The 65,118-nt window shown below is 38.6% G+C and overlaps 1 protein-coding gene across 1 annotated transcript; it reads right to left on the reverse strand.

Moving 5' to 3' along the window:
• Positions 1-1,073: 1,073 nt before the first annotated feature.
• On the reverse strand, positions 1,074-45,221 carry rbpjb (recombination signal binding protein for immunoglobulin kappa J region b). The gene is made up of 11 exons (XM_066681447.1): positions 45,095-45,221; positions 21,502-21,540; positions 10,844-10,939; positions 7,597-7,762; positions 7,004-7,178; positions 5,832-5,969; positions 5,383-5,495; positions 4,648-4,788; positions 3,330-3,485; positions 2,887-2,990; positions 1,074-2,173 (listed from the first exon to the last, which is right to left on the reverse strand). The coding sequence occupies exons 1-11, from the start codon at positions 45,112-45,114 to the stop codon at positions 1,846-1,848; spliced, it is 1,476 nt and encodes a 491-aa protein (XP_066537544.1). The 5' UTR covers positions 45,115-45,221; the 3' UTR covers positions 1,074-1,845.
• Between the last annotated feature and the right edge of the window lie 19,897 nt (positions 45,222-65,118).

The following is a 65,118-nucleotide window of genomic DNA, read 5'->3' on the forward strand; positions in this document are numbered from 1 at the left end:
CTCTAATTACATTGTTACAGTAAGGCCACGTCTAATGAAGGATATGACTTAATCCAGTATAATAATCCAGTCATATTCCAAAACAAATTGGAAGTGTTGATAAATCAAAGCACAGGAAGACGAATAGGGATTTAAGTGTTATTCACAAAACGCCACAATTCTGTTTTTCAAAAGCACTAAGACGATGTCTGGTTCAGACATGACTTATGACACATACATGTTAGTAAAACTGTAGAGACTAGTGCAGGGCAGTGTTTTTAAGGCTACATGGCACTTACAAATGCTCTGCATGTCAATTATAATACGGCTACGTAAACTTTTATAAATACTATATAGGTATGTGTCATAAAGGCTGATTCTGATATTAAGTTAATGGCAATTTTTAAGTCATTGGGGATTGGATTAGAATCTTGAAAATTTAAATTTAAAATTAAAAACCTTTATGACAAATGATTCATACTGGGAAACATTTTATGTCAATTTGTGTAGTTCATGAAGGGCTTATGTAGGTATCACAGACTTATGAACACTGCCCTACTACCCAAGATTCAAATGTAGCGACACTGCTTCAGACTGCAGATACGTGAAGTACACTCGGTGTGTGCAACTACTGTACACTACTCTATAGCTACAGTTTGTATCTGATGAGTGAATGTGATGCAAAACCGACTTTACCGGCCCCTGTATTGCAAGTGATGCATTTGTGGATTTATAGTTTTTAAACAGGAAGAGTCGAAGAGAGATGACACTGTTCTTCCTGTGCTACCTAGACACACGTTACAAAATCCTTAAAGGAAGCATATTCACATCATATTGCAGGCAAGGCAGAGGCATTGCTTAAAGCTTTTTTGTTCTTTTCAAAGACGTTGTAAAAAAAATAATAAAAAATAATTATAATAACAATAAAAATAGACCCTCTGAGTATCATCCCAAAGAAAATATCTAATAAAAAAGAAAAGAAAATCCCATTTAAAAAAAACTGGGAATTATCAAAAATGAAGAATTCCAAGCAAGCAGCTGAAAAGCATCTGCTTGCAGAGGAGATGAAAGACGCTTTGTACAGAAGCCTGGCAACACCCTGCTACGCACCCATCCCTAATGAGGAAAAAAGAGTGAGAGAGAGAAACAAACAAACAAATAGAAAGTAACAAAAAAAGTGTAAAAGCTCACAACAGGAACAGAATCTATTTGGTAACAAAAGCATCTATATGGTTGATACAAATGAAAAGTTATGGTGAAAAAATGTACCATTACTAAAGCTTATACAATAACGTTGGTCCATAAAAACTATATGTAATTCTTACAATAAGAATGTGATCCCCCCCTCAATTGAGTCCAGATCCACCCATAGCCAACGACACATCTCACTCCTTCACACAAACACACAAACGAGGAAAGCAAGAAGTTAAAATAAAAAAAAGAAGGTGAAGGGATAGGACTTCTTTCTTTAAGCACATTTTGTACATGGAGGATGTATCATTGATGGGGTTGATTCTTCTCATCTTCTTGTTGATGGGCGCAGGTGCCTTCTGCCTTTCTGGCTTGTGTCTGTTACACAAAGCACCATGCACCCACCAACCCACCCACCCATCCACACACACACACACACACACACACATACAAACACACTTGTATTCCTTACAGAAAAGTGCAGCAAGTCAAAGAGGACATCCTGTTTTTTTTTTTTAACCTTTTCTGTATTCTTCTGTCTTCTCTTTACCAAAGGTTTCTGGGTTTGAAATCAATATGCAGCACTTTTGCAAAATGTATGTCTCGTAGTCTTTTTTTTTTTTTAATAATGTGTTTTTTCTCCATGTGGCGAGTTCTCGAGTATTCCTGTTTAGGTTATGAGACCACGGCAGCTGTGGCATTAGAGGACGATGCTGTGACGGAATTTGGTGTGCTGTTGGGGCCATAGGTGGCTGTGTCTGGTGTCGCTCCTCCACTGGTTGTCAGCAGGCTGCTGCTCCCGGACCTCAGGATGGCTCCCGCTGCACTGCAGTGTGGTCTCGGCCCAGGCTCTGGTGTGTACGTGAAGGTCAGTGTGGTAGAGTAAATGATGCCGTCGTTCCTCACCAGCGTCACTGGAACTTGAACAGGCTGCCGCACCCACCGCCAACCCTCACGAAATGCTGAAATATCCGGAACTACACAAAGCATGCTCTCTCCACACCTGTAGTACAAATCAAGCAATAAGTTACATCAAATACAGTCTTGGCATGATTTTTGTTTGCAGTTTACTTCTTTAGTGTCTAACAGGTAAGACATTAACAGACGTCAAACATTAAAAAGCTTTCACTGTCATTAGATAGCAGTTAAATTCGCTATCTTCTTCCAACTCCTAATTTTTCACATGAAGTCAAGTTCAACAAGAGCTGCTACAGCTATAGTACAAGCTAAAGTTAGGTGCTCATTTGGCTATTTGAAACAAAAGCTCAAGGCTGCCAGATCTGCCAAAAATATGTAAAATGACCAAACACAACTGAAATAAACGTATAAACATATAACATTTGATAGTGTCGATGTGGTCACCTCACTAGGTACTGAGACACAAAGTGGTCATCAAACACTCAGGTGGCCCAACTTTAAACTGTCATTGCTGGTTATTGTCACTTGCTCTAAAGTGAGTCCACAGCAAACCACCATCCTTACATTTCACTCACACCTTCACCAAAAGCTTTTAAGGCTTCATCAGTCCAGTGATTTTATATTAGGACCTGGACCTCTCATAATATTATGGCAATCAAACCTCAATGGGAACAGTTTTATGTGATTTCCCATATGTGATGTTTATAAAACAAGAAGGGAGAGAGAGAGAGAGAGAGAGAGAGAGAGAGAGAGAAAGAGAGAGAGAGAGAGAATAAAAAAAAACAAACACATTCCTACCTATACATGGTTTCTGCTTCCACATCTCCAAACCACACACGCAGGTTTGGAGCAAAATTCTGTCCTGTTAACTCCAGCATTGCTACATCCCCTCCACCGTTCAGCTGTGCATGCAGGTACGCACAAACCCACACACACACACACACACACACACACACACACACACACACAGACAGACAGACACACACAGTTACTTTTTGTATGATCATTTGGGCTGTAAAATTAGATCATTGTAATTTTCAAAGATACTAGACTGTGTGAATTTAATATTTCAATATTCTATAAGAAAGAAAAAGGACCAAGACATAAAAAAACACTATTATCAAAAACCATCACTCATAAATCACTATTTTCATAGACGCATTAAAAATAGTACATTCCAGCAACTCTAAACAGGAGGCTGGCTCAGATCAACACACAGAGTGAGAGAGAGAGATTTATACCTGTAAGCTTTCAACCACAGGCACAGGGGTGACAGCTGACTGGACAGGACCCATTCCCTCATAAAAAGTGTATTCTGCTTTATCCGTGCTGATGATTGTCCAAGAGGCTCCATCGTTGATCATCTCTTTATTTGGTTCCTTTGGGCATGGAGTGGCCTGAGAACCAACACACCAACACCCACAGAACAGTTTAGATAACTGCAAAAGTCTTTGGCACCTAAGATTATTATAATTATTTTAAATTGTTTATCTTTTCCATAAATGTGGTACTTGTATAAAATTATACAAAATTACAATAAATACAAAAACAATATATTAAAACTAAAAGAATGTTTTCCTTGCCAAAATGTTGGAAATGTGTTGTGATCTAGTGCGAAGAACAATGTTTGTTTCTATATATTCTCCTTGATCATATAGATTTGTTAAATATAAAGCACAATGGAATTAACACAAGTCATAATTCATCTGTAAAACTCACAGAATATTGCTACTTATAGTAATAATGTTGTTTGTAGGGTTTTTTATTTTTTTGCTTTTTGAGCAAATAAAATCTTACTTCTCTGATAAATTGTATATTTTATTTTCATCGATTTCTTGGACAATTTCTAAAATTAATCTTGAATTATTTCAAAGCCTTTCCTTATGGCTGAAGTTTTTAATAATATTTAAATGTATAATAAAATCATTTTAAGAAAAACACAATTTAACAATAATTTGAAAATATAGTCAGAACAATAAAGTTAAAATGCTAGTACTTCCTTGTACTTTTGAGAGATACATGTGTAGTGCGATATGAATCAAAAACAGGTGAGAGGAACCTTTTTTTCTCAGTGTGGTCTGAATGGTTTTTTTAATTAGAGTCTCTTAATTTGCTGAGTGAATGTTAAGGGAGAGCTTTATAATTGAACACAGAAGCTTTAATAGTGAAAATAAACATAGCGGACTCGCATGCTTAAAAATGGAAACAAGCAGTGTGTGCGCGCAAGAAAGAGATGAGGAGGATGTGTCAGAAACATAATTTGTTATGATATTTAATACATATTTCAGCATAAAAAAGTGTGAATTAGGGGAGGAAAATGTGGCCAAATTTGTTAATTTGCATTTCAAAAAATAACGTTATATTCCAGTGTGCGCTGATATGTGTTAAAGCATTAATTTTGACAGCAATATATACACACACACACACACACACACATTTGTAGCAGTGTGAATGGTATTATAAACTGTGCACACTTACTTCATGTGTATTTGTCCATGCAGTATTAGTGTTGGTTATGTTACTCTACAACTTCATAAGTTTCTATTCAGGTGCACTCACTTGAAATTGGATGATCCTCTCTTGAGAAAGGCACAGGTACATCCTCTCAGTGTCCTTTAGGTAGAAGGCACACTTATGGAGCTGAGACACAGGGTCATCTGCATCCAACAAGGCTGTCTGCTTATCCACCTTACGGATGATCTATAGGAAAATACATTCATGAGTGCATTAATCCAATCTGGACAGCAAAATGATTGTGAACCATGGCCTAACAACAAATGAGACAGAGACAGGCAGAGTTCAAAAACAGCGCTATTTTTATTCAATATGCTTATGGTTTTTATTCACTACACTTCCAGTGAGTGTACTAGTGCAACACAGTGTATAACTCAGTAATGACATATTCTACAATGCGATTTCAGTCAAGAGACAGAGCTTTACCTTACAAAGCTCCCTCTTCATTTTTGGTGACTAATCAAACTTATCTGCTTACATGTTTGGTGTCACTCTGTTGTTGAAACGTCCATTTTCCTATGATTAATTTATTGACCAATAAGATTAAATTCTCCTCTAGCATGTGTCAGTATGTCCCTCCCCTCATTATGTGTTTATTGTGTGAAACCCAGCGGCAAGTGATTATTCAAGTACAACATTAATAAAAAATTTTAAATAAAAAGTGATGAAGAGAGGACAATATTCCGACAGTAAAATAGAACACAAAGAGACACAAACATGAGTGACTGACAAATAAAAAGAGAAAAGAGAAAGAAATGCAGACAGTAAGTCGGGATGTACCAGTCGAGGCAAGGCCATTCCTGTGACGGAGCAAACCAGTTTTACGGTTTGGCCGTAGTGAATATACCCATCACGCACAGTGAACTCTTCTCCCTCTGACTCCTCATCATCCACTGGAAAACACACAGACTGGGAATCACAATGTGCAGAAGTATTTTTCTACGTGCTCTATCTGTATGATTAAGATGTTTGAAGTCTTGTGTGTAGGTATTGCTGAGCGGGAACAGGTTGTTTAACTTTTAAACATATCATGCCCAATGGGTAAAAAAATGTGTCTTTGCATTATATTTGTGTAATATTAATGCACTATTGCATGTTACTTTGGTGTGTCTGTGTCTGTGTGTGTGTGTGTGTGTGTGTGTGTGTGTGTGTGTGTGTGTGTGTGAGTGAGTGAGAGAGTGAGAGAGTGAGAGAGTGAGAGAGTGAGAGAGAGAGAGAGAGAGACCTACACAGATGAATATAGAAGGCTCCCCACTGCTGGGAGCTGGCATGAAAGTTTCCTCCCTCCACATGCAGGTATCGTGTGCTGACCGTCTGAGAGCGCAGTCTGTTAAACAGTGCCACTTTTGTTCCTGATGCTATGCACACTACACATACCAAAACCCAGAGTGAGAGAGAGAGAGATCAGACAGGAAGTCATTAAAAGTTAGCCTGGTATTTTCAGATGCCATCAAATATTAACAGTGACTCTGAGTGAGATAACTCTTTATTTCAAGTGAAGTTATAATAAAAGAATGAGAGCGCAACACAGCAAATTTTAAAGTATCATCTTAGAGTTCATTAAGGGCTAGTAAAAATAAACAGGCTAGTAGAGCCAAGTCCATTTTCCCTGTCAAAGAAAATATGCCTCTAAAAATGTTTTGTTTTTGAAGTCCACAACGTCTAACTTAAGGCTGTTTATTAATGCATAGTCATTTGAAATGATTCAGTTAAAATAATAATTTATTGTGATTATATATATATAACGAGTAGTACAGCAAGGCGAAACATGTTTTGAGCTACTTCTCAGGCGCCTTAAAATTGAGACAAGGACAAGAATGTAATGAAAAAAAAAATTATTAAATAGACAATTCAGTAAATGTTGCACAGCAAAACAAATGAATTAGATGCATAATGTATGTCTTGTAATAATTCCACTGTAATGGCAATTTGTCACTTTTTGTTGTGTTTGATCATTTTTTTAATGGTTAAAATTCATTCTAGTGCTGTTTAGAATCAAAAGATGTGTGTGTGATGGAGAGGGGGGCACAAAAATACTCTTATGTAGAGAATCTCTGGAAACCCCTGAAGTAGCTGATTAAGTGGAAGCTGTGTCTCCCCCTACAGGGAGCCTAGGGTGTAAAATTACCTAGATAGAGTCTAACAATGAGTAGAATGTTGGAAATATTCTTCTCCTATCTGTGCTATGATTAAATGTGCACTTCATTTTTTTCTTAATATTTTTCCTGCCAAACTCTCACATATAGTATAGCAAACATAGAAAAACTGAAAGCCCAGTACAAAGCGTTTGAATATTTCTAACCTGTATACTCCCTTCCAGAAACACAGGCATATTAAAAAGATCTGCATGTGAGTGTCTGTGGTTGTGTGTGTACTGTTCTGTGGAGGGTTCCACACTCACAGTCTGCGTTCTTCAGCGATTGCTTCTTTTTGGAAGGCTTGGAGATGACCTTGATGCGTTTGCTGAGGAACACTCCAATGTTGGCGCTGTTGCCATACAGCATTCGCACTGACAGCATGAAATGCTTGCGTTTGTCCGAGTCTGATATGTACAAAGTTTTGGCTGTGCAGTAGTTCTGTGGGAGATTGTAGTTAAAAAAATATAAGAAATATGCATAACAAACGTATTACATAGAAGTAGGTATCAGTCAGATAATCACTGGCCTAACTTGTTAGACTCATGACGCTTAACAAAACTAAAAGGGATACGTTTGGTTACAGGTTTTGGCTAATTAACCACATTTAAAGTAAGGGGAAAAGTTACAGTAGATTATTTATGACTTATTATTTATAAGCAATACATTCCACCATACTCTCTCATGATAACCAGAGGTCTAGACTTTGAGACAACTCAAAAAGTGACATTAGGATGTAACACCTGATACACATGATAGCTGCTCCTTCAGCTCCCTAAGAGGCCTGGATACTCTATTTTTTGTGTGTGTGTGTGTGTGTGTGTGTGTGTGTATGTGTGCGTGCGTGTGCATGTCCAACCTTCCCCTCCAGGTTGAGTTGCTGCATCTCCTGGTCACTGTTGCCGATGCCAATGAAGGCACAAGGCTGAGACTCCTGCTCTGAGCAGCCATCTCTCTCCATCTGCTCCCGCTTCTTCTTCCAGCCACAACCCATCAAGTACACACACGGAGGAGGACAGAAGAACCTACACACATACACATCCAGTTATGTATTCAGATCATTAGTTTGACCTCTGCAAAACTAGTATAAAATACTAAGTAACTTAAAAGTATGACCACTCTCAGATGAGGCATTATAAATGTTTATTAATTCATAACAAAGGCATGTATAGTCAAGTAGTCAAGGTCAGGTATATAACAGATGGTAAGTAGGTCTTGGTGAGTCTTGTGCATTAGACGACACGGGGGAGGTGAAGGGAACACAGCAAGTCTGTGGGGGAGTGTGATGCACTGGAAAGGGTCGTATGTGAAACTCTGGTCCCAGGCATATATATTAAGATACCTCCAGGTGTATATATTAAATACATGCCACCTACAAAACAGAACATGGGCAAGTGTATTTAAATATAATTTATACAGTGTATTTCTAGAATACATTTTAGGTAAACATTTACCTGTTAGTATCAGTATTAGTAAATCTCAATATGAAAAATATGAGGTATCTGCCTTGGCCCATACTGAAAATACTATGACTAATGCTAGCTTTTTGGTGTAGTGTAAAATCATGTTTAAAATGAATAAATGATATGTGCAAGTGCAGACTGTATGTGCAAGTATAAAAGAGCTGCCTGAAAACAGTGCAGAATAAGGCTCACAAATAATCCTTACTGTCAGCACTCCAGGATAGATTTCTCCAGTTTTAAAAAGGTTTTGCCTATCTTAAATTGTCATTAAACATCTTAAAGATCAAGTTCTTATAGTTTGGTGGGAAAAATGCTGATTACCCCCCACTTATAAATTGACCAAAAATGAGAAAGCTATCCTGGAACATGTCACATCATATAAACACTTAGTAAATTGGTTAGGCAGTGCTCTATAATTCCCTACTCATACTGATAAACGTCTTTCACGCTGCCAAAATCACTCAAATGACTATTCTTCATCTGTTTGCTTACAGTGGTGCAGTGTATAGAGTGCCACGTAAAAGTGCGCTTCAGAGGCTGGATGTAATTTATCACTCTGCTATTTCCTTTGCTACAGTTGCCCCACACAGGACACATCACCACTCTCTATACTTGGTTATTTGACCCTCTTTACACACCCGTTATAAAATACACTGGTTTATGTAAATTTATAATACCCTTCTAGAACAGACCCCACCATACTTACAAACTCTAATAAAGCCAATATTATTTAAACACCCGCACTTCCTGTTACACCAAAATTAATATCCCTAAAACAAACACGTATTATGGCTGCATACAGCTGGAACACATTTCAACAGACATTTGTAGTCCTTTACTTCAATTTCCAATTTTAAGAATAATATGAGGGATATTTTTACTGATACACCATGTACGTCTTTATCCAATAACACACAGTATTGTTGAATTTTTATGTTTGTCATTTTATGCTATATATTTTTTTACCCTTTTATTTAATTTAAGTATTTATTTTTATAGTTTGTTGGTTTAGTATGACTACCTCACAGAACCCATTCCATTTGCTTCATGTCTCCAGTAGATGGCAGCATTCTCCCTCATACATTTGCAAAATTCAGCCAACCACACTGGCAAAATAGACATCATCCTAGGCAAACCGAAAAGCTCAGTCCAATATACACAAACAGTCCTCCATAAATCATTTAGCCGAGATTCTGTCAGCCATTCCTCATCTAATAGCATCAACATACTCTCTTCACTGGCCAACCAGGATCTTGTGGGGGAAATAATGATGTGATAACTAAGAAAAACCTTAAAAAATGGAAACTTCTCCGCTGTGATTAAAATCATATGTTAATACAGCCATGTGCAACACTAGCAGTGTCATCACATGCCTGGGGTGGGGTAAGCCTGCCACCACTTTGCAAACAGCGAAGTTTAAAAGAAAAATCAAGAAAAAAAATTGAAAAAAGGGGACAACACTGATGAGGCTGGTTTCAAATCCAAGTGCAGTAAACCCACACACAGCTTAGTCAGTCTGAAACTATCCTCACACACACAAAAGGGAAAAGGGGTAAACAAATCATTAATGAGTCATAATAAAGTCTGAGTCTATGACAGAGGACTTTATTCAAACAAATTTTAGGCTTTTTTGGAGAAAAGGGAAACAACACAATCTGTAAACTGCTACTTAGTGTGTTGTCAGTGTCTGGTTTCACATCCTACTAGTTTTGTCTGACACTAAACTGACTTGAAAACTGTTTTCATTATTTTAGGAGAATTATGCTTTTAGAAAGAATGTAATTATTTAGAACTATTCAATTACACAATGTTCTTTTTTTTTAAAAAAGGCATTTGTGGATGTTTTAAACAGCTGCATAAAAATATGATCCTGTGAAACCATGATAATTTTAACTAGGTTATCATACCACAAAAATGTCAAAACAAGACACCCAAAAAATACCCAACAGCAGCAATGTACAAGAAAAACAAGTGACATCAGCCCACAATTCTTATATTGGAACACTCACTAATAATAATAATAATAATAATAATAATAATAATAATAATAATGATGATGATGATGATGATGATGATGCAAAAGCCAATATAATGAATGACCATCATTTTGTAGAGTCTACTGTAATGTAACTGGCCATCCCACTGACCATCCAATATTTGAAGTGTTCAACCGTTTGCTCCACCAGCATTCACTCCTCCACACTTTCTCTCAGCTGTTTCTTAGGTCTGTTTGTAAAGTCTGGATTAACACTGAGACACTTCTGGTGTGATCACAAGGGAAACACATTTGCAGCCAAGAGAAGCCAGCCAAGAACAAACCACAGCATGCACTCCCCAGACATTAACTCCTCTCTGATCAATCTCTCCTCACCTCTCTTTCTCATCCCCCACCAAACATTTCCTTTCTTTCTCCTACACTCCCTCACTGCATACGGTCTCTTCTCTTATTACTCTTAGACCTTTTCAACTCCTTTTTCTCCCAATGTCCCCTTGGGCAAAAAAAAAAAAACTAGTTTTCTCCACTTCCTCATTGGGGAGACGGAGAGCACGAGAGGTCAGAAAGCATGTCAAGAACCATCCCGACTGAAATTCATTCACACTCTCACCTCACCCTGTCTGGATCTGTCACAGCAGCTCGTTTACCTTTTTTCATTGCCATATGATTTCTGTGCAACTTTAGCGTGTAGAATCAGAACTGTCTGATCTCCTCTCTCCTTCAGGTAGTTCCGCATTGCTTCTCTGGAGGGAGGCAAATGAAGACGGTGGGGGGAGAGAGAGAGAGAGAGAGAGAGAGAGAGAGAGAGAGAGAGAGAGAGAGAGATTAGTGTACTTGTTAGAAAATTTCAAAGAGCAGCATCAATAACATAATCACATTTGAGTGGTCACTGACTGGTAAAGTTGTGGGTAAAGAAAAGTTTTTCAATATGTCACCTCTATTGAGCTTACAAAATTCATTCATTCATTCTGTAACTGCTTATCCAGTTCAGGGTCCTGAGGCTACTTGGATTCACTGGGCGCAAGTCAGGAACACACACCTGACTGTTATATACCTGACCAGGAACACACAGGGGGCGCCAGTCCTTCACGGGGCGACACACAGTCACACATTCTTATACACTCACACCTATGGATACCAACGTGTTTTGGGACCGTGGGAGGAAAACAGAGCACCTGGAGGAAACCCATGCAGACACCGGGAGAACACACCAAACTCTTCACAGACCCGAAGTGGGCCACAAACCACCAACCCCAGATCCTTGGATCTGTGTGACACCAACACTATACAAAATTCCATCTGAATAATACAGTTCAACAAAATGATCCCTCTTAAATTCTAAGGTTTAAGGGAGCAGTTTTTTATGTATTACTGAAAATGCATAGATATATTCCATGTCAGTCATATATAGTCAATCATTCAAGACATACATAGTGTCCAAATTCTGATTTTAGGTCTCGCACTGGAGCCATTAAGTTCACGTTGCTAATGCATGCATGTTAATAAAGTACAATACTTTGCTTAAATACATCACCACAATTAATCTCCACTCAATGAAACTGCATCCAGGTTTTCTTTAAGATAACACAGACTGGTCACACAGATGTTTCTCTTTAAGAACATATATCTTCACTCAGATAATAGAATAAATAAGCACCAGTTGTCTAATATTCCTCCCCTTGAGATTCAGCTACAAAGTGTACTTTGGTTCATTTTTGTACTTTACAGCAAGTCATACTTTGTCCTTAAACACTGACACTCATTAAACATGACATTAATAAACTCCTGCATTTAGTCTGCGTTGGCTGAGAGAAGTTTTACGTATGTATTTCCAGTAACTCTAAGGCAACTGCTTCTAGAGCTTGTTAACATTATGGCTCCATTGCTAGACTAAGGAATCATTTCTTGGATTCCAAACATGACTGACTACATGTGGAGTAACTGGAAACCTCCAAAATTGACTTTTCACAAAAAAATTAAATCGTAGACATTTCATAATGAAACAAACACTCTAGCGCCTTTAATGAGTGCCTCAGCTTTGCTAACGTCTTCCAAAAGAGAGATTAATTTCTGTTCATCTTAATGCTAGCACATGAGACATGTCCTAGGCTGTCCAGCAAATCTGTTAAAAGAGAGCGAGCCTGCGGAAAGACTCTATGTGCTTTATAGCCCAAACCTCAAGAGCTTGACTCGAAACACAGGCCCAGCTTTGATTAGCCAATTCTCTAGTGAGCAGAAGTATGTGTTGCTTGCAGAGAGCATACGAACACCATGGCCAAGAACCTCAACCTCAACAGCTGGGGGTCTTTAAGAGAAAAAAAAAATGTGTTTGCGCGTGTGTGTGTGTTGGGAGTGGGGGTATAATTAAGAGGGCAAAAGGACAACATCGAGCATCGTTGTATGTATGTGTGTGAGAGTGCAAGCAAGAGAGAGAGAGAGAGCGAAAGAGAGAAAGAGACAGAGCAAGAGAGAGAGAGAGAGAATCCAAAACTTCTTAGCTCATAACCCAAGAATTCTGATTTCGTGTCAAATGTTATAAGATCAGTGTTCCAAATTACTTCAGTTGACTAACTAAAAACAGCCCTGCATAAATATACTTAATAATCTTTCACTTAATGTGAAGGCTCTGCACAAACAGTACATTAAAATACATTATATTTAAAAACCTATTTATCTGTTCATTATACATTTGTGTTCACTTAGAAATATACTAATATTTCAAGAAATACTAATGACATTAATACAATAATTAACACAAGTAACATTAACACTTCCAGACATCTTCTCAAATATGTCTAGTGGCCTATCCTTCATTAGCCTATATAATACTTTCTATTTATATATTCCATTAAAGGTTTATGGTCTACTAGGTATGTTTGCACAGTTTTATGAACTAAAAACTCTTCTCCGCCATTACAGTTAAACAGGCAGTTTTTGGTTGCTATAACTAAGATAAAAGAATTCTTTTGGCTGTAACCCTCCTTAGAACTTCATAATGCGTCAGAGGGACTATAGCAGTGTAGGCTAGAAAAGGTGTACATACTGTATGCAAAGTTGAGTTTTTTTCTATCACAAAAACACAGTAATTAGTTTCCTATAATATAAGAATTTAATAAATCTATGCGATGACAAGGGTCATTGAGGAGAATGATTAGGAGGGGTAATAAAACAAACCTTGTTTTATCTAGCTCACATCATCTCAGCTAGTGCTTTAAAAACAACATTTTTTTTAACTTTCCTGTTGTGTTATGTGCCTTGCGCCCAGTGATTCCGGGTAGGCTTCAGACCCAGTGTGACCCTGAATTGGATAACTGGTTACATACAAAGAACCAATGTTGTATTATGTTGAAACACTATATGCAAAACACTTCTTCCAAGCTAAAAGATTCTTCATAATGTGCTTAACTTACTTACACACTGTAGTTTCCATAAAGCATTTCATACCCACACAGCCCCCGCTACAACAAAAAATACTGAAAAATGCAGAAAATCTGCAAAAATGACTGACATTCTTTGTAAGAAAGAAAGATACACAAGATGCACCGCTAAATATGCTCAAGTATGCACACACACAAAACGCTCCATTTGCACAGATGTCAGTGACACCTGACACGCTAGAGTGCTCGAAGGGACACAGACAGAGCGATGGTGGGGGCCGGTCTCTCTCTTACACACACACACACACGCTCAGTCTGCTTCCCCTTGCCTCACAAACGTCCTCCACACGCTCAAGTTAGACAGTCCTTTGTTATGGAAATCATGTCCCCCCCCACCCCCCAGACATGAAGACAGAAGAAGGGAGGGAAGAAGGGAAAGAGGAAGAGGTGAGAGAGAGGTGCAAGAGTCACAGCACAACAGTAACCCATACTGGACTGGCCTAAAGCATCAAAGGCGCACACACACACACACACCTATAACAACCATAATACAGCAAATAGCCCTTCTGTATTAACACACCATGTAACTAAAACCATTGCGCTGTGAATGAGTTGTCATGTTATCTTATGGACCACCGACAACAGGTTTTCCTAAAACTCGAGGTTCTGAAAACTTACTTTCTTAATAAATTCTCTTAAAGACAACCAAGGTACACCTCTCCTCCATTACCATTCAGTCATCATTTATAAACTGTACTTTATTTCATTCAAAATTTTGTTTTTAAGACAAAGGATTCAGCATTTTCATCCAAATGATGCATAAAAACACAATATTCACAAATCGCCTATAGCTTGAAACAGAAAGCACACTGCTGCTGTACTTTTTAAATACTGTGCCCATGCTTTGACCACTGCATAAGATGCACCGACATTGTTGTTCTACCTTATGGATGCAATGTGAGAGCAGCAGCACAGTGTGTGTTAGCTATTCATTCATTAGTGGTCATAGGACATTGTTTACAAAATGCTGTTAGCTATATATTTTTGATTCTTGGTCCTGCAATGACACTGCTGTGTCTGATCCACTCATACGAGCACAGTACAGTAACAGCACTGTAACAATGACATGCTCTGTGGTGGTACTGACCAATAAGAACATGGTGAAAAGGAGGTAACAAAGTATGCAGAGCAACAGATTGTCTTTAGTCTGGAATCATACAACTACAAAGTGCACCAATATGATCAAATGATATAATGGAAAATAAATGCAGAAACAAGTGTCATTTTCATTATTATTGGCTGATGTGTGTAAGAAAGGGGGAGATAGGGTCCATGTTATTTTAAGTAGTACTTAAACTGAGTATTAAACCCAGAGTGGGTAAATAGATGTGCTATTAGTGCTTGATGCTAATACAACACAGGAAATTACACTGAGCTTCTACCAAAACTAAGCATTATCACTGCAGTGGAAATCTGGTGTGATAACGATGGGCAACTGAAAGATTCTATTTTCCTTCAGCAATCTATAACTGCAAGTATCATATGTTTAAGAAAAGTTGTTTTATTGTTGCTATTATTTAAACAGTGGAAGCCACTTGCAGCTGTGCATTACAGTCATTTTATCAAAAATAATGGGTGTTCCTTCCTCCCTAGGAAGAACACTCCTTCCAAGTAATGAAATGAAAGCATCACATGGTTACTTGTGGTTTATTTTATATTAATCTTAACTTCACTAAAAATATTGGCATAAAAATGGTGACTGATATTTAAGCCATTGGTTTTGACATAAATGTGTAGCAGAGAACCTCAGGATTAAAAACACCTTCCATATCGTGATATTAATAACCAATTTCCTCAATATTTCTGCAATGGACCAAATAATAAACAGCACATCAAAGGCGAAACAACGCTGATTATTTCCTGTAGAAGAATTATGCCATCCTCCTGAAGCCTGTCTTCTGATTTGTCTGATACACTGTACGATTTTGCCTGTGCAGAACTGAAGTGTATTTAATGAGAAGACTTTTGAGGCACTGAGCATATTTCTTAATTATTTCTATGCCAATGACGGCAACACTCAAACACATGCCCTTGTAAGCATTGAAAGGCCCAAGCTCGCTTATTGTGCATCCATTAAAAAGCAAAATGTTAAATACACTAGATAGGTTGCAAAGATGGCTGTAAATCTCATCTTGCATTTGCAGTTATGTGATTTACTGGGAGATACTGACATGTATTTTAAGTAGCCCTCCCCCTTCCTCAATATCGACTGCAGCATTACTTGTATTCCAAGCTATATAGTTGCCTAGATTTTGAGGTTAGAAAAATGAAAGCTGGAAGATGAATTGTGCTGCAATAAACTGAGCCGATTTTCCGAAAGAGCACAAGATTTGAGCTTGGACTTTATTAGGATTTACTGCAAAGTTTATCCAGAGGACATACAGTTTATCCAGAGAAGGGTCTACGACCTTGTCAAAAAAAAATTTAAGTCCAAATCTATTTGCATTATATGATTTAAGAAGGTCTCCAAGACAGATGCATTATGCACTAGGACGTTTAAGCATACAGATTTAAAACATTGCTCTTCTTTTCTGATATGACAAGCTAAATACAACATTTATGAAATAAATGACTTGAATCTGTTCGGGCTTTTTATGGTCACACATTGTGCCATATACACGAGGCGGAAGTATTGGTGTCGTGTGTTATTGCGCATGACTGGTTGCACCAGATCACACACAAGGCACCTATCCAAGCAAGGAAATTTGACTGCTTCAAAACTCCTCTTTCAAATCCAACTGAAAAATGCATGGTGGTCATTTTTAAAATTGTGCCGTTACTAAGTCTTTTTTTGCAAAACCATGTGATCCCACAGAAGTGGTCTATCACTCCTTAGGATCAACTCTGTGGCTTAGCCTCTGCGCACACACTGCTTGCATGCAAAGGGGAAGCCACGGGAGCATGTGACTTCATATGCTGTAGACAAAAACCACATGCACTGGGCTCAACTAACAGTTCCCTCACGGAAAAGACACAGAGGGCCAAAGCCATCTGCATGCACGCATATAACACTTATAAATTCCTTCTGTTCATGCAACAAATCATTTTCACTTCTGCACAATTGGGAAAAAAATATTTTAATTGGCAAACCAAAAAGTCTGAAAATACTTATATTATAAACATAGTACAGGGTGGGATAAACAAAAGCAAGCAGTCAAGCAGACAACTTTAGAATCATTAAAAATATGTCGGAAAACAATGGAGAGGCCTTCTAGATATCTCTATTAAAACATCATCCTCATCACTTGTGTTCTGCATTTAAATTTCTTAATGTTGTGAATTCACTGTCCATTTTATCAATTTGATGTTCCATACTGATGCACTTTTTAGTTCTACAATTACAGAACAAACTTGTTACTGCACAGTTTGTGTCGGTTGTCTTCTAGTCACCAATGGTCACGTAAAAAGGCTAACAAGAAACTGGGTGAATATTTTGGTTGGTGGACCATACTCAATCCAGCAGTGATACTGAAGGGTTTAAAAACCTCAGCAGCACTGCAGTGTATGATAGGGTTACACAGATTTCGATATTTGGGCCGATACAATAGGCGATAATTAGCACCACGGAGTAGACAATACAGATATTAATAATCGATAAATTAAAGGCTAAGCACCACTTAATGGACCTCCATGAATATTTCACATTATTATTTTAGTTACTGACATATATAAGTATGAATTAAAATGAAAATAGCATGCTTAATTTGCTTTAAAACTGACAATTTTATTTAATTGATTGAAAATCCCGAGCTCGCTACGGAAATTCTTGAACGCCACAGTGACGTCACTGTTGGACAACAGTTGAACAACGCCGCGGTAAAACACCGTTATGACAGTATCTAGCTAGCTAAATAACCAACATTATTCATGACAATAGCCTAGCAATAAGCCAAACTCAAATTTAGAGGTACCGATATTCTTGTAAATGTGATCGAAGTCGAACTCGAATTCATCCGACACTATAAACCTCCGTAATGCAGCTACGTAGCCGAGTATAATCTGAGCCACCGAGTTTAGCAAGTCAAGCTAACGTTAACTAACACCAACTAAAACAGGCGAAGTGAGTGTCCTCACCCTGTTTACCTCCATGTATACAGAGGCTCTTGAACACCTTTCGTTGGTTTCCTTACATGCCCATATTGTTGAAAAGGCGCCAGTAAAATGAGCACTACAGATAACGGAGTGAGCGGCTGGTCCTTTCCAAAGTGCCCGTTTAAAGTTGACAAATTTAGTCTATTTTCTGTACATTTTGGGATCTTTGGGCCATTTGTGTGTGGGGAGGGGGACCAACGGTCTTTTAAACCTTATTCCTTGAATTAGTAAGAAATAACATGTTTTCTGACTATCAATAAACACAAGTTAGGAACTCAAATTTCACTGTATTTATTTGTTTGACACTTTCATATAGCTGGTGCTTAGCCTTTAAAGCATATTCACATTGGATTAAACCAAAACTAATTCTTTTTATCATAGGTTGTGTATTTTACCATAGCTGTGTTTTTACAGGCGTCAGTGCATATCTGCAAGCGCAAAAAATGTGCCAAGTTATTAGTTGAAATGTGTGCTAAAATTCCAATATCGGACTGATAACAATAACAAAAAATAAATAAATAAAAATACACAAATCGGCAAATTATATATTGCCTGATGATATATCGTGCATCACTTGTATCTGATCCACTAATGCCAGAGCAACACACACTAAACACACCACTACATCTGTGTCAATTCCCTGCTGTCAATGATCCACCAGTCAAATAAAACCTGCTCGGTAGGGGTGCTGACCACTGAAGAACAGAGTAAAGGCAGGCTTTAAAAACGTATGCAGAGCAACAGATTGATTTCTGTCTGAAACTGTAGAGCTAAAGTGCTACTATACGGTAAGTTGAGATTACAAAATGGAGTTCAGTATATTAATGCATATTAGTGACTCTCGCTGTCCAGGCACTGTATTGTGTGTAAAACTCAGAGACCACACATATCTATTTCTAGTCAAAAAGGCCACAAAAGAACAAGTAGTTTCTTGGTCAGAAAAAAAAAAGCAGAAAACAAAAAGCCACAATGACTTTTCATATTTTTTCCTGTGTGTTCACTATTTACTTTTAATGCAGCTTCCATTTGAATTGGAGAATTTCTACTGGAAATGAAAACATTATTTATTTGGCAAATAAACATATATTATACATAATAGGCGTTTTGACCCTAAATTAAATAAATAATCGACTTTTTTTTTACACAGTCCTATATATGCAAAAGCTCTACTGAAACACTAAAGTCATTTTTTAGAAACTGTTTGCTATGAATAGTTTAAAATTCATAAAGAGTTTGAGCATGCCTTTCAATTCATCACTGAACAGTATTATCTGTTTCAACTGTGAACTGCCTTAGATATTAATGCTTATTCATGGCCAGTGATCAATTGTGACTGAAGAGAAGATGGGAGAAAGGATGACTCACATGGCCAAAGCGCCACAGTAGGGGTTCTGAGGCACCAGCGAGGGACTTGATTTGATGATTTGTTCCTACACATGCAAGCTACATATGTGCAAGTGGAACATATGCTCTGAAGCATCTGGTGCTACATGCTGAAATACACCATTTTATATAGTCCAACCACACACTAATACACATGTTCAACCACTGAGCTCACACTACAAACATAATCATCACATCTGACTTCAGTATCATTGATCGACGGGCATTTCTCTTTTGCTGTACTCCATCTCTCCTCTTCGTTGATCACAGACAGATCAAAGTAAATCATGGTTTGCCTTTGGGTTTTATTGCAACTACAGTGCTAACGTGTCTAACAAATAATGGAAGCATATACCCCACTTTGTATGAAAATCATTACACACTTTTCTCCGTTGAGATGTTAAGCAATCTCAAGCAGCTTGTATTTGTGGTTTCTGATGCTGTACAAAACTTGTTGTCTAAAAAAAAAAAAAAAAAAAAAAAAAAAAAAAAGGAACAAGGATTGGAGCTCTGATGCACAAAATACAAATAAGCATAGACTCTCAAATACAAACAAACAAACAAACAAAAGCCAAATAAATTATTAAAATTATACTATGAGCAATTTTACTAAAACTATATTATAAACACTGAGCACATAAATGAATCTTTCCATGTAGAGCAGTAGTTACATTTCAAAAGTGCAGGACTATCAACTACATACTGCCGATTGTAACAGTCAAAAAAGACATTTTTGCAAAATCATGTTGAAATAATTGATCATGACTGCCCTCGATTTAATATTTTAGGAAGTTATACATTTAAAATGAGGATCCAAAAGAGATTCTACAAGTCTCTACATGGTTTTAATTCTTCCAGCATCCAGCAAGTCCACATCTGTGACCAAGTGAGCAAGAAACCACAGAAGGAGCCTATGAGGGAATAATTATGAAGAAGTGTGCCCTTCATGCGTGCACTCTGCACTCAGTTACGCTTTGAGTCAGCCGCCGAATGCCTCATGCTCTCAGCCTTTAGCATCAGATACTTCTCTCCTCCTCCTCCTCTGTCATTTTCCATCTCTCTCTGTCTCTCTACTCCTTCACGCCGCTCTACTCCAGAGGCCCAACCAAGAGCCAAACACTGGACACACTTCATAGAAATCAGCCTCTGAAAATGGCTTTTGCTCTATTCTTTCAGTCTCTCATTACCTCTCAGAGGAAAAAAAAAGGGGGGGGGGGGGCAGAAAGAGTACAAAAGGAAAACGTAACAAAAAAGAAAAAGAAGACAGATAGAATAAAAGAATAAACAGAAGTAAAAGAGAACAGAGCAAGAAAGAGATGGCAACCAAAGCTCAGTGGAGGTTAAAAGGCTGTGAGCCAGAAGCACTTTTATTTTGAGAATGGCCATAAAGAAACTGCACACACAGCTACAGCTCAGACATATCATTCACAAGTACCCATGACCAACATGCAATTTGTTTTAAGAATTGAATACCACAAAAAACGTCAAACTTGAGAACCGCACTAAAAAACCTGCGTGTAGCATTTCTCACATTGCTTCACAAAATCAGTCTGTATGTAGGTCTTAGTACTGAGCAAGGTTTTGTCTGTACTTGTATAAGTGTGGCCTGACAAGATCAAGAAAAATGTAAAGGTTGGGGTCGGTAAGTTTACTGAGTCGCAGTAATGTTCATTCATTTTCTGTAACCGCTTATCCAGTACCCCCCATGGTGGGTCCAGAGCCTACTTGGAATCGCTGGACTCCAGGCGCGAACACACCCTGTACGTGGTGCCAGTCCTTCACAGGGTGGCACATACTCACACATTCACTCACAAGCACAAAGCTATGGAGACTTCTTGAATAGCCAATCCACCTACCAATGCGTACCTCGTACCACAGTGTCCCCTTGATCAGTGATGAAGGACTGGAACATGACCAAGACAAATTGTGCAACTACACATGAGCTTCTCTCTCTGACTCCATATCTACAAAGTGAACTAACAAGGGGTGTGTTTAACAGAGGGGACAGTGCATCAACACCGTGCAAAACTGATGGTTCTGATCCAGTTGCACCATCCCACTAACAGCCACTAACACACCTCCCTGATGTTATGCAGTTTACTAAAAGAGTATATTTTTTTTTCATTTTTGTAATCTCAGTGTATGGTAGAGAGTCAAGCCAGAATTCCATATGCGATATTAGCCCTAGTTCTGCCAATTACGTCAGAACTTGTTATTTGTACTTTGTTTGCAAAAGCTCATTGTGCAGCACAATGTGGCAAGTATATAATACTTGATATATGTGTTATCTGCGAGCTGTGTCGCCTTTCAGAGTCTGATTGCCTGTATTGGATGGGCGTTGCTTTCTCTTCATTTGTATTTGTTTGTTTATCAGATGGAGATGGTTTGCTTACCTCGTCAGGCGCTGTGGTTGAGGGCGCTCCCCAAACTTCCTGTAACAAGAGGGTAGGATAGAGAGAGAGAGAGAGAGAGAGAGAATTAACATGAGCATGAGAAACTCTTACTAACATCTAACCACACAACTAGCATTTTGCAAGTGCATGCACACAAAACACCTGAGAAACCACCAGAACACTATAAATTGTAGAGCATAAACAAACAAAACACACACACACACAAAAACACACACAAATATTTCTTAGTAACTGAAAAATCTTGCACTCAAACATTCCTTGCTGGGAATGACAAGCACACATACACAGCTGCAGCTGCTGTAGTGACCTTGGGACTGTTTGGTCACATGACTGTGTGTACAAACACTAACAGGTGGCTCTGACCGCTCTTTCTTCCCATCATTCTTCAGGAGCACTGCTTACCTAACCTTGCTCACCACATCCAGGCGCCCCAATCAGAGCCTGGTAAACAATTCCCAATTAGGCATTACAAGGCGGCCAATTCCACATTTCTATTTGGTAATCTAGCAAAAGTCACAAATGTATACCCTGCATTAGAATTAGCTTAGTATTTCTGAGAGACATGGGGTTTTAATATGCATCTAAAGCTTTGTGACTGGTGTATGTGAGAATTCCAAAACAAACTAGGCTCCTGTCTCTTTATTAACATACTAAAATCTACCATATATTTTAAAGTGTTTCCATTGTGTCTCAAACATACACACACAGGGTTATTAGATGAGCATTATGGAGGTCATATACCTGTGTCCACATTAGCATAGAGAAATTCAGATTGTCTGTCTGCGGTATGTCATGTAAATATTCATAAACAACATTCTGTATTCAGTGATTCTGTTAAGTGCATCTTCCAAACACTAGGTTGTTCAGACAAGCTCTGCAGAGGACACGGAAAGCCCCAACAGACTGACTCAACCTTCCATTGCATGACAGCATTATTTCATGATGGTAAACTTTTACCCAGATGAGACTGAATTTATTTCTGAATGTGTGACTAAATCGGCGTACCACAAATTGTCAAAGTACAGTAATTTGTAAGAAACCAACTGGTTTTCTTCTAAGGCTTCAACATCTAAGGGGGAAGATATCTGGTGTAAGCTTGGTCATATCCTAACCATATCACTCACGACATCATGTACATGAACGCATCGTGCCATGTGCTTGCAGTATGAGCTCAGTAACCTTTGACAGGCCAAGTACTTGTGCTGAGCTTGTGGTAGTTTCACAAAGCTAACAGAGTTCATATTAAACAGTGGGCCATCCTTTGAAACTCATGTTACATTCTGCAACTGAACTTCACAGGTTGGTTCTGAGATCAGACGGCTGGAAATGTAGACCCATGTCGGTTAAAGAAAGAAATTCAAAGTACAAAATTCTGTCTGAGATTTTCTTTCAAACAAGGGACAAAATAACACTATTTAATGTTATTATGAAAATGGTTCGTTATAAATGGACTGCCTTGTTTTCTTAATTTAAAAAATTATTTAAAAAATTATACTATCCAGATCCAGACACTTTGCTTTTTAAACTATTTACAGACACAAGGGGTTCATAAACACGTTTGTTGGGTGTGGAGCACACAAAGAGCCTGGAGACCTGGCAAAGGGCGAGGAAATATCCTCAGAATATTATAAAAGGTGTTTTGTTTTTTTTATTAAAATCATGAACGTCACCTTTAACTGTGGAAAAATCCCCAAAATTGAATATAAAAACTAAAACCCAATCCCATGGCAACAATGATGATTTATTTTTTCCCAATAGGATAACCCCATAACACATTTAAAACAGAGTTTCACACTCCTGAGGCTCCTGCTACATTCACAGCAAACCTGACTGTGTTAGAAGGCAGTCTGGAGAGGGGAGCTGGCTAGGGATGGTTTAAAATAGAAGAGGAGAGAAAATCAATGGCTGGGTCTTGGTGCTGCAGCTTTCCTGTGCCCTAGGGAGAGAGTGTTGGATCTTGGAGGCAGAGTCATGCTGGCCCGACCATGACCCAAAAGCGACCTACAGCCAAAAGCACCACCAGCAACCAATGTCAACCATGCGATGCCAGCTATATTGTTAAAAGCTGTGTATGCTTTTGATATGTGAGAATTTTTCATTTTGGGCACTCACCATATTGATCTTACACATGAAGTAACCTGCAGGTTATGATGCAATTAGCACCTTGGATTTAGCCCTGGTTGGACATCTGTTACATATTCTCTTATAAGCTGCCACCTCAACTAGATTAGCTATTCGGAAACTGTGTTTCCAAGGATAATAAATATGGCGTCACATCAATGTCAAAAGTAGAGGGTGAAAAAACACCAGGTGGAAAATATAAATCTGCAGGTTTTGCATGTGTAAATAGCCCTCTCCCTAGCGCAAATGTGAAACTTGCTACCACCGAGAGAGGAATCGTCGCCTCCTATTTTCCATTTTCCCCATTTCAAAATGAAACTTCAATGACCAAGGTATATGTCCTCCATGTTCGTTTTCCTGTAGAAGGCTTCTCCTAGTATGAGGGCTATTATGAGGCGGGCAGTTACAGAACCAGGAGACATCACCCAATTGAATTCACTAAGAGAAAGGGCCTGACCCCATCCAAAAAAAACCTCTGAAACACCCTCCCATTTCAAAACACAGTCGCGGAAAATCCTCTCAAGCACAGAAAGAGGCTGAGGGGAAAGAGCTTGGCACACTTGGGAAACTTTAAAAGACAAGGTTTGAAAACATTTGAGAGCAAGATTATGATCAGTGTGCACACAATTGTGATCTGTGCTCTCAAGGTTCACAAGAGTGTCATTTACACACGCAAAATATTAGAACTTACAGGTTTATATATTTCCACATGTTGACATTGATGTGATGCCATAAATAAGATTCTAAAACCCTTTATTGGAATAAAACAGCTAAATCAGAACATCTTCTTTGTTCCCCACCTAATTGTTTCACTAATTGTCCATTCCTCACCTCTACTTAAAGGTGGACTTCGTTGTTCTACAATTACAACCCCCAGCCTATGTACTGCTCCACATACTCTGTTAGCCCTCTATCACCCTGTTCTTCAAAGGACAGGACCCCCACAATTTACCACAGGTTTTATTTGGATGGTCAGCACTGCAGTGACTGATATAATGATGGCACGTTAGTGTGTATTGCACTGGTATGATTGGCTGAAACACAGCACTGCTAGACTTAAAATAGTCCACCAACCATAAATATCCAGCCAAGAGTGTCCTGTGGGTGATGACCTATGACCAATGATGAAGGACTAAAAGATGACTTCAAATGTGTAGCAGCAGATGTGCTAATGTCACTGACGTTACGTCTACAAGGAGGACCATCAAGCACAACGTGTTTTAAAATCTCCAGCCACATGTCAAATTGCTCAGTGTCATGTCAGCGCTGAGAATGATACATCACACAAATATAAAAAAAAAAAAACTATTAACAAGAAAATAAATTATTAACATTAAAATAGATGTAAGAATTAAGTGTAAGCTGCACACACTTATGCAATTAAATACTAAGATTTTTATTTTATAATATATATGACTTCTATAATGTAATAATATATTTGTATAACTTTATACACTGCCAACTCCCATATAATAACTAAATTCATCTAAAATATTTTCAAATTAAAGGGGTTCTGTTAACAAAACTACAGACATCCTGATGGTCATGATGAGTTTTAAACGAGAAGGACCAGCACTGTGAAGCAAAAGAGGATCAGGCACATGTGGAGGAGAAAGGAGAAAGATAAGAGGAACAAAGAGGTGATTACAGAGGAGGAAAAACCAGGGAGAAAGAGAGGCGAATGAAGCCAAACTAAGGGGGATAGAGCTATAGAGATGAAATCAGAGAAAAGAAGAAAGAGAAAGATTAAGAGAGTGAGAGTGAGACTGAGAGAGAGAGACAGAAAGAGAGAGAGAGAGAGAGAGAGAGAGACAGAGAGAGTGCAAGTAGAATAATTATAGAGCTAGAGATCAATAAGGTTCCCACAGTGAAACGCTGATGTTTGAGTGGATAATGGATTCCAGCCTGTTCCTGCTGCTGCTGTAAAGCCCTCGTTCAGAGCTCTATCTGAGGAGACACCACTTGCCATCAAACTTCCTCTAAACCAAAATCTCTACAATATCAGCCACAACCAGCACTGCACGTGTCATTGTGAGACCACAGCTCACTTTTTAGAGTCAGTATAAGAAATAACATTTAAGGTGCACTAAACATCTATGAGCACAGAAATGATTAACTTTACATCACTCTTTATCAGGAAACAGGATTTTCACCATCACTGATGCTGTCACATTAAAGGCCTCATTTATGAATTCCAATTTTTTGCTCATATCGGATTTGTACCTTTATAGTTCCCATCCATAAATGTAAGTGCCCTGTATTTGTCTGTAATGTAAAGAACCTGTTCCAGAAACGACATGCAAGTGATCATTGACACGCTAATGCAGCTCCATTCCAGTCCCTAAACCTGTGTAGTGGAAGATGCAAGTCTTCAATAAAAGCTTCTAAGTAATATGCATTAAGTCTAACACAAATGCTTTATATTCAGCTTCCGTCTGCATCGTTCCTTGTCTATAATTCAGAGGATTATTTTGTGCAGAAGCTGTAGTCATCATGACCCGAGCAGTGCACTATGTAGGAAGACGTAAGCTGTTTGCAACACAGCTTGTATGTCACTGCTGGTGCTGGGTGATAATGACTGTGCTAAACACATGTGTACAGTTAGAAAGACACATGAAATCTAATCTGACTTTTCACATTCATGTGGAAAGCCCACAAATCGGATTCCTATCCAATCTAGGACCCCAAGCGAAAGTGAGAAAATATCGGATTTGACACACAGACCAGATAAAATCTGATGTGTCACGAGGCAAAAAATTCTGATTAAAATCAAATCAACCTAGCACTTGCCTAACAAAAAAAAGCCTTTTGGCAACGTGTAATCGAAAGATTACCAGATAGTGTGGAAATTAATGGGAGCAAAAATACAAAATAGCACTCTTAATTAGTCTTCCTTTCATCCTAATAAGTAAATATAGGGTCCCAGCACTTCCCAGTCATTCGTTTTTCCTTCTTGTGGCTGTCAGTTTAATTTAATTGAATGTAAGTGAACAATTAAAAGGTAAATAAATCACTAAGCTGTCCAGAGTTAACGAGGTTATTTACGTTCAGATGTATGTTCTCAAAAAAATTAAAGAGGCTAAATGTGATATTCAATATTTAAAACTGCAGGATGATCGATTAAAACAAGAGCAAAATGGCAAGCAAAATATGGGCACTAGCAAAAGAAACAGAGATCATAAACCACATCTCATCTCACTATCCACTAAACTCCATGTCTGGGTTGCAGTGGCAAAAGGGGAGAAAAGAAGCCAAAGCATCTGTTCACTGCAGCTTTCCTAAGGTCCCATGCGGCATCCTTAAGGTAAATTCTGGGTATGCGCTGTAACCTCCAGCCAGTTGGCCGTGCCTTGTATATGTGCAGCAGGAGGCACCTTCGTGTACTTCAACCACCTCAACTGGCTCCTGTATACATATTACTACTCTCTATGGCTCAGCTTCCTCTTCACCACCACAGTCCAGTAAAAATACTGCATCTAAAATACTGCAGCCACCACACATACAAGAATCAATCTCACAATCCCTTTTTCCAATAACTTCAACAAGTCCTTGAATATCTGAACTCTCCCTCTTGGGGCAGGTTCTCACCCTCTACCAGGACGGAGCACGAGCTTTTTTCCACAACTTTCACTTAAGAGTTGTACTGTTGTTAACACATCGAGTACCATGTCATGTCATTAACATTATTGGCACAATGGGTGATGGTAATTACATGTCAATTTACATATAGGGAACACGTATATATTAACTTTTTACTCTCCTGCAAATTCTGGAGAAAGTATTCTACATTTACTTTGCAGCAAGTTGAAGCAAGTTAGTCTTAGCTTCTTTTCACAAGCAGTCATTCCCCTCCCATCTTCTGTCTTTCTAACTCTCCCACTCTCTCTGACACACACAAACACACACACACACAGAAAGGTGCTGATCATAAAGAGAAAAAAGTGAAAAGATGGCAGCTGGAGCCATTTCCTGTTTGCTCAGTGAGGTCATATGTTGAGCCTGTCCTTCTCCATCTCTACTTGTCTCAGTTCAACACAAGCCGTGACTGTGCTCCAGGGAAGGTTTCACAAACATCATGGAGGAAGCAGCCTGAGCACAGTGTTGTGTGAATAATTTCTCCAAGAATGCCACCTCTCAGGAGAGAATGCCAGCGAGAGTAATAATCCTCTGCCTATCTATGCTTTACTGACTGAAGAACAAGCCTCTCTCTCTCTCTCTCTCTCTCTCTCTCTATGAACACTTCAGTTGTCATGAATGTAATACAAGAAAGGTTGAAGAGGAAAGTGAAAAAAACAAAGCATTTGAGGCTACAGATAAATGGCAGCAGACTATATTTCCTCCCCATGAGCACTTCTGAGGAGAGCTCAATAGAGGAAAGGGAAGTTCTGTCAGAATTGTCTTTAATCTGTTTTTCTGCGTATTATCCATTTTTGCTTCCTTCCTTTTGTTTTTGCTCCCACTCTATCCCTTACTAACATGGGAGAAACCCTCCAGCCTCTCAGGGGAACTGAAACGTAGTCTGTTCAATCAAGGACAGATCAACGAATATTTTATATATTTGTATTTTAAATATTTTAGTTCTGAATAGGTGCCCTATTCTGTGTCTGGATTAAAACATTACTTCGCTGTGAATTGGTGAAACTAAAATTTTATTTGAAAATAATTTCAAATTTTCAAATTCAAATTTCAGATATATTAATATAATTTAAAAATATTATACTACTGAATAAACAAAAAGAATATCCTACCATTTGTACATTATCATCTCTGTGAGCTGAATGAATGTGATGATCTCACAGGGACATATTCAGCCCCACAGTAAAAAAGAGGATATCTAACCTGAGGTCATTAAACTGGCACAGATCTTAGAGTGGTTATGGCTGTTGACTAGCTGAGTGTCTATATTAAGTGATAATAGGGGAAACACTCTCCCTTTTCCAAAGGGAAGTAAGAATGATGTAATGATTTCACAAGCCAAAGCTCTGGCCGGATGAGCATTTCCTACACCAATTCGCATCAGTCCTCAAAGGAATCGTTTGATTTGACGATAAACTGCTGAATAATATGGGGCGGATATTGAACGGGTGAAAAAAAAATATTTTTAAGAAGGAAATCTGAATGAAACATACAAATAATTTTTGTTATTTTTTATTTGTCAACAGATCCACTCATTTTCATAGGCTGGTTCCAAGGATTTGTCCACACGTACTTTGTTAGTTTTTTAAACTTTTTGACATTTTAGATCACAGAAAACTAACATTACCTACTCTCTGCCAAAAGCCTCTATTTTGCCTATTGCTGGTGATTGGAACATCACAATGATAGTGAAGCTACTAGTGTCCAGAGATTACAGAGTTGCTTGAGTTCAAAATACATAAGTTACTAAACAAAATCAGCAGTAAATGCGAACACAAATGTAGTAAAGACAGAATGCAAAAATAATGTAATTGCAACACAGTTATTAAGCACACGGGACTGCCTAAATGAGTTCACAAAAGAACAGTATGTGAATGTGATGGGTTAATAACAACTCAGGGTATTAATACCTCAGCAGAACATTTAAAAAAAATGAACACAGTCCTAATTAATTTACCCCCACAACCAAGTTCAGACCTGAGGTATGACTCACTAGCTCGGATGCTTTTTATATTTTTGTGAGCAAGTCTCAGCTCAGCCAGATTGAGAATCAAGTAGAAGCTACATCATCACACCCATAGTTGCAGACTTTATCAGCAACACTGTCAAATGCTGTCAAACTGCTGTCTAAGAAATTAACTATTCCTGTGCAAAAACAGACCAATTCATTATTATGGGGACAGAGGCTGCGTTGGTGCAACCTTCAAAAGACAGTAGCTGACTATAACGCTATTGCTGCAGTTTTTCATGCAAGCTGGGTACATTTATATCGTTTTTCCATCAAATAAATTTTAAACCTTAATTTCTGAAGACTTCCTTGTGGGTCGAGGTTGCAACAGTGTGATCAAAGAAGCCCAGGCATCTTATAAGTTGTGTGAACCACCTTAACTGGCTCTACTCAGCTCCACTCCTCTGCCAGCCTTTCCCAGCAGAACCTCACTATATGTTTGGGCCTACCAGGTCTGTCTTGCAGTTTTGTCAGTGTTTTGAAAAGGAGAACCCATATTCAAACCTAAGATTCTACAGGGACAACACATATTTTTATGACCCTACTTTGATAAATGTTTTTGATTTTGAGACTCTGGCCTATTTTATATATTTCATAAAGACCATACTTCACAGAGTGACAACAGCAAACCTTTTCAAGTGAAACAGCATCTAAAACACAAAGGGGGCCAGCTCAGAGAGTTACATTTACAGTTAGGAAATCATAATAAACTGGATTTTTCAGTTTGGTTCTGTCCTAAAAACCACTAAAATAAATCAGGTTTGATAAAGGGGAAAACCAATGGCCAGAGTCTCTTCAACTAATTGTGTTCAGGGGACCAAAAAACAGACAATACCTACCCCTAATACTTTTTTTTTGTCCATTTTATCTGACACATTGCTAACAAAAAAAAGGGAACTGAGAATCCTTGACCAACTGAAATGGCCAAGTTGAGGAACGTGTTAAATTCACAACAAGAAGCACACACCCATACCATAAAACGCTTCAGCAAACTTAAACACAAGACTTGATTTTAAAAGTGACACTTTGACGCCACACACAGACACAGTTCTGAGAAATGCTAAAACAGAAGGATCCAGTAAAGGATGTTTTCAGTGTTATCAAGTAATCTGATCTAGTCTGGCATTCTTTGCCATTCCATTACTCCATGCTGTAGAAATCCTGCTTTGAAAATGATCAGGTTAAATTTCAAATACACAGCAATGTTCTGACGTTTTCTGAATTTACTTGTGGCCAGTGTAAAATGTAAAATTGCAGTAAAGACTGCTCTAGGTAATTTGAATGCCATTCCTCCAAAAAACCCCACTGTAGGGCTGGAGAGTAATTCAATATAAAATGTTCAATAACAATGATATGATTTTCAATATTTCAAAATATATTATTTACAGCATCTGACACTAACTGTCGGTCATTACAGGGTGCTGCCATCAGTTCATATTTTTATTGTTCATATCGATATTGAAATTACATTGTATTGACCGAAATAAAAAAAATATATATTGTGACAGAGGTTTTGTCCATATTGTCCAGCTCTACATCACTGCTATATTCAGAGTCATGAAAAATCATATATATAGTCTGTAAAATGGTCTTGTTCCAAAAGCATTATAATGTCAAGTTAGAGCAGGGTTACCTACCTCATAACAACCTCCTCAATCTAACATCCCTTGTCACCATGCTCTGTGATATCCTTTTGCTTTCATTCATGTTGATGACAAACAGCTACCCTGTGTTCTTCATGAGTCAGAGGTGAGCATTATATATGTGAAAGAAAAGACATCTGCAGTCTCTCTTACAGGTCTTCACATCTTTCAACACCGCTATTACTAAAAAGTCACTGCATATCACCCAGGGGCTTGAGTCAGTGACAATATAAGAAACAGAGAGCGGTGGATTAGAAGTAGGGGTAGCATTTCAGAGCCTTGGGGCCTTTTTACTGCCTAAACAACTGTGATAACTTACTGTATGATTCGGAGAATTAATGTATAGTTATAGGGTAAAGAGAAAAGGTCACTGAGGCAAAGAAAAGTAGCATGTCTTTGTATATGTGAGCACGTTAGTGTGTAGACATTAAACATAAGTGGGCAAACAGAAGCGTGGTGGACTGTATTAATTTAGAAGTACTTGCTGCCTGTCAGACACCTTCAGGGAGAAAGTTACATTTCTAAAAGCTACCTGCTATTACTACTTTACAATTGTGGCATTTTAAGAAATAAAATTTTTCTGGTGTCATTTAACAACAACAACAACCAACCAACTAAACAAACAATAAATAAATAAATAAATAAAAATTAATAAAAAAAAAAAAAAAAATCTTTAAGCTTTTGCATTATAAAGCACATCACATGCCATGGTGATCATTATTAAGCCAGATTAAGTGCTGTCGCTATGAATAATAATTATAATCATGTAATTTACCATTAATGTTAAATGTCATAATAGTTTTAATGAAAAAAAAATACTGAAGTGATCTTCAATAACACACATTTTTTAAAAATTCAAAGTAGTTGGCAAGATAAACTAACTAGAATTTCAAGTAATCAAGTTTAACTCAATAGTCCTGACAGCCTGTAGAACTAAGTATAAAGAAAGACCAGTTTGCTCCTGCTGTACTTTCTCGGCTGTCACTCTAGGATAACACTGAGGACCTTAACTTCAACAGTGTTCAAAGCACAGCATGCACGCTTGAAAAGGTAAAATGAACCACTTCCATGTAAGCCATGTAGTGAAATGTAGCAGGGAAAATGTGGAAATGTGGTTTGGCCTTCACAGTGACAACGTTTGCCAGTCTAGGATCCAACCATCACAGTGCTGAGGGTGAGCAATCCATTTAAACATGTCCTCCTGCCAACCTTAAGGGAAACCTGGATTACACCAATGGGAGAACCAAACTCCAAAGTACAATCTGCATAAGAGAAAGCTTTGCTAGCTTATCGCCAGCATCTATTCCAAAGCCAAAAAATAGCTGACAAGCACTTTTCGGAATTGAATTAGCTACTTGTTGAATTAGATTGGATTGCTCTGTGTCATCTGGATCTAATGCATTCTTATCTTGGCCTGTCTAAAATACCGTTGAAAGACACGGTCTGCAGGTGGACTGATTTGTTCAATAGATGCTGTGATTGGACCCAGTGTCTAAAAAAAACAGTAGCACTACTGCGTCTGATCAACTCATACGCGCATATATAACTCTTAAAGGGAGCAAGTGGTTTAGCAAATCAAGCTTTTTCTATTATTAGGTATATATTTCCATCCATGTTAGACCATTACTACCACCTTAAATATACATGAATAAATGATGGTGAATAATGTTAAACACAGTCTACTATTTTGGGAAGCAAAGGGCCAACTGAGACATGGCACTTTATTTTAAATTGTGCCCTTAAATGCCCCCCACCACTGTAGCAATGGCATAAGGGTGGAGCACACTGGAAAAGGGATAGGCTTGGGTGGTTCTGTTTTGCTTGTTAGGCTGGGTCAACTTGGGCCGCCCAAGCTAGGCACATATGGTTGGGCTCATAGCACCAGCTCCTTGCTTGTCAAGAGGATATTTTAATGACAGGGAAGTAGGAGTAAAGTCTTTGCCTTTCCCTCACTCTGACCACTTCCAACATCAAGCATGGCACATAGAAGCTCCATATGGGCCTTTCTGGAGAGCAGTTTTGTTGTTGGCTGCTAGCCTAAAACAATCATGCATGCATATGCACACACTCATCTCATTGTATATGCTTTCAGTCTGACCTAGACACACTATAACAAAAAAGACAAAAGTTCCTTTCGGTTGTTTCGCACAGTGACCAGAGACTTGTTTGCCTCATGCGCTAGCAAAAAAAAACTGCAAAATATATGAATACAGTAATGCCTCACTACTTCGCGGTTCATCTTTTGCGGATTCGCTACTTCGCAGGTTTTTTCAAGGGAGCTTTTTTACTATTTACATGTATTAGACTAGGCCTGTACATGACAAAATATATCATTTACAAGTATTTCTTACGTACAGTACATGTATTGTTCATGTCCACATTCGAGTGAAATTTACTTACGCTAAATCACAGCTTAGGAATTACTCTATTAAAGAAACTGGTAGGATATCACATGTAGTTCCAGAATGACTGTTTAATGCAATATCTTTCCTCTACTTCGCGGAAATTCGTTTTTCACGGGTGGTCTTGGAACGCATCCCCCGAGAGAAACGAGGGATCACTGTACTTTTGGTTTTGGGATGTTATGTACACGCACCTTAAGTGTACACTGGAGTCACTTCAGCTGCCATCTTGTGCAGACTTTCAGAAAATGAGTCAGTTTAGGCACAGAGATAATGAGGTACAATATTAGAACATGATTTCTAGAATACCAATGTAAGTATTATATCAACTTTAATGCAGTGCTTAAAGAGAGACGATCTGGACCGGATAAGACTGGCTTGTTTAAATTTAATATGATGGATCTAATTTCTCATGATATATGCCTGCTGCACAAAAAAGGATCATTCGCTTTCCCAGGCCATCAAATATGAACAATCACGTTCCAAGGTCAATTCTGTCTAATTAATATTACACACGATTTATGTTTTTCAGGCTTTGTACAATTCTCACAAAGACTCTACTCTCAGTAGCACATCAAGTGCAATTCAGTAACACCCTGAAGTGAGAATCTTCCATTCCTTTCAGAATTATTATTACCGTATACCAAAAGGGCAACCCTATTATTCTTGCTGATATATCAGTCAAAATTATTTTTGAGGCCTCTTTTTTGAGGTCTTATTGTGTCTAAAATCAACTATAAAAAACGTATTTAGTTATACAATAAGTTTGATGCTGATGGCAGATTTGTATTTTGAAAGTTTATATCTTAAAAGTGCCATATTTGAGATATATTTATATAGCATTAAATGACTCATTTCAGTGTAAAGATGTCATGGAATTAATTGAGAATGATGTCACAATGCTCTGTTTTGCTGTTCTCTGGGCCTTGTTTTCACCCTTGGGATGGCAGATAGTCCCACCCTGTAAATTCTGGGCCCTCCCCAAGTGTGTTTTGCTCTCCCCAACAAGAACAGCATTGCCCACAAAGCTTTCTCTACGAAAAGTGGCGGATTCCACTACCAAACATTCTTGACAAAACAACAACTCACATGTTTCTCCACTGAGAAAAAAAAAGTGTTCTTCCACAAAAACACCCTCTAATACAGAATAAGTCAAGGCAAAAATCAACACCAGATTGACTTTTCTGATATGGAGAACACTAATTAAATGCTCCTATAAGACTCTGAACTCACAGTTATTCTCCTATAAGCGCTCTCCTAAGTCAGTGCCTCCTCTCCCCGCTAGTGTGGTGCGATGGCTCATTGGGAAATACTGCTTTGGGTTTCCATGGCTGAGCAGCTGCATCCAAGATTCCCAAAAACACACTCCTATACCTTGTGGAAAGCCTTCCCTGAAGAGCTAAAGATGTTATAGCTGCAAAGTGTGGGCTGACGTCATATTAAACCAATGGATTAAGAATGGGATGTCACTCACGTTTATAGGAGTGTAAAGGCAGACAGACAATTACTTTTGGCAGTATAGTGTATGTACATGAAGATCAAGTAATAATCTCCCAAATCAATAAAGTGCTGCTCACAGCATCAGCTCTTACCTTGGAGAACGAATATAGCATCTTTGGTTGGATGAAACTATGGGCATTTAGAGTAACTTTTTTTGAAAGATTTAACATAAAAAAGGGTGATCAGATGACAAATGCATAAACAAAAATTTTGTCCACATTAAAATGAAAAATTCTATAGCAAGTAGTACCCTGCTCTGCTTAACGTCACAAAAATGAGTCCTTCAGAGCATGAATATAAGTTGACAACATTTATTAAAAAAAAAAAAATAAATAAAAAAAAAAAAAAAAAAAAGATATTCAACAGTGTTGAAAGTATGACAGTAAGCTGAATACTAAAAATTTAGCACATTTTTAACAGTGTGCGGAAACACCATATACACTCAATGAGGCGGGCCGTCACAGAACCAGGAGACACTAGCCAATAGCATTCACTAAGAGAAATGGCCCTGACCCCACACGAGCTGTCTAAAATCCACTCATTTCTAAAGCAGTGCAGAAAATCCTCTCAGCAGAAAGAGTGCAGAAAGGGGCTGAAGGAAAAGAACTTGGTGCATGAGGGAAACTTACAAAACATTTTCATTCACTCATTCATCCAGTTCAGGGTCACTGTGTGTAGGCTCCCTACATGGAATCACTGGGCGCCAGGTAGGAACACACCTTGGAGAGGGTGCCAGTTCTTTGCAGGGTGACACACTCACACCTTCACTCAAACCAACCAACATGCTTTTTTGGGTCTTGGGAGAAAATCGAAGCATCCACATATACACCGGAGAACACGCCAAGTTCCTCACAGATCACTCAGTCACTCAGAGCAGGGCATGAACGCACAACTCCAGGACCCTGGAGCCATGTGAAAGTGACACTAATACCGTTCGAGAATGAAAAAAGACAGTGTTAGTGTGAGATTATGATCCGTGTATGTGTAATTCCTCTCTCTGTGCATGAGAGGGATATTTACACATGTGAAATATTAACACTTAAAGGCTTATATTTCCCCCTTGATGTTTTTGCACCCTCTACTTTTGACATGACTTTTGATGTGACGCCATATCTGTCCCTTAAAAATGAAACAGGTATTATCTTTTCTTAAAGGCTAAGCACCACTTAATGAACCTCAATGAATATTTCACGGTATCTTAGTTACTGACATATATAAGTATGAATTAAAATGAAAATAGCATGCTTAATTTGCTTTAAAACTGACAATTTCATTAAATTGACGGAAAAACCCGAGCTTGCTATGGAAATTCTTGAGCGCCACCGTGACGTCAGTGGTGGATACCAGCTGAACAACGCTGTGGTAAAACACCGTTATGACTGACTTGAACATGCGAATTTTCTAGTGCTGGGTCTTCAGATTCCGATGATATTCCGACACTATAAACCTCCGTAATGCAACTAGCATACGAAGCCTAGTATAATCTGAGCCACCGAGTTTAGCAAGTCAAGCTAATGTTAACTAACACCAACTAAAACAGGCGAAGTGAGTGTACCTACCCTGTTTACCTCCATGTTACAGAGGCTCTTGAACACCTTTCGTTGGTGTCCTTACATGCCCATATTGTTGGAAAAGCGCCAGTGAAATGAGCACTACACATAACGGAGTGAGCGAACGGTCCTTTCCAAAGTGCCTGTTTAAAGTTGACAAATCTAGTCCATTTTCTGGATATCTGGGGATCTTTGGGCCATTTGTGCACAGATGTCCCACTGTACATTGAATTATTGCAGCCACAATCAACACACCTTTTCGTCATTTTGCATTAAATTAAGTGCAACTTCTAGAGTTGTTGTCCACCATCTACGTCACAGGCAAGATGCCTATTACAGTTTCCCAACACCGTTTGGGGGGGGGGGGGCAACGGTCTTTTAAATCTTATTCCTTGAACTAGTAAGAAATAACATGTTTTCTGACTATCAATAAACACAAGTTAGGAACTCAGATTCCACTGATTTTATAATTATTATTTTTTTTATTATATATTTATTTATTATATATAAATAAATAATTTTGTATTTATTTGGTTGACACTTTCATATAGCTGGTGCTTAGCCTTTAAGGAAGTCTTCAGGGGAGCACTGCAACGAGTGTCTTAGGTCAGATGGAGGCACTCTATGTACAAACTTTCCTCTTAGAAAATTACTCTAGGGTCCTGTACCCCCGTAGTGACCCATCTTCTCTCTTTCTTTAGCTGAAGTGAAATGATGACTCATACATAGTAGAGGAAAACACAAAACAGCAAAGTGTGAGAGGTCAGGAATTGCGTGGACACTGTCAACTCAATCATGTTAGGTCCACAGGACTTCCAAATTCTAAATGTGTCATTGGTCACCTTCAGTTTCTTCAAACCACATATAAGCTCCAGTTCATATCAGCTGAAAACAGCACACAGCGCAAACTGAAGGCCTTCAAAAGCTCAGAAAGGAAAGAGTTTTCCAATGACACAATATGAGGGGGGAAGAAGAAAGTAGTCAGACATCTCAGAAATCTCCCCTGACCTTCAGCCCACTTGTGATCCTATACAGGGGAAGAGAAGTGGAAGGGAGATGCGAGAGACAGAAGGTGTTAGTAATGCACTGTCTGTGTCATATCTGTGCTGACATCTGGTTTCTACGTGCTCTTGCATTGAGACAAGAGAAAAGAAAAAAAAACACTGAAGACTGCTTTCATTTCTGCTCCCCTTTCACCTTTACACTCACTGGCTTATTCTCCTCTGTTCAATCCCTCTTATGATGATACACCGGAAGGGGGGAAAACCCTGTCTGTCTGTCTGTCTGTCTGTCTTTCAGTCTGATGTCTCTTAATCCACCTCTCTGTCTGACTTCATCACAGGCCCACTTGAAACTGTGGCACCTGTCTAATCTCAATACTAAGAAACTGGCTGATAACTAGCAAACCTTTAATAAAGACTGGAATCCATCAAAGAATAAGCCATATTAATACATGATACACATTGATATTTGAGCACACATATCAACAAATATTTTTTTTGATCAGAGATTAAATTTATTTCTTGCTGGAATACTGTCCTATTTGGTCCTAAACTGTCCATGTGAGGTCAAGCCTAAGAGTAGAGCCTTAGGCTAGAAGAGTCCATAACAATGGTCTCAAATTGTGAAGTGAAATCCATATTCTGCATCTTGCTGTTGAAAGAAAAACATGTTTCTCCAAAACATAAAGACGTTCAAAAGGGGGGGAGGGGTCAACGTTTAAAAACATATTCTTAATAATTATGGAGCATTGATATTGGTCCATTCATCATGAAAATTTCACACAGTGTGAAGGACAGCTGCTGTGTTCAAATGATGCATTAAATAAATATAGAGATACACATTTTTCCTTAGAGATTGACAATATGTCAGATAAAGGTGCTGGTCAGAGCCGTCCTAAATTCACTCCACTCTTATCTGTTTTTAATTTAAGTCAAACCAAGACTAAAGGGTGTCTGAAGACTACATTTCCTCTGTTATTGTAAGAGATGAAACATGGGGTACCTGTTAAGGAACTTTAATTTCTCATTATGCTGTGTAGCTCCATTGTTTGGGTTACTGTTCTGGTTATTTTTGTGTTCAACAATCTAGGTTTCAGACACATGTCCCATTAAAAAGAGGTAAAATGACCAACATGAAAATAGCTTACTTCCTCAAAAAAAAATAAATAAATAAATAACACAGTGGGACAACACTTTTCAATGTAGAACAATTAGTTACTTTGAAGAAATGACTTCTGATTCTGTCTGGCCACGTTGACAAATGTGTTATTACCAGTAACAGTACATTTGTAACAGGTAAAGAAGTTCAGCATCTAAGGCATGTAAGCAATGTGACTAATGAAATAAGTCAAATGAAGAAGAATGGATTCATCCTGTGTAAAATGTAATAAAACCAAGTCAAATCTTTTCACCACAGATGTGTTGAGTGAGGAATAAAATATAGTTACTACTGGACACATACTAATATGTGCTACATATTAACTGTTATGTTTCAAAATGTACAAATTTTACACCACAGATATCACAGTGTATAAATTAACACATTCAGCTACATTCAGCAGTTGTTTTTTTGGGATGTTGTATTAAAGGCCTTACAAAATCTACCACTAAAATTTTTCTCTTTGCTCTGCCTATGCATATTAAAAGCTGCTCAGATTGTCACAACAAGAAACCGTGTCTGTGTTTCCAGTTACTATGCGAATTCATATAAACAGCTATGCGAAAGAAAAAACAGTGAAACCCTCCGCCCCCTGAGAGCACATGCTGTCAGTCAGATTCACTCCACAACACCAAGGCCCTTGTTGTCTGCCAAAACAAACAATTCATCAACGAGGGGCCATTTTCCTGTCCCCTAGAATCACAGAATGAGCATGTTCTTTGTCATGTTTTTTTTTTCTCAACTATTTTCTCTGAGGGAGATTCATCCTATGAGATTCTGATGTACATTAATCTCACTGACGGTTTATTTCATTTGATAATAAGTGAATCCAAATGTTAATAATTTAACATAAGGGAACATGTATAGGGATATGTTCCTTACATATCAGGGAAAACAAAGAAAAAAATTGCCAGAAATTACTTTAAATAACTAAGAAGCTAAAAAAGGTTCTAATTAAGATAATATGTTTTCTGAATTAAACATCCTGGTTGATAAGGAAAATAAATAACTGTTGACACTGAAGAAACCTGGTTCCCTTGACTGTGCTGTAATCATAACCAACAGACTTGTGTGAAAATGAGAAAACTCTGATATAAAAGGGCATGGCAAACAATGTTCTTCTCACAAGATAACTTTTTCTCCTCCTGCATAAGACATGCCAAGATAAATACAGTGGATGGATTAGGATTTCTGTCTAGTTGCCCCAACATTTCATAAAATTTTACCACCTATTTATCTCTCATCTTAATTCTGTTTTTGGATCCAAGTGATACTGACAATCTTCTCCCCACCCCAACATAAAGCAGAGAACTTTTTAACATACCAAGCTCACATAAATAAATAAGCTATCTCTAGCTTTCTTGGTGTTAGGAACCTGAACGTTTAATAGGGCAGAGAAGAGATGGGTCAGTTGAGATTTTGTCAAACATCAATACATCTGTCAAACCCTCCATCAAACTGAAGCAGGCCTTTCCCAGTACTGTTTTCACAGTTGAAGTCAAACTGACAGACATTCTCTTGAACTATTAAGCTTACTACTGTTCTTGCTCAAAGTATGCACACATGCTCAAGTTGACAAATGCAATTTTGATGTGGCAAGAGACCAAAATTTATGCTGAGTGTCAAGGTCAAACTAAGGGCCCAACAAAGATAAATCGTGAAGAAATTCACTATTTCATTTTGTAAAGTTTCAGATGTCACCCATCAAACAATGCTTAAAATTGGTTTCAATTGGATTACTCTTCAAGTAAACTGGGGCAATGCCTCGTATTTCTAAATTCTTCACTTTTCAGAAGAACAAATAACATAATTATTAAATATGTCATTATGTCTTTCCCAATTCTGACAAAAACACAGAAACTTTGAGCACTGGATGATACTGATATCAGCCCATTATTTCACCCAGATTTGTTTCAAACGAAACACTTAATTAAAAGTGGGCTATTACTATCAAACTACTCAAACATTTATTAAATAACATGAAAACAGCTAACCACAAGGCATCACATTGAAGTAAGTGTCTGCTACTTAAGGTATAATTCCTACAGGACGGGAAGGGATAGTTTTTCTAGTTCCTTTGAATTTTCTGAAAATACATTCTGTTGTTATTTATTTCTGACTGCATACTGGCATATCCATCTTATAATTGTCATGCAATGTAACAACAAGCTAAATAAAAGTGAGAATGTATGCTTTTTATCTGAGTCTGATCTGCCTTATAGCTGATGCAATTTGCAGCTATATTTCAGCAAGCGGCTGGCTTCCTTTTTTTATTTTGTCACTAGGACTATCAACAACCTTGTGACCTCTCAAAAATAAGTGTTGTGGTGAGAAGCAAATTTGTCAATGGAATGCTAAACCATTAACCTTTAATAGCAAACCTCTCCTCAGGTAACTGCATGAAGGGAGGGAAAGGAAACGTAGGGTCAGATTGGCACACATACCAGCCTTTAAACTCTACACCATCTCTCTCTTTAGTCTGCTTGCTGATTCCACATCTGCTCTGGTCTCCTTTTCTCTTTAGTCTTCTTTTCTCTCTCTCTCTCTCTCGCTTTCAGTCTCTCAGACCTTCACCTTGATAATAGGCATTAGGGAAGGGTAGAGGCCCCAAGGGAGCGTTTCTCTTTTAACACAGTTCACCTCTTTTTTGCAGGGGCAGATCTTTGTCATAAACACACACATGCACTGTCCCTTGCAGGCAGCCTTTATCATTAACGTTCTACAAGTTAGAAGGGGTTGGTGTGTTTTTTGGGGGGTTTTTTTTCAGTGAACAACAAGAGAAAACAAAAATGAAAAAGAAAACAAGCTGTGACACAATAACTCAAATCTCATTCCCTTAGGGCATATCGTGTTGGAACAGGTGATTAATGTGCTCATCATTTCAGGTGATTCAGAGATTACTGCCCAAACACAGATGGTTTTTCAGCCCTAGTTACGTCTTTTGTAAGAAAAACTGTAAGTTGGAAAGAATAAAACTTAACTACATCTTATTTTTCTGAGAAAAAGGAATACACTTGCAGTGGTGTGCTAAGTTTGTTAGCTTACATCAATCAATCAAACAACCAATTTTTATGTTTATATAGCACCTTTCAAACTAAATAAATTTATTTTCAAGGTGCTTGACAATTTAATCAGAATAAAAGCATACTTTAAATATAAACAATAAAAGATGAAAAGAAAATATAATACAAATAGTAAAGTAAAATTATAAAAAATATTAATAAAGCAAGTATGTCAATAAAATGTGTGACATAATTCATAACATGCCTACATTTGTCTTACTGTGTAAAGTGAAGCCAATCGTATTGATTATTTAATAAACAGAGACAGGTTTGTGCTGTTTTTGCATCTTGTTAAAATAAATGGGTGAAATTGAGCCAGATACTTTTAATCAATGTCTGAGAATGATGTGGCTTTCACTCATATTTTCGAAGATGATATTGTACTACAGTGTTAATCTCAGCTCTCCTTTTTTTAAATCCAGTATAAATTACCAAATGTTACAAGCTAATAATGAGGAAATACATAAAAAAGCTGCTAGTGTTCTCAGGATTTTGGACTCTTTTTGGTAATGCTTGTATTATGACTGGGCAATTAATCGAAAACTAATCGAAATCAGAACTTCGAATAGACATAATCTTTTCTATATGTCCACACTGTGTGTTGAGGTACTGTCCTTTTAAAACCATGCTACCAATTTGTAGTTACATGATTCTGCTTCTATCTACCACATGGAAGCATCCTAAACTCTGAGGCCGACTGAGCGACTCAAGCAGCTAGTAACATACAAACAAAAACGCATCTGTGGTTTGGACATGTTGTGTTTTGACTATAATTAAGATGACATTGAACAAAAAGATGACAAATGTAAGTGCAGAGAAAAAACTATTTCAGCGACCAAAGCACAATCACACACCAAATATAAACAGTGCTCAAAAAACAAGAGAGGAACAAGCTCCCAGCAACATTAGAAAAATGCCCCAGCTTTAATACTGGATTATATTTACAGTACAAGCCTCATCACTGAATTTTGATTATTAAAAATAAAAAAACAAAATAAATGTTCATTAATTGTAATCGTGATAAAGTGTACAATTATTTGTGATATTGAATTTTGCTCATATCGCCCAGCACTAGCTTGTATCATGAGAAGCAGAAATTACAGCTTTAGCAAGTTACACCCATATGGGTGACTTACTGCTTAAAAAGGGAGAATGTTTTTCCGATGCTTCTGGCTTTATTTATGCGCATGCAATAAGATGGGTAGTCCTCATAAGTTTTTAAAAAATCAAAGAATGAAAAGAAGCAGGATTGAGTCATGATTATGGCCCAACATTTCTCCCATGGGTATTCTAAAACCAGTAAAACAGTTGGGGGACTACTGACCCCCACTCAAGACCACAAGCTCAACTGCAAAAGGGCAGCAGGGCAGCCTTCATTCAAACCACCAGCCGTTGACACGGCAGTACCATCTTCCATGCTAATGAAGTCCCCTTATGGTACTTTAATTATACTGATGCTTTTTTTCCCCTTCCTTCCTACCCAAAAATCACTAACAGACCCCATCTCCCCTCCTCCCAGTTGGAGGAGAACCGCACTGCTTGATAAAATCAGACGGACAGGTGGCCATTCAGCCAGTTGTTGGGTTCTCTAATGACAAAACAGGCAGTTCAGTTCTGCTGGAAACCCCCCAAATGTACAGACAGCTAGACCCCTCTATCGATCTTTAGACACAAATCCACTGCCCATCAACCGCTCAATGGCTAACAGGATAAGGGCAGGGAAATAATCTTAAAATTTACAGCCTACAGTTTGAAGAGATGTAACTGCACAGAAATTAGTTAGAAATGCTATTTTATTACATTTAATTACTAATTCCTTAAACAGAAATGGTTACACAGCTGCATTTATGGTGGTCTACAGGGCTGTAACAATGGATTATGATGCTGCAATATCAAGATAATTGCATCTTAGCGATGTGATAATACACTGTGAGGAATTAAAAGAACCTTTATCATGGAAGTAATAATGTACTGCATTACTGTAAACCTGAATTTCAAAAACAGATATTCCAAGTGAAAAACTGCTCAGTGTGGAGTTAAAAAGACTGAAAATGTATGTGAAATTTTCTTTTGGAATGACTGACTGTATCTGTGGTGTCCATAAAACTGTGGTCTATAAATACTGTGAACATCTGGTTCACTGTATTTAAGAAAAGTGGAGACACTTCCTTGGTTTCAGGAGCAGATTTCAAAACAGAATCTCAGACATTTGCAGTGAACGGAGACTTGCGTGTCTTAATGAACAAAAACACCGACCTAGAGTCGACCGCATTTTTCTCACATATTACAGAGAGTACGTGTGGTCAGTAAAATGTTAGAAAAATTATGTTCCGGGTCGTTGTTTAACTCTTTAAGCCACGTTGTGTTTCTTGTTTGTTTGTTTTTCTCTCCTGACAGTGGTCATAAACTGGGAGGAAAAATAAAAAGATGAACAACACTTTAAGCTTAGCTTGGAGGCTCTGTCCCTGAACAGCAGAGTACCAATAATATCTGGGAGAGATTGTGGTTATATGTCGCTTTCATAGTTCAGTGAGTCACCATAAGCCTATCCCATGTTAATCTTTTGTGCATCGTCTCTGTTTGTCAGCAGTGGAGCTTTAATGTCCTCACATGCACTCGCCATTAAATAATCATCGGTCTGCAGTGGCGAGGGCGACGGGGGCTAACGTTAACTTGGTAAACAACCTTCACCCAACACAGGAGCACATGTACACCCACCACAAAAATAATCTCTCTCCTCTATACCACAGTCGTCAGATATTTAACGGTTTAGCTGACCCTCGAGAGCCAGACAAAAACCAAAAGGATGAAAACATAGGCAGCCAGTCGCCAAAAAGCGAAGCAGTTCTAGGAATACCCACAAGAGACGAGGCTCCCCCAAACAAAAGCCGCGGCGAGCTACTGAATCATTTCAACACCAACGGTCCCGGCCAGCAATTCTCTTAACATTACACGTATCTTTAACTTACACTGTGCTGTGGTGTTGCTATGTATTTTCAAATATATGTTTTATTATGTTCGTGTTGATCACGGGAAACACAAAAGCAAATAAGCTAAAGTTTGCTTCTTTTCCGAATTTTCCGCTCCACCTTAAGTAGTGCAGCAATGACTGACCACTCACTGTAACCCCTGTACCTCTTAAGGTGGAAAGAAAAATTTGGAAAAGGAGCTGGTGAATAGGAAGACAGTGTACAGACGAGCGCTGTTAGTTGGCTGGCCCTCGGCTCCCCGTTCAGGCGTACCCTACTGAGATGGGTTCAACAGAAAAAAACCCACAACATAGCAACAGTCACCACTGTAACTACAGAGTAGCTCATCAAATAAACACACACACACGCAATAATCACACACAGCGCCCTCTGACCGGCAGAGCAACACTACAGAGTGAGCTGGAAGTGACTGAGCTCGACAGAGCAGTCAATGAAACCCAGCGGCACTTACGAAGTGAGAGACCTGGGCGAGCAGCGCAGCGGCTGAATCTCAGACTTACCCTGTCACAACAGGCGCCATCTTCCACAAACTCTCACTAAACTCCAACACTCGCGAGATCCTTCTTCTCCAGATCCGAGCAGCTCCACGACTAGACAACCCGGGCAGACTGGAGAGCGAGGGCGAGGGAGAGCCGAGGAAGAGAGACAGAGAGAGGGGGTGGGGAAGGTGGTGTTACTGTTGGTGGTGCTGGTGGTGGTGCTGAGGGAGGGGGAGGGGCCCAGAGAGAGTGAGTGAGAGAGAGAGAGAGAGAGAAAGGAGCAGACAGCCACAACAACAGGCGTGGGAAACTTCTCACATCTCGCGAGAGTCGGAAAACTCTCACCATTGAACAAAGTGGAGCCGCTCGCCAAACCTCGCGAGAGCGGCGTTGAGTTCACCGCATGCTTGTCTTTACGCGGCGGTGAAGCTGTTCCCACACAGCCTCTGTGTGTTTGGCTCGTAACTGCTGGAGGAACTCAGAAACAGCTTTCACTCTCAGTACAGACACCTTAGTGGAAATATAGTTTTGTGCTAGTTTTAGTTTAGTTTAGATACCAGATTATAAACCATAGATGTGCTGTTACAGTTGCAGCAGTAGAACACCACGTTTAAAATGGTGTTAAGTAATAAATAATGAGCATTTCTGGCTGTTAAAAGTTTCAAAACCACATACGTACACAGTTTCAGATATTGTATTTATTTCAACAGGGGAACAAAGTGTTTAATCACAACAGATTCAGATTATTGCTACACACAGAGCTAGTATAGTACATATACAGTAATACAGTGTTCAGTATTAAAATATGAGTTTGCACTCACCTCAGACTCAGTCTAAATTAAGGTAGTCTTATGTTGAGATATCCACTGACATAAAAATGCATGCTTTATTTGTGTGTGAATTTCCTTTTAGTACTACAGCCAAAAAGAAAAACCAAATATAGCATTTTTAATTAAAAAAAAAACAACAACAAACAAACAGCTCAGCATTTTGATTTTGATGATAAGTTTTAGGAATATTTTTAAAATAAGAGAGAACACAAATACATGAATTATATGAGGTTTATTTTAAAATAACTCTCTCTGGCTTCAAAGTTGTGAAACACCATTTGCCGCTTCAGTGGTAGAAAGACCATATATTACATTATACAGGTATGGCCTCACTGTAAAAAAAATGTATAGTATCTTTTAGTATTCCTGTAAAGCCTAATAAAATTTCTCTGTATCACATGTCATAATCTTTCTCCAGGCACCCTTGTATACCCAGTTGCTCCTGCAGCTGAGCCCTGCAGTGTTCATTTGGTATTCATCACTCAGCTGTGGGATCCAGTTTGGAAGATTAACTGGCAACCTGACTCTGCAGATTTTCTACAGTCCTGCTCCTGACACCCATAGCACTTTGGTGCAGATGTGACAGGACCAGGCGCATCAGGCATAAATCCTCATGTCTCCAATCTGGAGCTGTGTTATACATTTTTTATTACAGCTCTATATGTCTGCGTCTGCCAAAGCTTGTGAGTGAGCAAGGTAGGGAGGGAGAATGGGGAGGGGATGGTGAGAGAGAGATAAAGGTGAAGTGACAGAGAGTGAAAGTGAGTGCTACAGGGAAGGGCAATGACCTCAAAGTTTGAAAGTAGAAGATGAGGAGAACCTCAACTCTTCAAAACCATTTTTCAACCCCCCCCCCCCATCTGTTTTTTATGATTTGAGGAAGACCTCCAGTTATTTGCAGTTTTATTGGAAGCATAAAATTTCCTAAATCTTTCACAGATGAAAACAGTAAAAGTCTATGCAAGTACATATGCTATAAGCCCCCCACTCCAAAAAAATAAAAAATGAAAATCCCAATGCAGCTTTTGTGAATGTACATTTCTGAAATGAGTCAGAGTTCCATAGTTTGACTGTTGTATTTAATCTTTGACCTTAGATTGTTGTAAAACTAATAATATTTTTTATGGATATTCACAGACATGATTTAAAGTTTCCTCTTAAGTTCATTCTTAACTCCCGTCATCTTCCTATGCAAACTATGGGGGATTCAGCATGCCTGCAAGTGTATTGGAAAATCTTGGAGATTTAGCCAAACAGCCACCTTAGTAAAAATCCTTCAATTTAATGTCATAAGATAGTCAGTCTTTTTTTTGGGTTTTGTTGAGACATGAAGCACTTAATGGTATTTTCTTTGGTTTGTTTCCTTTGATTGACATTTACCAGTTTTTTCCTCTCTTTCACTCTTTTTTTATGTTCCCCCGTCCCTCTCACAGGTATAAAACGGTTATTTTTAATGGAGAGGACCTATCCCAGGAGTTCAATAAAGGCAGCGTGTGCTGCCAATTTAAGCAATCATGACATGGCCACGAGTTTGCTGTCTGTAAATGCCATTGACTACTTGTGTATTTGGCCAAGAAAAAGCTAGGGGTCAGTTCACCAGTTCTGTTGCATTGTGCCAACCAGATGTGAATTTGTCACTCCAGTCCACCTATACGGGTGGTAAGCTATTAGTTTGCAGTTTATAATATGCAGGCTGACTGTCATGTCTTGTTAATAAGACTGTTCACTTTATTTATTACATATTCATCATAACGGAAACAGGCCTCTAGATCTACAATGACAACAGAAAAAAGTGGAAGAGTTTTAAAAACTAAATCAGAGGCACCCAAAAGAGAGTAACACAGAAAGTCACTCTTTATAGTTGTAGCATTGTGTTGGGACATAAAATACATTTTCCATAAGTAGGCACTTTTATCTTTGGTGTGTCTGACACTCTCTGACTATTATAGTCCAGGCATACATTTTTGAGAATTGACAACAGGGCAATGTAGGCCAATTTAAAGACCCTGCTTAGCTAGCTGGTGGAACATGCTGAGCCAACACATCACATTTATAAGTGTTTAAACAAACATTAATATTAATTTTCATTAATATTAATCAAATGCAAAGATTTGGTCAAAGGAACACCAAGTAATATTTTTACCTTTACTTTTAAATTATTATGATGTTCCACTAACCTAGGCAGAATAGAACTTCTGTCATTGCTGCTGGGCTCAGCACAGATGAAACTGCACTATGTAACTTTTGGAAGAGGAAACCAACATTTTGTCAATATTTTGCACCAAACCCGCTACACTCTGTAGAGTTACATGATTGTTCATTATAGATACAAATAGTGTAACTACACTTTTAAAGTAAATTTAAAGTAATGTTCTGTTCCTTAAAGGTGCATGCTCTTCTCCAGGAGAGGTGAATGTTTGTAATCTTTCATTATAGAACTGTGTAAAATAAAATAAAATAACATAAGTCCTGGAGATGAAATAAGGCATGTGAAATCAACACAATTTGAAAATCTACAATTATAATAGAATAAGCCACAATTATGTTCCCTAACTTAATGTAACACTGAGGGTACACCACAGTGACAGTTTTTCTGATGGTGTGGAAAAAGAACCCACAAAAACAAATTAATGTGAAGGGATACTTATGCCTAGGACAAGAGGGTCCTAATGTTTTCCATATTAGAATCAAAGCCTCAAGGAATCACAAGATGTCACTGACCTTTTTTTTTTTGCTTAACTTAGTAAACACAAGAACAGGAATACCAGTTTTTATTTAATGACTTTGTGGCTTTGTTTTCTGCTGTGTGTGTGTTTCAGGGTCAAGTTTATGTAGTTAACACATCCGATAATGGCAATAATTCTTAAAAAAATATGACCAAAAATTGATATATAAACCAGATAATCACGTGAATATAATCAGTTTTTTTCACCCTAAAGTCTGAACCAGTTAGTTTTTGGTCTATCTTAGAGCGGATGAAACCCAATTCATGCAGGGAGGTTTTAATCATAGCAGTTTCTTTTGGAGACATTAGTCTCCAACTTCATATGTGGAAAACAGTTGAACAAAAATATGAGTGTGGTCTGGGCCTCTCTCTCTCTCTCTTTCTCTCTCTCTCTCTCTCTCTCTCTCTCTCACTCTCTCTCTCTCTCTCTCTCTCTCCTCAGAGAGTTCAACTCTAGCCCTGGGCGCCTTCACGCTGATGCAAAACACAGTGCTTCAGCTGAGGGGCCAAACACGAGTTCCCCCAAAATAATATGGCAAAGGACAGATCTGTAAGATTTGGAGCTTAATGTTCTGGGCTTGGTCAAATGCTGAACTACTGCTGAAGGGAAATTATCAACTGTATCTGCACAAAATAGCTAATGATTGTTCAGTTGTTTGCCCTCTGCATGTTAAACTCTTCTTGCATTTGTATCCACTGTCTGTGTCAGCATCCTGCATTGTTGTAGTGTGCAGAGAACACGTTCAGAATGTTGAGTAAAGACTTTGTCATTGTCAGAGGATGTGGCCCCTCTGCTTCCTGTTCTTGCCAGCCCTCTTTCATTGGGACTGGCCTGTCTGACTTACACATCCGTCCATCTGTAATGTGACTTAACAACCAATCACTCTGTTCCGAGTGGTAAAGTGCCCAGAACACAGAGGGCACAAAAACAATATCCTTGAAGTGTTCAATATAAAGTTGCATAACATCAGTATAACTACAAATTCTTTTGCGGGAGAAGATAAAAAATATCCTTAACTTTAAACAAAAGTCAGTGTTGGTTGGTGGACTATTCTGAGTGCAGTAGTGAGACTAAGGGGTTTAAAATGAGTGGAATGCTCAGAACACAACTCATAAGGGCAGACCAAACACTAACACAGCATCAGTGTCACTGTGGAGTTGAGTATGATCTATCATGCAAATTATACATGTACTGTGGTGGTCCTATGGGGTCATGACAGAGGAACAAAGTATGCAGAGCACAACAGTTTGTAGAACTATGAAATACTTCTGTATGGTCAGTGGAGCTGAAAGAATGGACACTGGAGTGCAAAACAACAAGGTGGTCACAATGTTATGGCTGTTCAGTGTATTATGTCAATATTTAAATGTACACTAAAATGAATTTAATTAGCATACTATAAAAGAATAGATTTTTTAAAGACCAATTTTTAAACTTCTGGTTAATACAAGAGACGTTATTTTGGGCCAGCTGAATTATGTTGATGATCATTTATGTAAACAATAAAGAAATTATATCATGAGTGAATTTCCTGTATTTTCAAGATGGAAGCTTGATGAAGCTGATGATGTGTGATTTAAAGGTCAATATTTTTCTTTTGATATATCTGTATAGATGTGTAAGAACTGCCTCTAACTGTAATTTCAAGACATCAATATTTATCAGCTATACAGTGAGGTAATAGTTTATTTGTGCATTTGCAACATTTTCATGTGGTGCTGTGTTTAAAATCAGCACATGAAGGGAAACTTGATGCTGGATTTTACAGCGTTCAAGCCAATTGGAAAGTGGAAACATACATAAAGGAGACTGAAGCAGCCCAAGCATATACCCATGTGGAACTCTGTAAAATGTGGTGTTTTTCTGAGGCATTGTTACCAATAATGACAAAACATTGCCTGCCAACTTGTTCAAACTTTTCCAGAGAAACCACTTTAGTTCCAATTTTAAACACATTGTCATATGCACCACTTAAATCCACAAGTACAAGAACAGAATTGGTTTTAAGCTGTTCTTCATTTCACTACTGCACTAATGGTAATCCCATGGCATTATAGTTCTTGAAAGCAAGATTAAACAACCAAATCTGTGTCCCATGATTAAAACCACTAGGGTTTTAACACATTTTCTGTGTCTGAAGTCAGGAAGTCCAGTCATTTCACAAAATTTCATGCTTGGAGACAATGAAAGAAATCACTAAAACAAAGCTAGGCATTCATGAACAGATAGGAAATCTGATCTTCCATTCTTCTCTGGCTTACTGGAGCTTATGCTGTATCTTTTTTCTTTTCTCAGCATAGGTTCAAAAGTGGATCAAAAATTATTGATTCAGTGCATATGCCATCACTGAGAAAAAGAACTGTGATGTAGTAGAGAGAACACACAAGCACACACACACACACACACACACACATGCAAACCACAACATTTTGTGGTCAGTACATTTCTTCTTGGTCACTTCTTCTGTTTCCAGCAAACATGTAGGTTTCTGGCCCAAAAAAGTATTGTGGGAATTGAATCAGATCACATGTGGTGTCTTGTACATTTCAGCTCATCTTTCTTAACATCATCTCCCATATGCATTTGCATTCAGGGATCTCAATCTCACTAAATGTTTCCAATCACTCGGGTTTGTTTCTCAAACCTCTGTGAACATAATTTTGTTTGTCGTTGGGATGTGGTTGGAACATTAGTGTTCACATTTAGATCTCTGGCAGTATTGTGGTCAGTCCCTGTCTTTGTGAGTTCACATTTAAAGAAAAATAAAAACTGCTTTAGAAAAAAAAGCTAAAGGGCTAAAGGAGGGTGCAGTAAACAAAAATGAAGAAAAAGCAAAATAATTTCCAAAAACATTGGTTCATGAAATATCTAATATTAAATGCATGAATTAAGAGGAAATTTGTTATCCCATCTGTACACAGTGAAATGTTGTTCTCAAGAGCCAGTGTTTATAGGTCTAGGCCATACAAGTGACCAAGACAAACTCTGTACTTTAGTTTTACACAAAACACTAATAGTATAAGGTATGTTCTCTGTACACTCTCAGAAAAAAAGGTATGGTAGAGGTACATTGGTCAATACAGGTTCATTCAGTGTAAATGTACCTGTAAAAGCTACCACAGTGACAGTTTTCTGACATATAATATTGTGTATATAATATAGTGTTTTTTTATTATTATTTTATTAATGTGAGTTAAACATTTATTTCCCCCAAATTTATGGCAATAAAAATAAAAGAAAGCTGTCAAAAGAGGCAAATTTCATGTAAGAAGTAGGCTGTTTCCCCACCTCTTGTTCTCTTTGGAAATTATCATTTTTAGAGAAGGTACATTTTATTTTTTTTGAGCTGAAAAGTGCAATTTGTTCTAATTATTTTCAAGAAACACTTCAATCCACATATTTATAATATGTAGTTGTATGCTTTGTGCAATTAAACTGGTGTTTTATGTTTTTTAAATATGTTGTTTTTCCTTACTCACGATTGAGCTTGAGGTGAATTAAATTGTCATTTAAGGTGGAACGTAAATTATGAAGCGAGATTACAGATTTACAGATACAGATTTTTCGTAGAAAATCATTTTTGTTCATTTTATGTTGAATATAATTAGCTGAAACCGATAACAAAGGAAACATGCTTTCTCATATTTCATTGTTAGTCATATATTTTCTCTTGTGCTCTCTTTGGTGTCACAGATGGAGATGAGGTCTGTTTAACTGTCTTTTGTGCACTTTGTGCAGGCAAGGAAAATAAATGGAGAGATGCCCCTTTATGCTGCTCTGATGTGTCTTCAATCTAATGGCAGAGCAAACTTTGAACAACACAAGACAGAAGTAAAGCTCGCTCCCAGTGGTCCACTACACAATCCAGCCTGCTCCCTGTTGTTTCAGTGTACTTACAGAATAAGAACGGGAGATCAGCACTTACTTTGTGGTTGTTGTATAATTAATGAATAAAACATTTTGTTTAATCCTTTACATAAATGTCTATATTATGTTATTGTACTCATTTTTTGTCATTGGATGACAATACAAGCCTTCCAAAGCTGTAAAGTTGAGAGGTAAGTTTTTTCTACTTCACCTGAAAGTTATGAGCTCCAGAGGCAGCCACCTGAGGTAGGACCTGCTCAAAGCTCAAGTGATTGAGAGGCTACTGAGTGGTGCAGTGGTTTAAGCATGTCATCAGGAGATTGCCAGTTAGATCCTGTGTGATGCCGCAGTGCTCACAGACAGCACATTTGGCCTTGCTCTCTCCGTGAGCAGGATTGAACTCCATCCACCCATAACTCAAGACAATTCCAGTCAATCTGGGCATTTGTTAGCTAACATAACAGATCTGGGCAGTTAGGGCTCCCATACAAGTATGCTTGCTGTTGAGTGTTAGCCACATTTCAAAAAAGTATTGCCTGGTTTCACTTTCTTGCTACCCTTCACCATTCACCCTCTGAGCCTGGCAGCATCACATGCTTGGGGAAGGCCTGGATGACGAAACTGGCAATGATTAAATTAAAGAGAGGGTTGGGTAAAAAAAATGTTTTTGTCTATATATCTCTGACTTTATGGTTGTTGGGTGTCTGGTGTAAACCCAAGGTATAGCCCATGGTTAAATACAATGATACACTTCAAACAGGATTAGTTAAAGACGTGGTAGCTTCCAGTGTCTTATGCCAACAGTTCAGGCTCATGAATTTTTCCCTGCTGGGTTGCACTTGGTGTTTTTCTTTCAGTATTTACTCCTGTCGCTTCACCCTTCTGCAAATTTCAGCAGGACGTATCAGAGCATTCCACCACACTCCACTCCATGCCGTTTACTCTGCTTTTGAACATGTGGGGAACTGGAAGTGGGGCCTATTTAAGTGTCACACCATGCTGAGCAGCACACCGCTGACTTCACCATCACACTGACAGCATAATCACAGACTGTGCACAGGGGAGCAGACTAAAGTTTTATGAGGTATCATTATAAATATGCACCATCCGTTTTTTTTGTTTTTTTTTTGTGCAGTAAAGCTGCCTGTCTCTTCCATCAGTGGAAATCCCTCTGTGACACTGTTTGTAAAACCATTTAAAAATGATAAACTGTGTAATTTAATCCAAAATGTTTAAAAAAGTGATTAGACATCAGGCATCAGTTTCTGATGAACAGTGGAGCTTGCTTGTTATTATTCTGCTCTGCTATTCTCAGCTAGTCCTTTCAAGAAAAAGTCACCAATATCACTCTATATGTACATAAAGTAAAAGAAATTTTAAAGAAATTCCCCAAGATGGTTTCTTTTGATAATTTTCTCTTTTGACTTTATTGTCTGACGCTGTGATCTGTCAGACCAGCACTTGCACCAATTTTTCATGGCCTTCCCTGGAAAAGATGTCATTTTGAAGGAAGCATATGTTATTGTATATAGTTCTAATGTTAATGGTGCCTTCACAGTGTAATTTACCATTCACACAATCCCCATATTTTGACTGGACTTACTTTTGGACTAACAGCCTGAATGGTCCTCTCCGTGTTTGGTCCAGAGCACAATGTCCATTTCTTCTAAAAATAAAAAGTCTTGAAATATTGATTTGTTTGACCACAGTTCATGCTTCCACTGAGCAATGGTCCATTCCAGATGTCTCTGAACTCAAAGAAGCTGAAAGCAATTGTGGATATAACTAAACTTGACAAAGGATTCCAAAGTAATCCTGAACTAATGTTGTAATACTTACTATAAAAGAATGACGGTTTTTGATGCAGTGTTGTCACATTTATCCAGCTTAGGGTCTGTTATCTTGCTCTGTACATTGCTCCAAAGTCCTTGAGTCATTATATACACACAAAAATGAATAGAATACAGATTAATAGATTACAGTGTGCATACTGCTGGACTGTGTTTAAAATCCCTCAATATTTTTACTGAAGATATGTTAATAGTCTTGTGTCATATCATACACATGCACAAAACAACACCAGATACTCATGTACATACCATTCAGGAGGAACTGCTTTAGGATAATTTGTTAAAACTGTAACTGAGTTAGCATGATGGTGAAAGTCTTTAGTGGATTCAGTGTACTAAAACATGGTCAGAAATGTTGCCATCATTTACTAAAGTAGTTATACCTGCCACCTGGATGGTTCAGGCAACATGAAAAATTCTACAGCTTCACAGAAATGAACTGACAATTATGAAGTGGTAAAAAATGACATCAAAAACCAATCATCAGCTTGTCGCTAAAAGCAGTGGTTTCAAATTTTAACATCTTCAATTGTCTTTTAGCAGACACTCTTATTTAGATTGATTTTCAAAATGTCCAAAGAGTGAAAATTAAACTTCAGAAAGTGTCTGGACATTCCTCAAGAAACTATAGACTAAGGGACAACAGTATAACTTAATTAATTTTGTGTACAAATTTTCACAGTGGATTAATAAGAAATGAGACACTGATTCAGAAATGACGTGTGGATAAGTGTGGAATGGTGTTAACCTGGAAACATTTGGAAACCAATGCACAGACCAACATGGAAAGATCAGTGTGACTGTGGAGTTCAGTGGGAAATTCACTCCACTGCTGAGGGGCGAACATGCTTTTGACATGTGATAATAAATTTTAGAACCACAGTATATGAGTAACATTTAGCACTAAACACAACACTTTATTTACTTTATTTCTAGTCAAAAGAATAGTTAACGTTGGAGTAGGTGATTTTGTAGAAACCTTTGTACAAGACAACAGAAAATTCCTGTTCTATACATACAGCCCTCCTCCCAGAGCCACTTCTTTAGAACACAGAAACGCACACATCTTTATAAGTTACACAGAGAGAGGAGTGCAAAGCCCTGCCTTTAAACATTCACCAATCATTTTGTTCAGTCTGAGTGAAATGACTGGACATATATTAATTAGATATTTATTCATTAATCAGAACCCTGTCATGAGGACTTTAATATCTTTCTAATTATTATTTATATTAACAGGAGCTTATATAGATGATTCTTGAATAGATGTTTGAATATTGTAGTGCTATGCTTTAACATTGCTGTGTGATTTGTTAGAAAGCTTCTAAATTTGGTTGTTGATTTGTTTGTGATTTCTGGCCATGCATCTGACAATACACCCCTTCTGTCTATTGTTTTGGAAGACGTTTGCTGGGGAGGTGTGAAATTGCGAACTGCAGCAGAATTTCTTCATGTGGGAGAGTGAGGGGAGACAAAAACCGCAACCAAGTGGATGTGTCAAAACCTTGACCCAATCACATTACCTCTCTCTCTCTCTCTCTCTCTCTCTCTCTCTCTCTCTCTCTCTCTCTCTCTATCACACACACACACACACACACACACACACACACACACAGACACACATGGGTGTGACAGTGTAGAGTGTGTGACCTTGCTGTTAGGTGAGAGCTGATGGTGATTATGAGGAGGTATGAATCCGGGCTGTGACCTGACTGGGGGACTGGGGGCTGGCAGCAGTCCCACTGATCCTAAAGAGGCCCAGGAAAAGTTCCAACACATCACATAAAGCAAAGGGGACAACAGAGGTATAAGAAATGTCCAAAAATGTGTGTGTGTGTGTGTGTCTTTTTCATTGATCCTTTTGATATGTGCTGAAATAGGCCTAACCTTTTATCACTTTATCACTTAGATAGAGAGCTCAGTGCAGGCAGTACAACTGGAAAATACTGTTGTCACTGTCATAAAAAATGGTGTGAAAATTTGGTCGATAACAATAACAATACTGCCTCTGATAAAATGGTGTAATACTAGTGCAATCCAGCTTGCTGTGTATGGGCCTGAGTAGCTACAGACCACTCAGAGGGCATATGCCAGCTCTTTATTCACTACCACAAGCCCCTACATTAGGCGCGTGAGCATCAGACCTGGACCATGAAGCAATGGAAGAAATGTGGCCTGGTCTGATGACTCTTTTGATGTTTTCTGATGTCTTCTTTTGTATCATGTGGATGGCCGGGACTGTGCATATCATTGACCTGTGGAATGGATGTCACCAGGATGCACTATGGGAAGAAGGCAAGCATGTGGAGGCAGTGTTGTGCCCTTGGTAATGTTCTGCTAGGAAACCTTGGGTTGTGACATTCATGTGAATGTTACTTTGAAACCTAGAACTTCCCAAAACATTGTTGCACATCATGGCAACAATATTTCCTAATGGCTGTGGCCACTTATAATGCACACTGCTACTGTGCAAATGTTGAGGAGTGATATCAGAAACACAACAAAGAGTCAAACAGGATGAACGGCCCTTCAAACTCCCCAGACCTCAGTCTGACTGACCATCTGAGGGATGTGTAGGACAAAATCTGATCCAAGGAGGTCCCACATCATTATTTGAAGGATTTAAGGCATCTATTGCTTACAATTTGATTTCAGATTCCAAAGGACATCTTCAGAGGTCTAATGGAGTCAATAGCCCCACAGGTTAAAGCTGTTTTGTTAGCATTAGCAGCATCTACACAATATAAGGCAGGTCACTGTAATGCTATGGCTGATCTGAGTAACTACATTAGCATTTTAGAAGTTTTTAGTGGCAAGGATGTTGGCAAATCCTCCCAGAGTGAGACCAAGGCTGCAGCAAACTGTACAGAAAGAAAGAGAGAAAGGGAGGAGTGGGGGAGGCTGGCTGCTGTGGAGTAGGGGACTGGTTGGTGGAGGAAGGAGGGGTGGGGGGTTTGGCTGGTGGGGGGTACATAGAGAGAGCACAGCATGAAAGAGTAGAGGAGAGTGTTTTTTTTTCCTCCTCCTCTTTTTTTATCCGTCAGACCCGTCTCAGACAATGTGACATGGCACACGTTATTAATTCTGGCTGAGTGGAGCGCCTGCCCCGCCATCTGCTTAGGTCACCCCCGTACGCTGAGGTCAGCGTCACCCCTCCTCTAACTCCTCGTCCCCCAAACTCCAACCCCCTCCCACTACCTCTCCCTACACACACACAAACACTCACACACAAACACACACACACACACACAATGCAGACAACCTGCTATGAGGAAGCAGGGATAGAGGCAGGAGAAAAAAGAGAAAGATGGCGGGTCCTGGAGAACAATGTCAGGTGACTGCGTGGCACAAGTTGATATACATTACAAAAGAGCTTTCCAGTTCAATTGGCTGAACACGCACATGCACACGCACACACACATACACACACACACACACACACACACACACACACACACATAAATATACACACACATACACACATATGTATTTATATAAAGTTTGTTTTCATACATTGTTGGGACATATATACTCTATTTTATTCAAATCTTATGCCTCTGGGTAAATGATACACACATACATTTTTTTTCATTATAAATATTTATGTGTTTATACAAATACACAGCATTTATTATGATTGTTTTTAACAATAAATTATGGATAAAAACATTGCAGGCATGTCTCCTCAACTATAACTTCACAAACCAAAAAATAAAAGATTTGAAAGAATACATAGTATAGCTTTTGTATAAAATCCCTTTAAAAATATTAAAATACAGAATACCTTCAAATTTATGGCTTTATAAAATGAGGATATATTTGTCTTTCAAATGCATGAAAACACACATGTGCACATGCACGCACACACCCAACCACACGCACACACCCACACACGCACACACACCCACACACCCACACACAAGCATACATATTCAGCTGCTTTTGCATTTGAGCTTGGCGTTGTGAACTTCCACTCCCCCCAACGACAGACACACACAAAAGCCTTTTCGCGTGGCAGGGAGTGTGTGGGGGCAGGGAGGGGGGCTGAGGGTAAATGGGGGTTTTGTATGTGTGTGCGTGCATGTGTGTGTGTGTTTGTGTGTGTGTGTATGTGTGTGTGTGTGTGTGGAAAGGACATCATCTGTTATCCTCCTTCCATTTTAATCAGTATTGATTGATGGTGGTGTTTAGGTGTGTGTGTGTGTGTGTGTGTGTGTGTGTGTGTGTGTGTGTGTGTGTGTGTGTGTGTATGTGTGTAGTGCATTGCAGGTTAAAGCGACCCCTCTGTCCTCAACCACATACTGCACTCAGAGAGGACACATGTCTAATGTGTCTGAATGTTCTTCGTAGAATGAAGAGGATAAGCTGTGTTTATGGGATGGCATGCACACACACACACACACACACACACAGACACACTTTTTAATACCTTGTTTGTTTGCTTTTATTGTGTCAGGTCATAGGTCCCCCCCATGCTGATTTCATATGTATTATGTATAGAGATATATTCTGTTACATGTCATATGTTGTTTACCTATTTGTAACTTTCCTTTTGAAAATAAACCAGTATGAATAGATGACATATATTTTATTTTAATTTGGACAACAAACATGTCTTAGCTAATTGAGAACATCTGTGGTAAATGTGAATTCCTGTAATTGTGAATTATCATAAATTAATAATTTCACATTTGCAAAGCAAGCCTTAACTAGAGGAAGAATCTGCAGGTGGACCATGACTACATTAAATAAAAAGAACCATTGCTGCTCCAAAATTCAGTCCAAAAAACTGAAAACAAACAAACAAAAAAAACACGTCCTTGTTCCTCAAAACCTCAATCAATTTCTTTATCAAGAAAGAAATGACATTTTGGGCTCTAGACCTGTAAGGATCTGCTGGCCAGACCTATCTTATAAGCATGTATAATAAATGTTTATTTGTTTATTTACCTGAACATGTTGATGAGCGAAGGGTTTAGCCAGGCCAAATCTCCTAATCTCATCACCAATCATGTCTGGAGGACAAAACAAACAAACACTCCAATCTTCATTCAGTCTGACCCTTCCTGTTTGGGGCTGGGGATTTGATTACATTTCAAATTAAATATTATTATTAAATATTAAAAATATTAATTAAAATCATTTACTCAACACTGTATTTTACACAATAATGTGGATCACAAACATTAACCTGCTCATTTACTTAAAAAGCAAACCACATCAACAATTGACAGCTTATGTGTCTTTAAACATATTTCTGAGTGATTCTGGGAAAAGATCCATTTTATTGAATATTGTGATCACATTTTATGTTCAGTTATTTTATTTATATTAAGCTCCAGGCATTGGTTTTGAAAAAAGGCTACAGCATCAGTGTTAAAGCTCTGTGTTGATATACTAAAAGCAAAGCACCACATAATGGACCTCCCTGAAATAGTCCCATCATGCTGAAGTGATGTGAATGTGCATTAAGCAAAACTGACAAATAAAAGTTTTGATGGAAAAAAGGATTGATGGAAAATTTCCTCTTGGAAATCCCAAAGGTTGAGTGTGAACAATGACACACGATAACAATTAAATACTTGAAACAATGAGGCTAATTGCCCTTGGCTTTGTGTCTTCTGAGTTATGATAATCACTGAGAGAGACACGTTCAACAAAAGAACAAAACTTATATAATATCAATGTCAACAGTCAAAAGGCTTAGTGCAAGTGTCAGTGTCTGTGTGCGCGTGTGCGTGTGTGTGTGTGTACGCACACGTGCACGAGGACTTTGGACATGTTTCTGAGAAAAGATTTTCCGTGTTTTTGAGGTGTTATGTCGAGTTGTTTTTGACTGTGAGTGAACAGGTAGAGTGAAGGTGAAGGGTGAAAGGCCAAGAGGTCAAAGCCAAAGGTTGTCACAACAGCTGGTATATTCAGCTGAGGGGACGGAAGGGTGGGGGGCTGTCAGGTGAGAATAAGTAGAAGTGAGAGTGAATGAGAGTAGTACAGGGAACTCTTAAGTGCCCTAAAGATGGAAACAATGTAAATAAACCCCTCAAACTATGCCCTCAAAGTCCTAATATTAAACCTTAAATGATATTTTAAGGTATTTTATATAAACTTTAATATAGAGAGATGCACATTAGTCATTTTAATAGACAAAACAAAGAATTTGGATCCAGGATGGAGTTCATGAAGTCAGAGAAATATAAAGCAAGGAGATTATTTGAATGTTTTGGCTGATCAGTTTACAGCAGGAATGTTTAGCAATTCATAAAACGAATGGACATATGTCCAGTTCAAGTAGCTGGGCACTTCTCAGTGCAGGATTTTGAAATGGATGTTGCTTAGAGCCTTCTCTTCCACATCTTCACTAGGACTTGGCCAGTTGACTAGCATTCCTTAAAAACAAACATTTTATTTAAAAGTAAAAGTTTTTGTTTGTTTTTATTGAAGAAAGAAATATAACATAAACTATAAACATGTTATATTCCTTTGCACAAGTAAAAACAGTTCCTGTGGTCTTAATAACCTGTCTATGCTTTTGACAAAATACCACAAGATTTAGGCTCAACAGCACCAATTTGTCTCTAAACACCAATTTGTCTTCCTGTCTCTGAACAGTCCTGTTCAGATCAGCCATATCCAGTACCTGGTTCTTTAAATGAAAAAGAACCACAACTCACCACACACCAGAGCAAACAGTTTTGTATAGTTCACTTATTTCCTTTTGTTTCTACTCAGTTCTTATTTCTCTTGATGTATCCATTTGATGTGGTTTATCCCTGTCATTGCACTCTGACATGCACTCTGACAGGCAGCCTTGGCCTAATGGTTAGGGAAAAGGGCTTAGGACTTAAAAAAGGCATTGGTTCAATTCCCACGACCAGCAGGAAAATTGGGGGTGGTGGGAGTGAAGAAACAGCACTGTCCTCCTCCCTCAATCCATGGCTGAGAGACCCTTGAGCAAGGCACAGAACCCACAACTGCTCCCTGGGTGCTGGAGATGGCTGCCTGCTAGTCTGGGTGTGTGTTCACAACTCCTAGTGCACTCTTGTGAGTGTGTGTTTACCACCACAGGTGGGTTAAATGCAGAAGACACATTTCGTTGTACATTGTACAATGACAAATAATTGCACATTAAACATTATACATTATTAAAAGCAGATCAATTCACCTCATTATGTCAGTAAGGGGAAGCTAAATCTGAATGGCTCATTGAATACCATATTTCTGATTTAGCTAGTGCACCAAAAAAAAAAAAAACAGGTAATATTTCAAATTTGTGGAGTAGTACCCACATAAGCCTCTTTTAATGTAATATTGCTGGTTTGGTACAGTTCTGTCTCCTAACAAAAGACAAAGATGTGCCCTGGAGGCCACTATACTTGCAGATGTGCCCTGGAGGCCACTATACTTGCAACCCGAGGATAGATGTAACACTTGAGACAGTGTGATAGAAAGCAAGTGCTGAGTAGCTTTATCAGGGGCCAGCAACCATTCATGCTCAAACTGTGTATGGATCAAAACACAGGCAGGCAGGTATAAACAAGGCATATCCATACCCAAATCCAGAAAACAAAGCAGAAAAAAGTATACAGCAAGTCTAAGCACTCATTTTGGTAACAGAAACCCTGCAAGCTGGTTAACAAACAGAAGTGCGTATGCAGAAGGGTTGATGACTTCGGGATAAAATGCAGGTGTTTGGGGAAATAAATAGGTGGAGCCGGAGCAGGACAGAAGCTTTCCTTGGGTGAAATTATCCAACTCCAGGCTCCCCAGAAGCGAGACAGTGACTGTGACTGACCTGGCCGTTGGGACCAGTGCTCAGCTGCCTCTGACTGCCAAGAGCCTTGGGGTCTTTAGACCACAAACCTAAACATAGGAGAAAAAGGGAGAGACTTGGGACAAACCACTGCATATGTAAACATTAGATGAAGAAATAGCTGTGTGTACAGATGACTAAATAAATGCAATAAATGGAGAAATTGGGAAATGTTCTGTTTTCAGGCCCCTTGAGCCTGATACTACAGCCAACTCAAACTATTATCTTCAAATGAGATGTATTAGATAAAATGTGAAAATTAATGTCAATGCTTTCATGACATGGATTAGCCAGAAATAAATAGAGAAGAAATTGTGATTCAGATCTTACAGAAAATGTATGAATAGTTATGATGTAAACACACACACACACACACACACACACAAACAGAGAGAGAGAGAGAGAGAGAGAGAGAGAGAGAGAAAATCTAATTCCAAGTATTGGTCACAGTGACATTTGTATATATAGCATTTCGCAAATTTTTTGCCAAATGTTAAATATTTAGGCTAATGCTAAGTGTTAAGAGTCTTGCCTAGGGACTCATGATGTTGTATCAAGGTGGGCTTTCCCAGGGATGGAATAAACCCTAACTTGCTACATGAAAAACCCCCTCCAATGAAAATGATTTACATGTCTGCGTGGTGTTGTTTATACCCTATAAGAGGTATCCTGGGCAAAATAAGCAGTCAACGTCATGGTTAAGCATTTCTGCTTTCAAACTGCAGTGCACACAGTCTTAAACATCTGGATTCAGACAGCAAGCATTTCTGGAATACTGTCAACTTGCCAGGTGGAGTTTCCCAGGTAAGTTTGAAATGCAAGTGAGCAGTGGAGGGGTGAGTGAAGATTAGGGCAGAACTAATTGCATATTTATGGATCCCAACATAATGAATTAGCCCCCTATAAAGCATTAGGAGACTTTTTAAATTTTAGGACTAGTTGATGGCCATTATGGGTCTTGAACAGACAGTGTTATATATGTTACAGAACGTGAAGAATATTATCTTTTAATTTTATTTTTTGGTATGTTTTTGTATTGTTTGTTTACACATTAATGGAGTGCAGAGGTCCTCCAAAGACCATTAGACCCAGGAGCCCAGATGCCCACAGATCTCACAAGACCTTGATCCATGCCTACGTCTCACAACAATTCAGTACGTTTTTCCCTTGGGGAACACATGAGGAATGAAGCTCAGTGCTGTAGCCCAGTGTAATGACTCAGTGCTTGGGTTTCATTGTAAGGTAGAATGATGTAGACAGTGAGAGTTCACAAACAAAGAGCAGGTTCAAAAAGTTCACGTAAATCCGCATGTACGGCTGTTGTAGTGTATAAACATAGAGTGTGTATTGTGGTGAGCAGGTGGGCTTTCAGTTTAAAACAATAGACCACCCTGCAGTAAACCCCTGGTTGGAAAAGCCCCTTCACTTTCTGGGCCTTTTGTAACACTACACCCCACCCCTGCATTAGCACCACTTTCGGCCGGACAGTCCATTTCTCCAGCTCAAAAGAAGGATTTCCTCTCTTTAAACTCCTTCGTCTTCTCTCTCTCTCTCTCTCTCTCTCTCTCTCTCTCTCTCTCTCTCTTCCTCTGAATGTACAGCTCACATGCAGTGTGCGGCCGTCCGGTCGTGTGTCTGTGTTGTTGTAATGGTCTTCCTCTCCTACGCTCTGACCTCATGCATCAAAACCTCTGACAGATGGCACCCAGCCTCACAATGCTCTCAATGTTCGGGCTGTTTCTTCTTGAAAAGAAAACGGGAAAAATAGAGAAAAAAATACCCCTGTTCTGTCCAGTCTCAAGTTTTTCCCCATTTTATCTCATCAACTTCTTCCCTCCCTTCTCAGTTTTTCCTCTGGATGAGACAAAGTCACGGAGAGAGAGGAGGGGTGGGTGTGGGGGGCAATGCTTGAGAGAGTAAGGCAGAAAAAATGGGTGATAGAATGAATGAGAGAGTGAAAAATATGAGAAACAGTGAAAAACCTTAAGCCTGAGAAAGAATGAGAAATGAGTTACTGATGGGTGAGAGAGAGAGAGAGAGAGAGAGAGAGAGAGAGAGAGAGAGACAGAGAAACAGAGAGACAGAGAGGGAGAATGTAGGAGAGGAAAAGTGTGTCGGAGAGAATGAGGGAGTAAACTGGAGAAATGTGAGAGAATGAGAGAGAGAAAGAGAGACACAGAGAGATTTGGGAACTGGTTCCTCGGTCAGTAAAGCATAACATGGAAAGAGTGAGATTGAGCGGGTGGCTGAGCCAGAGCCCTGATAGAGTCTGTGTGTTTTCCATTGTTTTCATTGGGGTTTTTTTTCTCTCTCACTGGTTCCACTTAATAGAGAGAAGACTGGGTTTATGCTTAGGCTCCTGTTTAGTTTAATGGAGGATCTTTTCTAAAGGGGAGTGTTTAGTGTAAGCATGTTTGGAGGCTGAAAACAGACTCAACTGCATCATGTGTGTGTCTGTGAGTGCACACCACTGCAAACACATGGCTTCAGTCAGAGCTCACACATAGATAACAGCTGTACACCTGCATTGTTTAAACACAAACAAAGTCATATATACAATAGTGTGCAACGGCTTGAACTTAAGTGGCCGTTCTGATTTGTTCAGGAAGGCCTTCTTATTTCCAAACCAGCACTGTTCTGTAATCAAAGAGTTCCAGGTGCTTGGACACCCACTGAAATAATTGGAGCATTATGAAATTAAAAATATAACAAAAGTGACCACAAAATATTGAGAAATCTAAAGAAATTAAAGAAATGAAGGGTGGTCTCTGTTCTTTGCACAGTACTGTGTCTGTGGAAACACTGCTGTTGGACTGAGAGAAGCTAGGGTCACAAAAAGTCAACACACAGAAAGACAGAAAGGCCTGAACAACAGCTTGTGGGAGAGAAACAGAGTGTGATTGTGAGTGGACAGTTCAGAACTGGAGATTTCTGACCCCCCTCAAGGTCACCACTGTTTCCT

The sequence above is a fragment of the Hoplias malabaricus genome, chromosome 9 (assembly GCF_029633855.1).
Source record: "Hoplias malabaricus isolate fHopMal1 chromosome 9, fHopMal1.hap1, whole genome shotgun sequence".
Lineage (NCBI taxonomy): Eukaryota > Metazoa > Chordata > Actinopteri > Characiformes > Erythrinidae > Hoplias > Hoplias malabaricus.

Coding starts and splice junctions, on each gene's coding strand:
- rbpjb (XM_066681447.1), bottom strand. CDS start 45,114: ATGGCGCCTGTTGTGACAGG. Junction 7,179..7,596: donor AACTCAACCTGGAGGGGAAG/GTTGGACATGCA, acceptor AATCTCCCACAG/AACTACTGCACAGCCAAAAC. Junction 3,486..4,647: donor AGAGGATCATCCAATTTCAA/GTGAGTGCACCT, acceptor GTTGGTTCTCAG/GCCACTCCATGCCCAAAGGA.